Source organism: Dipteris shenzhenensis, chromosome 25 (genome assembly GCF_047967505.1).
Source record: "Dipteris shenzhenensis isolate YYH24624 ecotype China chromosome 25, Dip_SZ_1.0, whole genome shotgun sequence".
In the NCBI taxonomy this organism is placed as follows: domain Eukaryota; kingdom Viridiplantae; phylum Streptophyta; class Polypodiopsida; order Gleicheniales; family Dipteridaceae; genus Dipteris; species Dipteris shenzhenensis.
The window spans coordinates 37,293,076-37,365,164 of record NC_141620.1 but is presented as its reverse complement, the minus strand read 5'-3'; the positions used below and the strand labels follow the sequence as shown (position 1 = coordinate 37,365,164).

At 40.4% G+C, this 72,089-nt stretch overlaps 1 protein-coding gene across 1 annotated transcript; it reads right to left on the bottom strand.

The window, feature by feature from the left end:
* Positions 1-44,033: 44,033 nt before the first annotated feature.
* Positions 44,034-50,267, bottom strand: LOC147885841 (polyphenol oxidase I, chloroplastic-like). Its single transcript, XM_087396803.1, has 3 exons — positions 50,239-50,267; positions 45,154-45,897; positions 44,034-44,925 (listed from the first exon to the last, which is right to left on the bottom strand). The coding sequence occupies exons 1-3, from the start codon at positions 50,265-50,267 to the stop codon at positions 44,034-44,036; spliced, it is 1,665 nt and encodes a 554-aa protein (XP_087252929.1).
* Between the last annotated feature and the right edge of the window lie 21,822 nt (positions 50,268-72,089).

Below are 72,089 nucleotides of genomic sequence, written 5' to 3'. Positions count from 1 at the left end.
TCATCCGGATCGTTCTGATCCAAGATGGTGGTACGTGATCCAAGTTGCACCACGAAGTAAGCAGATTTTTGAAGATCGAGATGTGGATATGGAGATGCCACTACCAAATCCGGATCCAATTGATGAATCTAGCGAAGAAGATGTAGATCACCATATGAGGCAAGAGGAAGATGCGCATAATGACATCGCACGGGAGGAGGATGGAGATCACGATATTGACGAGGAAGACAACAATCGTCAAGATCAATCACCACACTTAAGCTTAATTGAAGAAGATGATCAAATACTTTTAGGTGAACGTACGATGCTAGAGTACGATGATGATATAGGAGATCAACTCGGTATAGAGTTGGAGATAGACTTGCTTGGCGCCTTAGACTTGGCTCAAGATGAAACAGTTGATGTAAATGCTCTTATTTAATTTGATTTTTATCATCTCCAACTTGGACATGAATATATGAGCTTCAAAGGCTTGATGTACATGCTCTCATTTTTTATTTCTCTATGAGCTCAAACATGTATGAAAATTTAAAAAATTTTGTCATTGGAAGAAAATAAATTTTAAGGCTAAAAAAAAAAAAAAAACCTCTCTGTAAAACGTCGCTATAATATAGTCTCAGTGTCACTATATAGCGACCTTTAAAAGTCGCTATATAGCGACTTTTACTAAGGTCGCTATATAGCGACCTTTCAAAGTCGCTATATAGCGACCATTACTAACATCGCTATATAGCGACGCTTATTAAAAGTCGCTATATAGCGACGATTTACGACACCCGATTTTTATACCGACGATTAACGCTAAGCGGGCGCTAATCGTCGGTACGTAAACGTCGCAATAGGATGCCTGTGTAGTAGTGCTAGCTCTTGAGTGGGAAGCTTCTTTCTCTATTCTCCCTCTCATGGGATCGACTCTCACACCAAAATATCGTCACTTCTCTTCTCTACTTGCACTTCCCTCCCATTTCACTCTCATTCTTTCAAAACTTTCAAGACTTTTGAATGAGATTCAACTTACCTTCTCCTTTCTCTATTTTGGACACTTCTTCTTCAAATCTTGCCACTTCCTCTATCATCTGAGATTCTCCCATGATCTGAAATCATTTCATTTGGGAAGACAAGGCAATCAATGTTCTGAGTGAACCATGAATGATGCAATTTGTTTGGAGCTTAGAAGGAGCTACTGGACAAGATTCTTTGAGAAAGGATAAAAGAAGATTGACTTTTAGGCATTGCAGTTGCTGATGCATGAAAATCAATCTTTCTTTTTCCCATCTCTCAATTCTAGTCACTTTCCCTATGGCAATCTCTAAGGGTGCATGATTTCTAACCATTTGTGAAGGTTTGGGGCCCATCCTGATAGCTTGTATGAAAGTTCAAGTGAGATAATCTTTGGAACAATGCAACACAATGATTATGACGAGATTTGTTTGTTAATGATGTATCTTTGAAGAAACAACTAGTTCGAAGTTCATTTTGTGTATTTGTGTTGTTTTGATTTATTACATGGTTTAAAAACAATGAAAGATTTGTTTGTTTTGTAAGAAATTTCATGAGAAATGAGTCTTTTCACTTTCTATAGAATATTGCTATAAATAGACTTTGAGATGTTTGTGAGCATATAATTTGTTTTGAAGCAAGAACCATCAACTTCATCATTCCTGGACACATTTGGGACCACTAGGAGGGACAAGTTTGATCACATTTTTCTTTCAAATAACCTTGCTCCAAGAATCAAATACTGTTCATATATGTAGTTTTAGAATGTTTAAATTAGTTGGGCTTCGTGAGACAAAATGCAAGACCCGAAGGTAGCATGGCCGAGGGTTGGTTGGTACAAGAGTCACTTGTATATATTTCTGAGTTTCTTGATGATGTGGATAGCTCTCTCCCATGACTATGGAGAGATGATGAAGACCTAAGGATGACCTCTATTGTGCCTCAAGGGAAAGGATGCAACAAAGTAATAGACACGGAGTTGCATAATAGTATCAACCTCTTTTGCGTGCTTAATAGTGATGTGATGAAAAGATGGGTGACAAGATACAAGGATGCAAAGGCAAGAAGACACTACAAGGCATAGGCCATTTTTCGACGAAAATACCGACGCTTTTTACATTAAAATTTTTTTTTTTCACGGGCGCAAAGGTCGCTATAAAAATCGTTAAAATCGTCGGAAAAGGAGCGTCGCTATAAACCGTCGCTATATAGCGACGCTGTTAATCGTCGCTATATAGCGACGCTGTTAATCGTCGCTATATAGCGACGATGCAAACGTCGCTATATAGCGACTCTGATAATCGTCGCTATATAGCGACACTGGTAAACGTCGCTATATAGCAACGATTAACAGAAGCTAAAAAAAAGGGTTAGTGGGGCTAAACAGGGCTTCCTTTTGGCCCTGTTTAGCCCCACTAACCCTCTTTTTTTTTTGTAATTACGAAAGAAAGTTTTTTATAACAAAAATTCCCTTGCTTGCAGGGTGATACAAAATTGTTCTTGTGAACGATGAGGAAGAAATGCATATACATATACAACTGTGTTTGAAACAAAATTACCCTGTGAAAGGGTGATACAAAATTGCTCTAACGAGTGGATATACAAAATGCTACTACCACTACTAATCCGAATCCGAATCCGAATCGTCTTGTTGGGCTGTTCCCTGGTCCTCGGCACCTGCATCTTCTCCCTCGTCCCCGACACCTACGTCTTCTCCCTCGTCCTCGGCACCTGCATCTAATCCTTGCCCCTGTTTTGATCGCTCGTCTCTGATGATGGGACGCTTGAGCTTTGACCCTAAGAGTGAACCATATAAATCAAAAATTACATTGGAACTTAAATTAAAAAGTGAGATTACAAGTAGGAGTAAACTTATACCGTGCGAGCAGCCACCTCAGCCCAATCGACTGTCGCTCCCATTGCCTCTTGCTCAATGAACCACGGCTTGGTTCCTATCCGAAATGCACGCTGCATCTCTGCATCCGTAGGAAGACCACCCATCACAGCTTGTTGTGGATCCAATTTACGAGAGTTAGAGTTAGCTAAAGTGCATGTAATATGTAAGTAAAACAAATAGAACAATACATTAACTGGAAAGAAGTAAACTTACCACGGTTGCCTCGAACGCATACCGTCCGCCTGCACCAAAGTGCGAAGTACCTACGACGTCCAGCCGTCTCTTCGCAGCCCTCCTCTGACCCTCGAACATTTCGGGATGGTCCCTATGTTGCTTCTTGAAGTACTTCCAATCAGCTTTGTCTGCCCAGTTGGGTTTAGCCAACCCCTTTGTAATGGAAGTACGCATGGTTGATTTGCGATGCTTTAGGACCAAACCCATGCGCTCGAGCATATAACTGTTATTAAACTCCACATTTGGCGGATTAGGATATCTTTGTTTTAACTCATCGATCACCGCCTGCTTCTTTTGGGCATCTTGATATCGCCAATCGATATTTATGCCGCTCTTGAAGTGATGACTCATCAACCGCCTCATGGCGGCCATCACTGCTTTGCCCTTTTTGTCTTCTATTATCTCTCCGGCAGATGTGATTTGATAGGAGAGATCCCCTGATGAGTAAGGGGGACTGACGATAGCAGAGTCTGAAGGAGTGGAAGCTGCGTGACCGCTTCCGGATCGAGGAGTAGCTGTGGGAGTAGGAGAGGTAAAGGGACCTGACTGATACTGTGTCTCCGGACCAAGTGGAGACCTAAAGGAGCGTGAGTGTGCTGACTCGTCTACATCTCCTGAGTCAGCACAACATGAGCCACCCATCCTACTCTTCCTTCCCTTGCGGGAGGCATGCGCAGGTGATGATCCCGCGGTCGAAGGGGCGCGAGGGGATGGCTGGGCTGTACGTCCACCCGTCGGTGTAGGGGAAGGAATTGCAGAGGTCCTCTGAAAGAGCAGAGAGAAGAATCTCGCTACCTCCTCATCGCTCATCTGTGCTACAAACTCGTTGGGAGTCCCAACAAATCCATGCGCGGCTAGCAAAGGAGTCCCCTGAGGGGTAGTCGCAGTGCTACGTGGAAGAGGGGTCGGACCAGGGGTAGTCACAGTGCTAGGACCGAGAGGAGTCGGACCAGGGGTAGTCCTCGGGGTAGTCGCCTGAGAGGAATAAAAGTCCTCTGGAGCATATAGATCGTGAGATCTCCTCCTGCGAGGCTGTCCCTCATCCGATGAGCGACGTGATCCCATGTCTAACATAGACACAAACACGAAAACAGAAAACAAATAAACAAACATGAGCATTCTCATAGGCATAGGCATAGGCAAGAAGAAAGAAGAGGGAAAGGAATGAAGAGGGAAAGGAAAGAGGGAAAGAAGAGGGAAAGATAAGAGGGAAAGAAGATGTAAAGGAAAGAAAAGAATGAGAATGAGGAAATAGAGAATGAGAGAAGGGGGAAATAGAGAAGGGGAAAGAGATGAGGGAAAATAGAGAAGGAGAGAAGGGGGAAATGAGAGAAGGGGGAAATAGAGTGGGAAATAGAGAATGAGCTTATGCTTCTCTCATTCTCTATTTCCGCATAAGCTCACGCATAAGCATGAGCTTATGCGGAAACTTAAGCATAAGCTCATGCACATGCATGAGCATAAGCATGAGAAGGATGAGTTTCCGCATGCTTATGCTCATGCGGAAAAAGAGAAGGAGCTTATGCAGAAAAAGAGAAGGAGAGAAGCATAAGCTTCTCTCATTCTCTATTTCCGCATAAGCTCCTTCTCTTTTTCCGCATGAGCTTATGCTTATGCTCATGGGTGAGCATGAGCTTATGCTCATGTTTTCGCATATGCGGAAATAGAGAAGGAGAGAAGCATAAGCTTCTCTCATTCTCTATTTCTGCATATGCTCACGCAAAAGAGAAAGAGAAAGAGCTTATGCGGAAAAAGAGAAAGAGCTTATGCAGAAACTCATTCTCTATTTCCGCATAAGCTCCTTCTCTTTTTTTGCATGAGCTTATGCTTATGCTCATGGGTGAGCATGAGCTTATGCTCATGTTTCCGCATATGCGGAAATAGAGAAGGAGAGAAGCATAAGCTTCTCTCATTCTCTATTTCCGCATATGCTCATGCAAAAGAGAAAGAGAAAGAGCTTATGCGGAAAAACAGAAAGAGCTTATGCGGAAACTCATTCTCTATTTCCGCATAAGCTCCTTCTCTTTTTCCGCATGAGCTTATGCTTATGCTCATGGGTGAGCATGAGCTTATGCTCATGTTTCTACATATGCGGAAATAGAGAAGGAGAGAAGCATAAGCTTCTCTCATTCTCTATTTCCGCATATGCTCACGCAAAAGGGAAAGAGAAAGAGCTTATGCGGAAAAAGAGAAAGAGCTTATGCGGAAACTCATTCTCTATTTCCGCATAAGCTCCTTCTCTTTTTCCGCATGAGCTTATGCGGATGCTCATGGGTGAGCATAAGCTTATGCTCATGTTTCGGCATATGCGGAAATAGAGAATGAGAGAAGCATAAGCTTCTCTCATTCTCTATTTCCACATATGCTCACGCATATGCAGAAAGAGAGAAGGACATATGCGGAAATAGAGAAGGAGCTCATGCTTATGCTCATGCGGAAATAGAGAAGGAGCTTATGCGGAATGAGAGAAGGAGCTTATGCGAAAAAAGAGAATGAAGCTTCTCTCATTCTCTATTTCCGCATAAGCTTATGCGGAAACTTACGCATAAGCTCATGCTCATGCATGAGCATAAGCATGAGCTTATGCTTATGCTTATGCATAAGCATAAGCATAAGCTCATGCTTATGCTCATGCGGATATAGAGAAGGAGCTTATGCTCATGCGGAAATAGAGAAGGAGCTTATGCGGAAAAAGAGAATGAGAGAAGCATAAGCTTCTCTCATTCTCTATTTCCGCATAAGCTTATGCGGAAACTTGCGCATAAGCTCATGCTCATGCATGAGCATAAGCATGAGCTTATGCTTATGCTTATGCTTAAGCATAAGCATAAGCATAAGCTCATGCTTATGCTCATGCGGAAATAGAGAAGGAGCTTATGCGGAATGAGAGAAGGAGCTTATGCGGAAAAAGAGAATGAGAGAAGCATAAGCTTCTCTCATTCTCTATTTCCGCATAAGCTTATGCGGAAACTTACGCATAAGCTCATGCTCATGAATGAGCATAAGCATGAGCTTATGCTTATGCTTATGCATAAGCATAAGCATAAGGTCATGCTTATGCTCATGCGGAAAAAGAGAAGGAGCTTATGCGGAAAAAGAGAATGAGAGAAGCATATGCTTCTCTCATTCTCTATTTCTGCATAAGCTTATGCGGAAACTTACGCATAAGCTCATGCTCATGCATGAGCATAAGCATGAGCTTATGCTTATGCTTATGCATAAGCATAAGCATAAGCTCATGCTTATGCTCATGCGGATATAGAGAAGGAGCTTATGCGGAAAGAGAGAAGGAGCTCATGCGGAAAGAGAGAAGGAGCTTATGCTCATGCGGAAATAGAGAAGGAGCTTATGCGGAAAAAGAGAATGAGAGAAGCATAAGCTTTTCTTATTCTCTATTTCCGCATAAGCTTATGCGGAAACATGCGCATAAGCTCATGCTCATGCATGAGCATAAGCATGAGCTTATGCTTATGCTTATGCATAAGCATAAGCATAAGCTCATGCTTATGCTCATGCGGAAAAAGAGAAGGAGCTTATGCGGAAAAAGAGAATGAGATAAGCATAAGCTTCTCTCATTCTCTATTTCCGCATAAGCTTATGCGAAAACTTGCGCATAAGCTCATGCTCATGCATGAGCATAAGCATGAGGTTATGCTTATGCTTATGCTTAAGCATAAGCATAAGCATAAGCTCATGCTTATGCTCATGCGAAAATAGAGAAGGAGCTTATGCGGAAAGAGAGAAGGAGCTTATGCGGAAAAAGAGAATGAGAGAAGCATAAGCTTCTCTCATTCTCTATTTCCGCATAAGCTCTTGCGGAAACTTACGCATAAGCTCATGCTCATGAATGAGCATAAGCATGAGCTTATGCTTATGCTTATGCTTATGCTTATGCATAAGGATAAGCATAAGCTCATGCTTATGCTCATGCGGAAAAAGAGAAGGAGCTTATGCAGAAAAAGAGAATGAGAGAAGCATATGCTTCTCTCATTCTCTATTTCCGCATAAGCTCTTGCGGAAACTTACGCATAAGCTCATGCTCATGAATGAGCATAAGCATGAGCTTATGCTTATGCTTATGCTTATGCTTATGCATAAGCATAAGCATAAGCTCATGCTTATGCTCATGCGGAAAAAGAGAATGAGAGAAGCATAAGCTTCTCTCATTCTCTATTTCCGCATAAGCTTATGCGGAAAAAGAGCTTATGCGAATGAGAGAAGGGGGAAATAGAGAAGGGGGAATGAGAGAAGCATAAGCATAAGAGAATAAGAGGGAAAGGAAATAGAGAATAAGGGGGAAAGGAAAGAGAGAAGGGAAAAGAGAGAGGGGGAAAGAGAGAAGGGGGAAAGAGAGAATAAGAGAAGAGGGAAAAAAGAGAAGGGGGAAAAATGAGAAAAAGAGAAGGGGGAAGAGAGGGTTCCTACGCCCATCACTGCAGCTAGCGCTTAAGGCGCTAGCTGCAGGCCAATGCAAATAACAAAAAGCTTAAATGGAAAGAAGAGGAAGCACTTACCTGTAAAAGTATGTCCCGCTCGGTGTAGTGGACTGGGCCCACAAAAGAGAGAGTATGTCCCGCTCGGTGTAGTGGACTGGCCCTACAAAAGAGAGAAAACAATCCATTTTTTCAAATAAGATGTTAGTGGAAAGAGGAGATCACAAAAGCAACTTCTTGAAAGGAGACAAGGAAAGAGAAGATTGAGGAGACAAGGAAAGGAGGAGATTGAGGAGAAGAGAAGGAAGAGAAGGAAGAGAAATACAGGAAGAAGAGGTGAGTTTCTTTCTTTCTTTCTTGAAATTTCGTTTTTTGTTTGAATCCTTTCTAATCAAGCATGAAAACTAGTTTAAAACTTTAGCAATACAAGTAGAAACACTCACAAAACCAAAGCTAACAAACAAACAACCTATATTGTTGAAAGAAACTCACCTTTTGAAGAACTTTCTTTCTGGAAACCAAAGAGGGAAAAAGGAGAGAGAGGGTGCACAAGAGGTAGGAGAAGGGTGAGGAGTGGGAAATAGAGTAGGAGGTTTCTTGGAATAGATGGGAGGTCAGTGAAAATAGGTGGGAGGAGATTTTGGGGAGCTTACTTGAGAGATTAGGAAAGCTTTGAGCAAAACGCCGCGGGTTTCGGCGTTTCAGGTTTTAACCCACAGTTTCGCTATATAGCGACGCTTATTCGTCACTATATAGCGACGTTTTTAATTTAAAGCATCGCTATATAGCGACGTTTTAAATTAAAATCGTCGCTATATAGCGATGGAATAGAGCGTCGCTATATAGCGACGATTTTAATTTAAAACGTCGCTATATAGCGATGCTTTAAATTAAAAACGTCGCTATATAGCGACGTTTTTAATTTAAAGCATCGCTATATAGCGACGTTTTAAATTAAAATCGCTTACTGTTTATTTTTTGGTGTGGCCTCTTGTGAAGCTCAAACATGCTATGCCTATAATTGTCAATATCTCCTCTTACTACATAGCCTTACTATATAGGATTTTTTGTTTCAATCCTTAGTATATAGCGACGTCATTCTTTTTATATAGCCTCAAGAGAAGCTCAAATTAAACATGCTATGCTCATAATTGTGTACATCTCCTCTTCATGCTTATGTTTTGGTTTTATAAGTGTAGATGGAAGGGACGAGTGGAAGCTCATCCGATGATGCGCCAACGCCCGGGAGCACGAAGTGGCTTACGGAGAGGTTATATTGTCATTGCACTCATTGCAAGCGAGAAGTACGACATCAACGTCGTATTATCATGCGCCACTTGCGGATGTATGGGGAGGAGCCGGCGGAACCAGTACTCCCCGTTGGTGTTGCACATGTTGATGGATCATCGGTAAGTCAAAGCTATTTAAGTTCGCAATCTTATTGTATACCCGGAATTAGAAGATCTTCTATTTACACGAATGAGCTTATGACAGGATGATGAGGGTGACGAGGGTACACATATACCTTCTCACTTTCAACAAGACTATAGTCTCCCGGATGACGACGAGGGTATGGTCGACATGATGGATTCCATTTTTAGGGGCACTACATCCCACGTACACGTGATGTCAGAGTCTGAGGTGAAAATGCAAGAGTTGCAATCAACACAATTGTACGAGGGTGCCAGGATGTCTAAACTACGTGCTTGTCTCTCAATCTTGAATCTACAAGTACAGTATGGGTGGTCGGATACAAGTGTCTCGGCCTTAATGAGGTTAGCCCTTGCATTAATTTGATTGACTCATTATTTGGATATTGTTTGTTTTGAGAATCATCATTTGGATAGTGTCTTTGTCATAGGTTGGTCCAGAAGATGTTGCCTGCACCAAATACCATGCCCGCATCAAGAGATGAAGCGAAAAAGATGCTAACAATGGTGGGTATGGATTATGATACCATCCATGCTTGCCGTAATGATTGTATTCTCTTTCGTCGTGAGCATGGAGATTTGGCTAGTTGTCCAAAGTGTGGGGAACAACGATATAGAGATGACTTGCAGGGTGAGAGGATACCGGTAAAGGTCTTAAGACACTTCCCATCATTGCAAGAATACAACACATGTTTCGATGCAAATCCATAGCGGAGTTGATGACATGGCATGCATCTCATCGGTCCACTGATCACACATTGAGGATTCTCACAGATTGTGCGGCTTGGAAGCACATAGATAATCAGTGGCCGGACTTTGCAAGAGAGCCACGCAACTTACATCTTGGGCTAGCCATGGACGGCGTGAATCCTTTCGGGTTACGCTCGACATCTTGGTCGACATGGCCCATAGTCGTGGTGAATTACAATATCCCACCATGGCTAACAATAAAAAAGGGACACCTCACGCTTGCACTACTTATGCCAGGAAAGTACAAGTCAAAAAACATGGACGTGTACATGGCACCTTTGATAGAGGAGTTACAGATATTATGGAGAGGAGTGCAGGTCTTTGATATTTCCAGAGCTCCTAGGCATACCAATGATATTTTAGTCAGGGGTATCTTGATGTGGACCATGCATGACTACCCAGGATATGGAGAGTGCGCAGGTACGTGGTTATGTCTTTACATGTACAATGAGGGATTATGCTTTTTTTACTCTCTTTTGCACGCATGTCTTGTACTAACATATTCATGCATGCGTGCAGAGCTTGTTACAAGTGGGTACCATGCTTGTCCTGTTTGTGGACCCGCTCTGAAATCGCTTGCACGTTACTCCAAACACATGAGGAAAAATGTTTATGAAGGTCATGCTCGATACCTTCCGCTCGACCATCTCGCACGTGGAGGTCAGCTTGATCCACCACCATCATATTTGAAAGCAAGTGATTGGATTCAAGCTTGGAGGGAGAATGGAGAGGAACCTCCTCCTGGTATGAAGAGGCTATCGATCTTTCACGAGCTTCCTTATTGGGGTCAGTTACAAATCAATTATCTCTTGGATCCCATGCATATCTTTGTGGGCCCAAGTGCATGCTTCAGGAAAAGTTGTCCTCCCGAAAGCAACGTGGATCCTCTCTACGAGGGAGGAGGCAGCGATCAAGGCAGACATTGCCTCTTTTCAAACACCGACAGGGTACATGCGTTGCTTGAAAGGAGAATTTTCAAAGGACAATAAGCTTAGTGGCCTCAAGTCCCATGATTGGCACAAGGTCTTACAGGTAATGATGATGCTGATTTTGATGAGCACATGAGTAGCACAAGTAGTAGTGGGTTGAATGTATTTGTAGATCTAAACACTTGTTTGGATTTTGAAGTAGATAGTTTGGCAAGGATTGATCTCATTGAGGATGAGATTGAATCATAGCCCCATCATTGATATTGGCAAAACTAATTTACATATTGTTTCATTCTCCTCACCTCACTTAATTCTTGTAGATGTGGGCTTGCAAAAAAGCATTTATGTTTTTGTTAAAATTATGTGCTTTGGTAATCATGGGCAATGTTTGGAAAGCAATGATATACACCAAAATCTCACTTTCTATATTCTCTGCTGGTTTGCATCTATCTATGCGTCTAAATGTCTAATTCTCAGTGTAAACGTGCAAATAAATGCACTAATACACGTGCAAATAGACGTGCTGATAAATGCAATGTTAGACGTGGGCCCATATTTTCTCAGTTCAGATGTGTTAATACACGCACAAATAGACGAGTTGTTAGATGCGCCTATAGATGCGCCCGCTATTTTGCGCGTCTACTAAGTGCATCTATAGTTGCTTTGTGTTGTTGTGTTCCTCTTGGCTCATATTGCGCTCTTCATCTTCTTCACTAGATCCATCTAGATCAATTGGATTTGGCATTGGTAGTGGCATCTTCATATCCACATCTTTGTCTTCAAAAATTTTCTTACTTTGTGGTGCAACTTGGATCATATACCACCATCTTGGATCAGAATGATCTCGATGAAAAACCACCTATATTGAAGATGGGTGCCAAATGCCATCAATTACATATATGAAATTATGCTTAAGTACATGTATCAATGGATCTTTAAAAACAAAAGCTTCAATTAATTAAATCATTAGTATGCACCTACTCACAATGCTTGGGAAGAACAAAAGTATCACTTTCATCGGTCCAAAGTTTGGTGGAGTCTATTGCAAAGAAACCACTACTATCTTTTCCCACTGTCGCATGGGAATTGTTGTAAATAGTTCTAAACCATTTTACATCAAAAATGAAAATACTAAATCGTATGAAATCAATTTCATAGATTTCGGGTGTGGTTCCACAATAATCCAAGTGTGAGGAGAGAAGATTGGTATCCGAAGCACTTGCTTGGTTATCTTGTGTGAAGTTAGCCATGACTCCACAATCACATGTGACTCTCTTTGAATCGATGTGTTCCACGTGAAAATGTCATCCATATGACCATAATGCATTGTACTTTTTGTACTACAAAAGAGCATCATTAAAACAATGAAGATGCATCTATTTTATAGCGTATATTTCCACAAATAATTACTTAATTATGTCAAGAGGTAAGAAACTTACATGCATCATACATCCAGATGATAACTCTCACTCATGCTTGTTTATTATCTCTCCATCACATTCGGCTTTACGTAGAGGTAGTTGTAGCCAATCAAGTGACATGTGAGTGGGGAGAAGGGCGAGATCTTGTGGACATCGTTGTGATTGTGTGTACATTACTCTAAATCTCATCCTTGCATTTATTCTTTCTGCTTTTGCTGCTTCATATCTGTCAATCCACTTTTGCATCTCCTTGCTATTGAGGATACAAAACTTATTGAATTTCTCCATTTGCTGTTCGTGCATCTTTCTTTCAATCCCTTTTCCTTGGAGAACCTTGCCAACGATGCAATCATCATCCTTGTTATGCCAAGCGCCTTCCGGTATATGGATGCAAGAAACTCCGTGATATATACTAATGACTCTTGCACAAGCCATCCCTCTGCCATGCTTGCTTCTAGTCTTACTATTTGTCTTACAAATCCCTTCAAAGTTTTCATAAACCGCTCGAGAAAAAACATCTGCCGACTATCAACGGTACTTGCAATGGCAACCTCATCATCTATGTGCACAAGCAAGTGCACTTGAGTTGTCATAATGCTCGAGGGAAAGTGCTTCTGAAGTAAGCATACGACTTCGATGGATTCCACCGTAGCCTGCTCGATGCTCGATATGAAGATCTCTTTTTGAGATATCCACCTATTTCACATGCCCATGCAAGATATATTCATAATCAATCTACAGATTATTGAGATTAAATTGAAGAAACTACAATCAATGCGATTTGATAGTAAGCATACCTCACAATACCATTGATCTTGAATATAGCATTTCTAACATCTTCTTGTAAGTACCCTTTTATTGTAATTGGGAGGATGAACTATCAAAGCAACAAATAAGTCATGTCAATAATATAACATAATCATAATTACACTAATGCATCACAATTATCGGTACACTAATCCTATAGCTTAGAATATTTGTAAGACCTTGTGCCAATCATGGGACTTGAGCCCACTAAGCTTATTGTCCTTTGAAAATGCTCCTTTCAAGCAACGCATGTATCCTATGGGTGTTTGAAAAGAGGCAATGTCCTCCTTGACCACTGCCTCCTCTCTCGTGGAGAGGATTCATGTTGCTTTTGGGAGGATAACTTTTCTCGAAGCATGCACTTGGGGCCACAAACGAGACATCCTATTCATAGCACACAAGTCTTCTCGCACTCCTCTCGAGTCTTTGGAACCACCCAAGTGTGCCCAAATAGTAGCCCCCACATTCTTGAAGATATGCATGGGATCCAAGAGATGATTTATTTGTAACTGACCCCAATACGGAAGCTCGTGAAAGATCAATGGCCTCTTTATACCACGAGGAGGTTCCTCTCCATTCACCCTCCAAGCCTGAATCCAATCACTTGCCTTCAAATATGGTGGTGGTGGATCAAGCTAACCTCCACGCATGAGATGGTGGTCCAGTAGAAGGTATTGAGCATGACCTTCATAAACATTTTTCCTCATATGTTTGGAGTATTGTGCAAGCGATTTCAAACCCGGTCCACAAATAGGACAAGCATGGTACCCACTTGTAACAAGTCCTACACGCGTGCATGAATGTGTTAGTATAAGACATGCATGCGAAAGAGGGTCATAAAAGCATAATCCTATATTATACATGTAAAGACACAACCACGTATCTGTGCACTCTCCATATCTTGGGTAGTCATGCATGGTTCACATCATAATACCCCTGATCAAAATATCATTGGTATGTCTAGGAGCTCTAGAAATATCAAAGCCCTGCACTCCTCTCCATAAGATCTATAACTCCTCTATTAAAGGTGCCATGTACACATCCATATTTTTTGCCTTGTACTTCCTTGGCACAAGTAGAACCCGAAAGGATTCACTCCATCCATGGCGAGCCCAATTAGATGTAAGTTGCATGGCTCCCTCACAAAGTTTGGCCATTGATTGTCTATGTGCTTCCAAGCTGCACAATTTGTGGGAATCCTCAATGTGTCATCAGTGGACCAATGAGATGCATGCCAAGTCATCAACTCCACTATGGATTTGCATCGGAACATGTGCTGTATTCTTGTAATGATGGGAAAGTGTCTCACTACTACACCCGGGCCCTATTCTGATGCTTAAGCACCAATGTTTAATGTGTGTGGGGCGCTAATCATCGATAACCAAAGCGGGATTCGTTAAGTGTTGCTATATAGCGACTTCAAGCAAACGTCGCTATATAGTGACGTTTAAAGAGCATCGCTATATAGCGACACTTATTGGACTTGTAAATGGTCGCTATATAGCGACACTTATTAGACTTGTGAATGGTCGCTATATAGTGACACTAAAACAGTTTCCTATAGCCACGTTTTACAAATAGTGTTTTTTCCCATGCCGACCTTAAAAGATAGTTTTTCCCAATGACAAATTTTTTTTCCTTTTCATACATGTTTGAGCCTTTGAGAGAATAAAAGTACAAGAGCATGTACATCAAGCCTTTGAAGCTCATATATTCATGTCCAAATTTGAGATGAAAAAAATCAATGAAGAGCATTTACATCAACAGCTTCATCTTGAGCCAAGCCTAATGCACCAAACAAGTCTATCTCTAATTCTATATCGAGTTGATCTCCTATATCCTCTTTGTACTCTAGCATTGTACGTTCACCTAAGAGTACTTGATCATCTTCTTCAATAAAGTGTGGTGATTCTTGATGATCATCATCTTCTTCCTCAATATCGTGATTTCCATCTTCTTGCTGTACGATGTCATTATGCGCATCTTTCTCTTGGCTCATATTGTGATCTTCATCTTCTTCGCTAGATCCATCTGGATCAATTGGATCCGGCATTGGTAGTGGCATCTCCATATCCACATCTCTATCTTTAAAAATTTGCTTACTTTGTGGTGCAACTTGGATCATGTACCACCATCTTGGATCAGAACGATTTGGATGAAAAAACACCTATATTGAAGATGGGTGCCAAATGCCATCAATTATATATATGAAATATGCTTAAGTACATGTATCAATGGATCTTTAAAAACGAAAGCTTCGATTAATTAAATCATTAGTATGCACCTGCTCACAATGCTTCGGAAGAACAAAAATATTACTTTTATTGGTCCAAAGTTTGGTGGAGTCTATTGCAAAGAAACCGCTATTGTCTTTTCTCACTATCGCATGGGGACCATTGTAAATAGTTCTAAATCATTTTCCATCAAAAATGAAAATACTAAATCGTTTGAAATCAATTTCATAGATTTTGCGAATGGTTCCATAATAATCCAGCTATGAGAAGAGAAGATTAGTATCCAAAGCACTTGCTCGGCTATCTTGTGTGAAGTGAGCCATGACTTCACAATCAAACATGATGACTCTCTTTGAATCGATGTGTTCCACACAAAAATGTCATCCATATGACCATAATGCACTGTACTTTTTATACTGCAAAAGAGCATTATTAAAACAATGAAGATGCATCTATTTTATAGCATATATTGCCACAAATAATCACTTAATTATGTCAAGAGGTAAGAAACTTACATGCATCATACATCCAAATGATAACTCTCGCTTGCGCTCATTTATTGTCTCTCCATCATGTGTGGCTTTACGTAGAGCCAGTTGTGGCTAATCAAGTGACATGTGAGTGAGGAGAAGGGTGAGATCCCATGGATATGGTTGCAATCGCCTATACATTACTCTAAATCTCATCCTTGCATTTATTATTTTTGCTTTGGCCACTTCATATCTCTCAATACATCTCCTTGCTATTAAGGATACAAAACTTATTGAATTTCTCCATTTGCCCTTCGCTCATCTTTCTTTCAATCCCTTTTCCTTGGAGAACCTCGCCAACGATGTGAACATCATCCTTGTTATGCCAAGCTTGTGGCATATTGGGATCCATGGATACAAGAAACTCCGTGATACATACTAATGACTCTTGCATAAGCCATCCCTCATGCTTGCTTATGGTCTTGCTCTTTGTCTTACAAATCCCTTCAAAGTTTTCATAAACCGCTCGAGAAAAAACATCCGCGACTATGAACGATACCTACAATGGCCACCTCATCAACTATGTGCACAAGCAAGTGCACTTGAGTTGTCATAATGCTCAAGGGAAAGTGTTTCTCTTTTCCTGTCTTTCAAAGCAACAAAGAAGTCATGTCACTAATCCTACATCTTAGAATACCTGTAAGACATTGAGCCAACTTAGAATCCTACAACCTGGCATTGAGCAAACATTTACAATCTCCTACATTCTTTGAATTAGAGTGACAGAAGTCTGTATCTGTTTGCTCAATGGTAGGCTATTGAAGTGGGGATAAAAGAGAAAAAAGAGAAGGAAAGAGAGGAGAAAAGAGAGGAAAATAGAGAAAAAGAGAGGAGAAAAAAGAGAGAAAAAGAGAGGAGATAAGAGAGAAAAAGAGAGGAGAAAAGAGACGAAAAGAGAGAAAAGAGAGGATTCTCAAAACAAACAATATCCAAATAATGAGTCAAATTAATGCGGGAGCTAACCTCATTAAGGCCGAGACACTTGTATTGGACCACCCATACTTTTCTTGTAGATTCAAGATTGAGAGACAAGCCCATAGTTTAGACATCCACCCTCATACAACTGTGTTGATTGCAACTCTCGCATATTGACCTTAGATCACGTGTACATGTGATGTAGTGCCCCTGAAATTAAAATCCATCATGTCCACAATACCCTCGTCATCATTTGGCACATTTGGGAGACTATAGTCTTGCTCAAAGTGTGAAGGTATATGTGCACTCTCGCCACCCTTCTCATCCTGTCTCAAGATTTTGTGTAAATATAAGATCTTGTCTCAAGGTTTCATGTCATAATGGTATCCAATATTAATCATGAACTCAAATAGCATTGACTTATCGATGATCCATCAGCACATGCAACACCAATGGTGGGTACTGGTTTTGGCTCCTCCCCATACATCAACAAGTGGCGCATGACAATATAATGTTGATGTCGTACTTCTCGCTTGCAATGAGTGCAATGACAATACGACCTCTCCGTAAGCCACTTTACGCTCCAAAGCATTGGCGCATCATCTAACAAGCTTCCTTCCATCTGCACACTTCCAAAATCACAACATGAGTTGCAAGGAAATCTATTAAGAAGCAAAAATAGCCACCCATGAGCTCCTTTTTTCTCTTCTGACTCATAAGTGCCCTGAACCGTCGCTATATAGCGATGCTTTGCCCTGAACTGTCGCTATATAGCGACATTTTTTCCTATTCCATTGCTCTATAGCAATGCTTTTTAGATATAAACGTCGCTATATAGCGACTGACTAGTGTCGCTATATAACAACACTAGGGGTTTAAACCTGAAACCCTGCGCGACATCGTCTTTCACATCTCTATTTTGGGAAAAGCAAAAATCTCTCCTCCCACCTTATATTCGACAACCTCGCTTTCCTCCAAGTCTATTCCCTACTCCTCACCCCTACCTAGCCCCTCTCCCAACACTTGTGCTCCCTCTCTACCCTTCTCCCTCTCTGCTTGTGTGAAAGGAAGTTTTTCAAGAAGGTGAGCCTCTTTAAGCAATGTAGGTTCATTTTTTGTGATATTTCATTTTATGAGTGTTGAAGCATGTTTCTCCTTGTATTGCTAAGGCTATGTGCTAATTTTCATGCTTGATTTTTAGAGGTTAAGGACAAAAAACGAGATTTGGTGAAAGAAAAAAGACTCACCTCGTCTCTTTTTGGTATTTCTCTTCCTCCTCTTTCTCCTTGTTTGTAGGCTTATGCTTTCTCCTTGTTTGTAAGCTTATGCTTGTCTCCTCAATCCAATCTCTTTGAGAAGTTTCTTCTCTAAACTCCTCCTTCCTCTAACTAGTTATCTGAAAAATGGTATGTTTTCTCTCTTTTGTAGGGCCAGTCCACGAAACACCGAGTGGGAATTTTCTAGGTAAGAAAGTGCTTCCTCTTTTTTCCTTTTGTTATTTTTGTTATTTGCATTGGTCTGTAGTTACCACCTTATGCACTAGCTGTAGTGATGGGCATAGGAACCCTCTGTTCCCCTCTCTTCTCTTATCCCTTCTTCTTCCCCTCTTTCCCTCTTTTCCTCTCTCTTTCCCCTGCTCTTTCCCTCATATGCTCATGCATAAGCATAAGCATAATATTTCTCTCTTTTTCTCTTATGCATATGTTTTTCCTTCTCTTATGGTTATGCTCTTTTCCCCTCTTCTTTTTCCCTTCTTACAATCTCTTTTCCCCTCTTCCTTCTCTTATTTTCATTCTCTTTTTTCCTCTCTTTTTCTCCTCTTTTCATAAGCATATGTATTTGCCTATGCTTATGCACAACAACACAAAGCAACTATAGATGTGCAAAATAGCGAGCGTGTCTATAGGCGCTGTTCAAATAGAGAAATTATGCACACATCTAATATTGCATCTATTGGCGCATCTATCAGTGCATCTAATAGCATGTCTAATAGTGCATCTAAAAGCGCATCTATTAGTTCGTCTATTAGTGCGTCTACCAGTGCGTCTGCACTATGAATTGGACGCGGATTTAGATGCAAAACAGAGAATACAGAAAGTGAGATTTTGGGGCATCTTGATAAATGTACATCACTGCTTTCCAAACATTGCCCATGATTACCAAAGCACATAATTTTGACAAAAATATCAATGCTTTTTTGAAAACCCATGCCACATATACAAAAATTAAGTGAGGTGAGGAGAATGAAACAATATGTAAAATAGTTTTGCCAATATCAATGATGGGCTACAGTTCAATCTCATCCTCAATGAGATCAACCCTTGCTAAACTATCTACTTCAAAATCCAAACCAGTGTTGAGATCTACAAATACATTCAACCCACTACTACTTGTGCTACTCATGTGCTCATTGAAATCAACATCACCAATGGTAGGCTCGTCCTCATGGGTAATGGCCTCAATATCTGTATTTCCTATCTCATGATCATCCTCTTCTCTCGTATCATGGTCATCATCATCTCCATGGCCATGATCATCCTCCATATGCTCCATATTAGTAAATGTACTATACATCACTTTGGAACGTGGCGTAATAGGTATGACATGCCACCATCTATTATTATCCACCATTGGTTGATAGAAAACCTAATTCAAACACAGATACAATCATGTTATTTTTCTTGCATCGAAGATATCAAATATTTAAAAGTGAGTATTTTTATATGTGTGTACAATACCTGTTCACATTGTTGCGATAGTACTAGTGTGTCCTTCTTACTTTGCCAAAACTTTGTGGAGTCAATAGTCACAAAGCCACTTGCATGGTGTTTGATTGTTGCATTAGGGCCTCTTTCCACCACGTCCTTAAACCACTTTACATCCAAAACATACACAAAGAAGAGTCGAAAATAAAGCTTAATAATATATTGGATTATGCCACAAGAATCATCCATGGCTCCATTGGCCCTCAAAACTAGCAATGACACTGAAATCTTGTGTATTTCTCTTATCATCAATCTGTTGTGTTTGAAAATGCTTGCTCTCATACCATATAGCATTGAACATAGTACACTACACCAAGACAAAATCAATTAAATAAGCAATCTAAATTATTAAAAGCTCCTAACTTATGCATAACATTCTATATACTGACCTTGCTCATGCATCCCCTAACATACTCCCATTCTTCCATTGTGATATGCATCCCCTCGTCTCTCTCTGCTCTCTCGATTTTGTCAAGTAGCCAATCCATATGAATATCCTTTGGAAGTGCTCTTAGATACTGAGCGTGTGGCACATGAGATCCATGGTGTGTATGAAAGAGGGCCCTTTCTTCTTGTCTTCTTGCCTTTGCATCCTCGTATCTTATCACCCATCTTTTCATCACATCAATATTAAGCATGCAATAGAGGTTGATATTATCAAGCAACTCTGTGTCTATTACTTTACTGTGTCCTTTCCCTTGAGGCACAATAGAGGTCATCCTTATGTTTTCATCATCTCTTCGTAGTCGTGGGAGAGACCTATCCACATGAACAAGAAACTCAAAAATATATACAAGTGATTCTTGTACCAACCAACCCTTGGCCATGCTACCTTCGGGTCTTGCATTTTGTCTCACGAAACCCTTCAAGGTCTTCATGAAGCACTCGAGGAAGAACAACCATTGTCCATGTACAGTACCGCATATAGTAATCTCATCCACCAAATGTAGTATGAGATGTAGTTGGCTTGTGAGAATAGAACGTGGAAATGTCTCTTCCACTAAACAAACCACCTCCACTGACATAACTCGAGCATTCTCAAGTGTGGTGGGATCTATTTCCTTTGAGCTCACATACCTAGAAAGGAAAAAGTATGCAATATTGGCAATATGAACACCTTGCATCCTGTAAAGTACCTCACAAGATCACCCATCTTGTGAATACAATATTCACATTTTGTATTTTGTAAAGTACCTCACAAGCTCGCCCATCTTGTAAATACAATCTTTCATGTCCTTCGATGCACTGCGAGAAATGCCAGTAGGTAATATGAACTGAACACATGAGGCATGATTGATGAGTTGCTTCTAATTCACTCATAAAATTGGAAGGAAAAATATATTATACACATAAAATACATACTTGGAGATCTTGAGCCAATCATGATATTTCAAGCCATATAATTGCTCTACACCTCTTTTCTTGCTCTTTGTGAAGGCCCCCTTCAAACACCTCATGCATCCAGTAGAAGTACGAATGGTAGTGATAGTGTGCTTCACTGCCACCATCTCTAGCTTTGATAGCCTCCACGGTGCATGAGGTAAAAAAACACGCCCATTTGATCTCTCTTGTGGCCAAGCTTCACGCATCCTCCCTGTGGTGCATAGATCCTCCCTTATACCTGCAGAATCTTGTGTCCCATTCAAATGTTCCCAAATGGTAGATGCCACATTCTTGAAGATATGCATGGGATCAAGCAAGTGTTTGGTCTTGAGGTGGGACCAATATGGTAAATGATAAAAGATGGAGTATCTAAACAAAAGAAAGTGTTAGCGGGTAATATTTATTTCCAGCCAATATAGCACACAATAGTTACAAAAGAAAGTGGTGGAGGAGTCATGGAATCATCCCAAATTCTCATCCAATCTCCTGTAGTGAGTGATTGTGGGGAGACTTCATTCGAAGGAGTGACATATCTAGGATGATCAGGTGGGAGAAATCGATGGTGATTCTCATAGATGACCTTATTCAATGCATCTGCCCGTGAGGCAATTAGCGAAGGACCACAAATAGGACATGCATGGTGACTCGATGTAGTGAGACCTGAACAATAGATGCAATTAAGAGTTGAATGTGGGTTTAGGGTGCCACATCGGATACGCTGCTGAATGGTCAACAGCAAGAAAATATGAGAAGAGAAGGGCTTCAACATATTGACTTATGGTGCGATGGAAGCATATATCCAAAATGTCAAGTAAAAAACTCTAAACCTCCATTTGTCAATCCCACACATTACTGAGGTTTGTCGGTGATGGACAAAATGGACTTCTTGGTTATATTTCAGCGTAGTTTGCATTTGCAGAAACGTATAAAATGATGTACCTACAAGAAAAGGGGGTCAGGATGCAGGAGATAGCCATTCGTGCAAAATTGGAGCAGCAGTTGCAGAATGAAATTGAGGAGCATTCAAAGAGTAAAAAAGAGTTGACAAGAGCAAGAAAGAAGAGAACCGTGCTTAGAGACAGACTACATAGTAGGAAGATTAAAAACATTGCAAATTTAAAGGCTAGGACTGGTGGATGCAAGCGAAGAATTCAAGAAGCAAGGTTAGATTGAAATTTATCATTTTGTATACTCAAAAAGGCTCTCAAATGACTATATCTATTTTGTCCATTATCGCAAAACAAGAATGGAGGTGTTGAATGATATAGGCATATTGTGTTGTTACTATAGGAAATTATTGGAGCCTACAAAAGAAAATATGGATCTAAACCTTCTTCCCGTTAAACAAATGTAAGGATTGCTTTCTTGTGGTGTAGCAAAAAGTTTGATTGAGGAAAAAAAATACAAAACAGTCAAATGCAATGTTGTAGAGGACTTTGTATCCAATAATCAAGTTGATCGCACTACAATCCAAGAGGCTCTTGATGTTAGTGGAGTTCGCAGGAAGGGATATAGTTCGATTTTCCATGCGATATCCTCAACTTTGAAAGATCAAAGGATTCAACGAGTTTTACTGCCAAATCCAGCAACCGTGTGGAGGATAAGAGGTGATTTGAATGAAAGTATAGATGAGTTTATTGGGCAATATATCCATATTGAAGAAATATTTCATGGTGGTAAAGGAACCACTATGTATGACCCTTGGAACAATATATTTGTAGATCTACAACAACTTCAAAGAAGAATGGTCGAGTTTCATGGAATAACATTTGATGAGTGCAAAGGCATTTTGAAATTTGTTATCAAACTGGAGGTTGTAAAGGAAAAGAAAATGGAAAGGGTTACTATTACATTGATGAATGGAGCACTTGATACATCATTGACTGAAGCGAGTTCGAAGTATTTTAGTGTGCAGTCGGAGAAACACATATGGTGGTTAGGCTCGTTCCAGGTATGATCATTTTTTGTTTCGTACTTGATTTTGGCCATTATCTGTTATAGTAAGGCTTTTGTTTTCTATAATTTGGCAGGTGAAGAAAAAAGACCATGAAACACTAGATTGGGTGTTTCACCACACGGAAATACCAAGAATAATCAAAAGACAAGTGCAAGGCGAGAATCTCCATGTTGCAGGAAAAGGTGATTTTCAAGTAGAGTGGCACATGGTGGGGGATCTTAAAACACTTAAGTGCATGTATAACGTTAGTAAAGGAGGCAACTCAAAGTCTCCTTGTCTTTACTGCAAAGAATCAGCTCAAGTAATGGATTCCAAATGGTGGAAGAGAGCACCTAGTAGAGATAAAGTTGACCCTGACTTCAAGGCCATTCTGGACATTCCACTATGTAATGTTCACATCTGCACATTGCATGGTCTATGTCGAATTATTGAGAAATTGGTATTTTTGTATATTGGATTTGCTTGGAAACTCCGTCCCGAAAAAAATAGAAAGGATGCTCTTCAAGCATTGGAAAAAGTGTTATCCGATATAGGTCTACATGGAGGAGATGTTCAAATCACAAAGGATTTTAAAAAGTCTACCAATGGCAAGGAGGTACCAATCAAGCCCTCTATTGGTGGTGTTAAGAAAAGAAGATTCTTGTCTCGACCCAAACACAGTAAGCAAGTAAGGCAAGGTAGAACATTTTCAAAGATTAATTATGGATTGTGGAAGCAAGCCTTTAATGCCGTGAAAGATCATGAGGTAGATGAGGAAGCACGAAATGTGAAGGCAGAGGTGTGGAGGTCTCTTGATCAACTCTTCATGTTCTGTGACAAAGTAACATGGACAAAGAGTGATTACAAGAACTTTGAAGAGGCAATTGAACATTTTGGGAAGTCAATGAAAGACGCATGGACAGCCTGCAATATAACTCACTACATGGTAAGGTTCTGTCTTCTTCTTTTACTTAAGTGTGATCCTCTTTTTTTTTATTACTTACTATGCATTCTTATGTCTTACAGCATATCATCTACAACAACCTTCCCTATTTTGTCAAAAAGTATGGATGCCCAGCAATTTGGTCTACCCAAGGCATGGAGAAGTCTCACTACATGGCACGTAATGCATTTTTCAGACACACACAACACAATGGAGGGAGTCAAAAGGCAAATAGTCTGAAGAAAGTCTTCCAATGGTTTTACCGAGGCATACTACAGAGGCTGCATGCTAAAAGAAAAGTTGCTAGCTCCAAAGTCAAGCTTTTCTTCTAGCCCAAAAGCAAAGACGAAAACAAACTCTAGAAAATTCAACGGTAGCAGAGAGACATAGACAATGGAGGGAATCGAAGATATTTAGAAACCATAAATGGACAAGTAAACATGAATAGCAGTTTGTAACCTATTGGTGTTATGCCCACATGTTTTCAAAATCAATCAATAGAATTTTTTTTGTGGAACAACACAACAACACAAAGCAACTATAGACGTGCTTGGTAGATGCGCAAAATAGCGGGTGCGTCTATAGGCGTTGCTTTAGTAGAGAAATTACGGGCGCGTCTAAATGTGCGGCTAAACGCTTGTCTATTTGCGTGTAAATCACCACGTCTATTTGCGCGTTTGACCTGAGAAAATATGGGCCCGTCTAACATCCTATTTATTAGGGCATCTATTTGCGCGTGTATTTGCGTGTTTATTTGCACGTTTACACTGAGACTTAGACGCGCATTTAGATGCATAAATAGATGCGCTCCAGAGAATACAGAAAGTGAGATTTTGGTGTACATCATTGCTTTCCAAACATTGCCCATGATTACCAAAGCACATAATTTTTTGCAAGCCCACATATACAAGAATTAAGTGAAATGAGGAGAATGAGACAATATGTAAAATAGTTTTGCCAATATCAATTGTGGGGCTACGGTTCAATCTCATCCTCAATGAGATCAACCCTTGCCAAACTATCTACTTCAAAATCCAAACAAGTGTTTAGATCTACAAATACATTCAACCCACTACTACTTGTGCCACTCATGTGCTCATCGAAATCAGCATCTCCAATGGTAGGCTCGTCCTCACGGGTAATGCCGGCCTCAATATCTATATCTCCTATCTCATGATCATCCTCCTCTCTTGTATCACGGTCATCATCACGTCCATGGCCATGATCATCCTCCATACGCTCCATATTAGTAAATGTACTATACATCACTTTGGAACGTGGCATAATAGGTATGACATGCCACCATCTATTATTATCCACCATTGGTTGATAGACAACCTAATTCAAACACAAATACAATCATGTTACTTTTCTTGCATCAAATATTTAAAAGCGAGTATTTTTATGTGTGTGCACAGTACTTGTTCACATTGTTGCGGTAGTACTAGTGTGTCCTACTTTGCCAAAACTTTGTGGAGTCAATAGTTACAAAGCCACTTTCATGGCGTTTGATTGTTGCATTAGGGCCTCTTTCCACCACGTCCTTAAACCACTTTACATCCAAAACATACACAAAGAAGCATCGAAAGTCAAGCATAATGATATCTTGGATTATGCCACAATAATCATCCATGGCTCCATTGGCTCCCTCAAAGCTAGCAATGACGCCGCAATCTTGTGTGTTTCTCTTATCATCAATCCGTTGTGTTCGAAAATGCTTGCCCTCACACCATATAGCATTGAACATAGTGCACTACACCAAGAAAAAATCAATTAAATAAGTAATCTAAATTATAAAAAGCTCCTAACTTATGCATAACATTCTATATACCGACCTTGATCATGCATCCCCTAGCATACTCCCATTCTTCCATTGTGATATGCATCCCCTCGTCTTTCTCTGCTTTCTCCATTTCATCAAGTAGCCAATCCACATGAATATCCTTTGGAAGTGCTCTTAGATGCTGAGGGTATGGCACACGAGATCCGTGGTGTGTACGAAAGAGGGCCCTTTCTTCTTGTCTTCTTGCCTTTGCATCCTCGTATCTTGTCACCCATCTTTTCGTCACATCACTATTAAGCATGCAAAAGAGGTTCATACTATTATGCAACTCCGTGTCTATTACTTTGTTGCATCCTTTTCCTTAAGGCACAATAGAGGTCATCGTTAGGTCTTCATCATCTCTCCATAGTCATGGGAGAGAGCTATCCACATCAACAAGAAACTCATAAATATATACAAGTGACTCTTGTACCAACCAACCCTCGGCCATGCTACCTTCGGGTCTTGCATTTTGTCTCACGAAGCCCTTCAAGGTCTTCATGAAGCGCTCTAGGAAGAACAACCATCGTGCATGTATAGTACCGCATATAGCAATCTCATCCACCAAATGTACTATGAGATGTAGTTGGCTTGTGAGAATAGAACGTGGAAATGTCTCCTCCACTAAACAAACCGCCTCCACTGACATAACTCGAGCATTCTCAAGCGTGGTGGGATCTATTTCCTTTGAGTTCACATACCTCACAAGCTCGCCCATCTTGTAAATACAATCTTTCACGTCCTTTGATGCACTACGTGAAATGTAGTAGGTAGTATGAACTGAACCCGTGAGGAGGTGGTTGATTAGTTGCTTATAGCTATTCACTCACAAATTTGAAAGGAAAAAGATATTATGCATATAAAATACTTACTTGGAGCATTTGTGCCAATCATGAGATTTCAAGCCATATAATTGCTCTACACCTCTTTTCTTGCTCTTTGTAAAGGCTCCCTTCAAACACCTCATGCATCCAATGGGAGTACGAATCGTAGTAATAGCATGCTTCACCGTCGCCATCTCTAGCTTTGATAACATCCACGGTGCACAAGGTAAAAAAACACGCCCATTTGGTCTCTCTTGAGGCCAAGCTTCACACATCCTCCCTGTGTTACGTAGATCCTCCCTTATGCCTACCGAATCTCGTGTCCCATTCAAATGCTCCCAAATGGTAGATGCCACATTCTTGAAGATATGCATGGGATCGAGCAGGTGATTGATCTTGAGGTGGGACCAATATGGTAAACGATAAAAGATGGAGTATCTAAACAAAATAAAGTGTTAGCGTGCAATCTTTACTTTCAACCAATATAGCCAATCTTTACTTCCAGCCAATAGTTACAAACCCTTACCGGCTCATGCCAAGTGGTGGAGGAGTCGTGGAACCGTCCCAAATTCTCATCCAATCTCCCGCGGTGAGTGATTGTGGGAGGACTTCATTCCAAGGGGCAACATATCTAGGATGATCAGGTGGGAGAAATCGATGGTGATTCTCATAGATGACCTTATTCAATGCGTTTGCCCGTGAGGCAACTAGCGAAGGACCACAAACAGGACATGCATGGTAACCCGATGTAGTGAGACCTGAACAATAGGTGCAATTAAGAGTGGAAGGCGGGTTTAGGGTGCCACGTCCTTTGCCTATTCATAATTCAAAAATGCAATGCTTACCTGAACACTCGCCATAGCCTGGGAAGTCATGCATCGTCCACATCAAGACTGCTTTGCAGTTGAAGTCTCGTGACAAGGGAGGCTTGCTCACATCATGCACCTCGATACCTCTCCAAAGTATCTCTAGCTCATCAATCAAAGGCTCCAAATAAACATCAGGGTTTTTGACTTTATGTTTCCCTGGAATTAGAAGGGACAGCATGACATGTCCTTTCTTAATAGCCATAGAGGGTGGAAGATTGTAATTCACCAATACCACTAGCCATACACTGTAAGACATGCTTTTGAGACCAAATGGGTTCACACCATCCATACCCAATCTAAGTCTCAAGCTCCTAGGTTCTTCCTTGAAGCTTGGACATGTGTCTTCAATATGCTTCCACGCAGGAGAGTCCGCGGGAGTTCTCCACTTGCCATCGGTTGATCGATGGGAGGAATGCCATGACATGAGCTCTGCAATAGATTTGCACTTGAACATATGTTGGATGCGAGGGATTATGGGAAAATGTCGCAATACCTTACGAGGCACGTCCAAGATTTTGAGATCTGCTCTATATCTTGCCTCTCCATAAGTAGGACACTCTCTTGCATCCTTATGTAGTCCATGAAACAAAACGCAATCGTTGGCACATGCATGGATGTGCTTGTAATCTAATCCTCCAAGAGAGGTCACATGTTGCCTTGCCATATCTCTTGAGGTCGGTAATTTATTCTCCCTTGGAAGCATTTTACACAATAGCCTGCACGCGAAGAACGCGAAGACCATAAATGAGAAAAAGCATTTGAGTAATTGACCCACGCGCATAATTCACCATGTTTGCAAAATCGACTTTAAAGCTTACTTGAGTAATGCATTCAAACTTGCATTGCTCCATCCATAGATGGTTTGCAAGTTTAGTAACTCAAGGGAGGCACGTAGAACAGAGAATGTGCACCCCTCAAATAGTGGAGTCGATGCTGCGGTAAAAAGATCATCCTGCTCCATGCTATTATCCCTCCCTTGATGGACATATAAATCCTACACCATATCATCAAACACCTCCTCCTCCATGGCTTCATGAGGTAATGGCGGAGGGCTACTATCACCATCACTCCATGCATCCGTAACAGTCCGTCCTGAAGATCCCACCTCATATCGCCGATGCTTCACCTCCTCACGACGGGCATAGGGTAACATGTGCGGGTGTGGCACTGCATCCTGTATCAAATTAAAACGGGATCATAACTCAAACATATGAACACCCATAGGTATCTCAATCAACCTTAACTTACAAACCCTTACCCTGTTTATGGTCACATCCCATTCTCCATACTTTGAGATATGATTGAGCGTAATCCTGCGTGCACGATACATGTTTCCTCAACATCCATCACACAGACATTTGATTTTTTGCTCCAACCACATTTCGCGATGGTGGATATGGAGGGATTCATCCTCACTGGAGCTACTTGTTGAAGATGGAGACATCTTACAAACAAACAACCCACCAAATTTGCTCTTCTTCAAATGCTTAATTTAAACTCTGTGTTGCGTCTATCGTCGCATCTATAGTCGCGTCTAACATCGCGTCTAACGGCGCGTCTAAACGCGTGTCTACTCTGTGTATTTAGACGTGCCTATAGACGTGCTAATAGACGCAACTATAGACGCATCTACTCTGTGTATTTAGATGCGCCTATAGACGCGCTAATAGACGCGACTATAGACGCGGCTTTTAAACCTGCTTTTCCTGCGTGCCGCTCGCTTTGCTTTTCTTTTCATTACTTAAACTTCGTGAGCGTCTTCCTTCCTTCTTTATTAGCAGTTCCATAGATTCGAAGCTTAAGAGAGAGCCTCCCATACACAGTTCCAAGATTTCACTCAAGAGAAAGGGATCGTACCTACACTTACTTCCAAGCCTAAAGGAGAGGAGGAGTACGAACAAGGAGAAGAAACAAGTTTGGAAAAGAAAGAACCTTCCATACCTTTATCCAAGTAAGTCCTTTTGAAGTTGTTCTTGCTTGCTCTTTCCAGTTTTGTACTTTCTCGCATCCAGGAAACGCAGGATCTAGGTATGAGCGTCACGTTCTTTTGTCGGGCGCAACGTCCTTTTTGACTTTTTAGTATTCTCGCCTGTCGGAGCGTGTCTATAGGTGCATCTCAGGGCACGTCTAAAAGCGCATCTATAGGCGCGTCTATCCGTGCATCTGGCTTGTTGCAGACACACACAGACGCGTCTGTAGACGCTCACACAAATGCCCTATTAAACGCACTATCAGACGCGCTGTTAGACGCACTGTTAGACGCACTGTTAAACGCACTGTTAGACGGATTGTTAAACGCACTGTTAAATGCTCTGTTAGACACATCTATAGACACGCAAATCAGACGGGTCTATAGACGTGCTCTGACAGAGCCTCTTTTTTCTTCTCCTTTCTTCTTAGCTCATCAGTAATAGATTTGTTTCCTTTTTTCCAGTTCAACATGTGGCCAGGAAGTGCTTCTAGCTCACCTGATCCGCAGGAATCTATTTGGAAGGACTTATATAATCTTTTAGGGCACCCTCCTAGTCCTGCGGAGTTATATGGGTATATGACGGGTACCCTTAACACTCCCCAGGAGTTGGCACTATAGACTCCGAGCCACCCCACACCGCCTGAGGTCACCCCAGCGGAGTCAGCACAGCCGTCTTATGCCCCTTCTTATGCCCCTTCCCCCGTACCGTCTTATGCCCCTTTTTTTTTTGTACTTAAAGCCACTGGCTTGGCTTCGTGCCTCTTGTATATAGACTCCTCTTATTTTTTGTACTTGAAGCCACATGACATGGCTTAGCTTCGTGCTATATGTATATACAAGCACCTTTTGAGCTTTCAATTTTATTGTGTTTTGGAGTTGTAATATTTTATTTGGAATTGTAATTAAAATGCGGTTGGCAACTTCAATATAATGTTTGTGCTATATTTGATGACTAAATCCTATTTCTCCCAGGGCTTGCCGATCGGAACTCTCTTTTTGATCTTGATTGGACTCTTTTTCTTCCTTATTGGCTTGATGTCGACTGTCTGTTTATCAATGCTTGCCTCTGTTGCTTGTCTGGGAGGGGTATCCTTTTCTTCAGCTGTCTCCACGTGTTCTTCTTCTTGGATTGTGTCGCCTGATGCAATCATGGGTGGCTCTCGAAACCTTATGAGCTTGTGTTTTCCATAGCCCTCCAGACATTTGGGCTCCTTAACACCACATGCTAATGCATAAGAAGTGTAAGACAAAAAGTAAGAGGCCCTAGAGGCCTGCTTATTCACATAATCCCCAAATATATCTATTGCAGACAACCTCTCTATCAAAATGATCTTTTCCTTTTGCCATGAAAGATCATGTCCACCTAAAACCCTGGACAAACATTTTAAGAAGTAAACAATGGCTTCCCCATTGTTGCTCAACTGTCTATGGTAAGTCAAGATCTTAGCACTGCCTAGATCATGAATATAATGAGCTAGGCTTGACAGTTTGCCAAAGCCAGCCGGCCTGCTTCCACTTGTTCTCTGGAGGAATGTGTCATCCTCAATTTGTAGCTGCCATATATCAAAAGATTGGAGTGAGACAATACACAACCTACAAAACATTTAAGCAAAAGACAAAGTATTTGATTTGAAGTAACAAGATCATACCTTCTCATTTTCATCAGCAACAAGCAGTTCATCTTTCCAAAGATTTATTCCTCTCCCCTCCAGTCCAGCCTCTTCTTTAAGCTTTTCTGTGTATAGTGCTGAGAGATTCATAGCTTCCTATGTGAGCTGGAAGGCAGCTTCACCTAGCTCTTGGAACTTTTCAGCCTCTTTGAAACAAATAGTAAGGGCCTCTACAGGATCAAAAGTTGTTTCCAAAGCCAGTAGTGAATGGTCATCCTCTATGCCAACCTCCTTGTCAAGCCTTGAAGCCTAGGCAATAAGGGAAATGGCATAGTCCTCCCTCAAATTGAACATACACTCTATATCAGGGAGGAAAACATAATCTTTTCCACAAATCAAGACACCTGGAAGCATGGGCACTGCATAGTTGCTACTCTGAACATCAAAATCTTCAATTGGCTGTGCTGCCCTAAGAGTTTTTATCGTTGAACAAGGTCAAGAGCAGCCACTTGTAGCCCCTCATCCTGGAGGTTGATATCTTCTTCTTGCTCTGCCATTTCTATTACCAAAGGAACATCCTCTTTTTCCTCTGCTTCAGATGTGTCTTCTTCTTTAGGCTCCTGCTCTTGTTCATCCAGGGAGTCCTGACTAAGGACAATGTACATAAGGAATGCCATGGTTTCATCAAGCACTCTACACTTTCTGGTGTGCAAGTTATAGTTGAATTTATATTGATTAGGCAGGCTGTCAAATCTTCTATTCACATGGTACCTCAGCCTGTCAATGGATACAATATGATTTATATGCACAAAAACCTTTTCACCTTCCACAATTCTTCCTACCTCTGTCAGTTGTTTGAAGGTATCCCAATGGTTTGAAAGAAAATCTTTGTGATGCTCCAGTACAGAGCTCATGGTGAACTCCATGTTGAAAATACTGTGGTATATGTGGAAGTTCCGCTGAGCCTTGCATTTGTGAAGAAACTCAAATAGGAGCAAATTCGGAGATTTGTCCTCTTTTGGTTCCTTTTGTTTTGAGATGGAAGACTCAGCATTTTGCTCCAGTCTCTTCCTTTTGCCTGTTCCAAAATTTATATACATTGAATTCTATATGTTGACATATGCAATCAGGGAATGCATAGGATATCATCAAATAATTCCCTTCATGAGCTCTCATGACTCACTTGGTGATTGCTGTGGTCTAATTATAGCAACAGAAAAGTCCAGCTCTTCCTTTTGCCTGTTCCAAAATTTATATACATTGAATTCTATATGCTGACATATGCAATCAGGGAATGCATAGGATATCATCAAATAATTCCCTTCATGAGCTCTCATGACTCACCTGGTGATTGTTGTGGTCTAATTATAGCAACAGAAAAGTCCAGCTTCCTCTTGAAAGGAGGGGCCTGAGAGTCAACTGTTCCAAAGCAAAAACATTTCTCATCATCAAGGAAGAATTCCATAGGGCAAAGATAGCAAAACAATGAGGAAGAAGTGAGAACCAAAAGAGACACAGGAATTTGCAAGAAAATGTGATGTAGGACCATTTGGAAAATGTCAAGCACTCTCCTTGCATTTTGTTGCAAATTTTCCAATTTTATTGATATCCATGTCAAATCAAATGCTAGGATCATCTCACAGATTCTTGGACAGTATGAGTTGATATGCAAGAGAAAGACTGGAGCTGAGTGAAGCTTTTCATGAGGAATGTGTCAAAAACAGGAATTTGCAGCAAAATGCGATATGGGCTATCTAGAGATGGATAAAGCACTCTCCTCGCATTTTGTTGCAAACTTCTAGGTTCTATTCATATCCATCTCCAATCAAATTCTAGGGTGATCTACCAGATTCTTGGACAATATAAATTGAATATGTAACAAGAAGGGTAGAGCTGAGTGAAGATATTTGGACATCAAGAATTCTATGGATGGAAGAAATATATGTCAAAAAACATTGAAAAGAATCTAGAATTCTGACCTTTCTTTTCCTTTTCCATGCTGTTGGAGTTGCACTGGTGAATCTCCTGCTCTTTCCCAAACTTGAACTGCAGCCTTGGTAACCTGGAGATCTGGCAGTGGTAGTAGTCTTCAGGCAGGTTGCAGTCTGGATGGAGTGTTCTGGGTAGGAAGGGATTTGAGAGGGAAGGAAAAGGACGATGGGAGGGTGCTGGCAGGGATGAAAGATTGGGAGGCAGGGGAGGGAAGAGTGGTGGTGGAATTGATTATGAAATCATGAATGGCACAAGTTTCAAGGCAAAAAGTGTCCCTTTCACATGTGCCAAGTTTCAAATTCCAAGAGATCTGGGTCCCACCCACATGTGTGAAAAAACAACTCCATTCCACACATGTGGGATTTAGCAGCTGCCTTGTTTGTATTTTGCACTACTCTTTTCCCTCCTGTTTAATCTCTCCTGTGTCGGCCCTCCTGTCTCAGCTCTCTTGCCTCCCTACCTCCATACTCTGCACCATCAGCACCCTGACCAGTAGCACAGGTTCATCCCCAACACAGGGTACTCATCAGCAGCACATCACACCCACATATAGCTTCCAGGTCTATAGGACTCTTTATATCCTGATCTTCTTGTTTAATAGTATAACACACATGGCTATAGGATGTGATGTACCTTGGATATTAGGATAAAGATTATAGGCATTTCTAAGGTTTTTCCACTGCAACCACAAGTAGGAAGACTTTTGAATTGGGCTGGTTGAGTGAGAGATTGATCATCTCTATAGATTTAGCAATGTTTGTAGATCTTAGTGTGTGACAATTGCATTTAAGGATAAAAATTTATCTATGGGTTCCTCCTTTAGTCTGTGCACTTTTCTTGCCTTTCATAGACTCAATCCATCCTGCATGAACTTGCAAACACATTGAAATGACTGAAGGCATGTTCCAGCATGCTATCTCATGAATTTGCAGGAAAATGCGAGGAGAAGGCTTTAGGAATTTCAAACAGCCGAAATCGCATTTTGTTGCAAATATTGAACTGTTGCTTCATCCACCCTTTTTGTGTCTTTCTAAGTTGTCCATGGCTGTACTCTCCTTGCATGGAGTGTGGTGGGTAGGAAGGGATCCGAGAGGGAAGGAAAAGGATGATGGGAGGGTGCTGGTAGGGATGAAAGATTGGGAGGCAGGGGAGAGCAGAGTGGTTATGGAACTGATTATGAAATCCTGAATGGCATAAGCTCCAAGGCAAAAAGTGTCCCTTTCACATGTGCCAAGTTTCAAACGCCAAGGGATTTGGGTCCCATCCACACGTGTGAAAAATGACTCCATTCCACACGTGTGGGATTTAGTAGCTGCCTTGTTTGTATTTTGCACTAATCTTTTCCCTCCTGTTTAATCTATCCTGTCTCGGCCCTCCAGTCTTAGCTCTCTTGCCTCCCTACCTCCCTACTCTACAACATCAGCATCTTGACCAGTAGCACAGGTTCATCCCCAGCACAGGGTACTCATCAGCAGCACAACACACCCACAGATAGCTTTCAGGTCAGTATTTATGGGTTCTTCCCTCAGTCTCTACAATCTTCTTGCCTTCCATAGAAACAATCCATCTTGCATGGACATGCATAGACTCAATCCATATTTTATTTAGTTGTAAAGACAGAGAAATCACTGTAGGAATGCAGATCTTCAAGTGTGATAATTGCATGTGAGGGTAAAACTGTACTTATGGGTTCTTCCTTCAGTCTGTGCACACTTCTTGCCTTCCATAGACTCAATCCATCCTGCATGGACATGCAAACACCTTGAAATGACTGAAGGCATATTCCAGCATGCTGCCTCATGAATTTGTAGGAAAATGCAAGGAGAAGGCTTTAGGAATTTCAAATAGCCAAAATCGCATTTTGTTGCAAATATTAAAACTGTTGCTTCATCCACCCCTGTCATTCTGGTTTTGTGACTTTCATAGTTGTCCATGGCTGTACTCTCCTTGCATAGACTCAATTCATATTGTATTTAGTTGTAAAGATAGAGAAATCAGTGTAGGAATGCACCAGCATGTCACTTCAGGTATTTGCAAGAAAACTTGATTTCGAGCTGTTAGGAATTTCAAACTGTCCATATCGCGTTTTATTGCAAAATTGTCAATGTTGCTTCATCCACCCCTGTCATTGTCTTTTTGTGTTATACCATGTTCTCCATGGCTGTAATCTCTTTCCATTGCTTTGTATGCAGTTTGTCAAAGTGATGGCAAGAACCAAGTCAACTGCAAGGAAAGCTGGCAAAGGGCCAGGGCTTGCAGCAACAGCAGCTGGGGCAGGTACCAATAAATTTAGTGTGCCTCCAAAGGGAAGAGGTGCACATTGCAGGAAGGGTAAGCCAATGAGCCTGCTCTAGCAAAAGGCCAAGAGATTGAAACATGGTGCAGGTGTGCTAAGGGAGATCAGGAAGCAACAAAAAGCTATAGGCTTTGCAATCCCTAAGGCACCTTTTCAAAGACTGGTGAAAGACATATGTGATAGTTGGCACCTTGGGTTCAGGTGGAACAGGACTGCATTCTTTCCTTATAGGAAATGGTAGAGGATTACTTGGAGAAATATTTTGAAGATGCAATCCTGGTAGCAGCCCATGCTCATAGGGTGACTATGATGGCCAAAGACTTCGACACTTTGTCCAAAGTGAGATGGAGGTATGACAAGCTTATTCATCCTATGGAATGGCAGGACATAAAGATGAGAGACATATTATTAATTCCACCTACAAGGAAGTCAAAGGTAGATAAGGTTAAGGTTGTTGAAGTAACCCACTCAAAGAACACCAGAGGGAAGGCTGCTTATGAGGAGTCACTGAAGCAGCAAATAAAAGAGTCAAAATTTGTTATAGATGTGGAGACTGGAAAGAGGGAGCTGCAGATACAAAGAAGGTTGCAGGAGCTGGGCCCTAATATAGTTGTCCATATTGAGGATGAAACTTTAGTGAATGATTTTGACTTGACAAAACCATGTTTTGTTCAGATGTTAATAATTTCTAACATATCTTTCCAACTGTACAGACACCACAACAAGATGATTCAAGTAGCTGCAGATGGAGAGTGCTAATCAGTGCCAAATATCTACTTTCAAGCTATTTTGAGATAGAACAGCTAGACCTTGTAAGAAAAAATAATCTTCATTTAGCTTCAAGATAATTGATAGTGGTACAAAGTGTTCTAAATCATCATACGCCATTGCAAATGAAAGAAGATAGCCTCAGCTCAAACTATGTATATAATTTTAGAGCTGATACAATTTGGAAGTTTTTGAGCTATGCCTCCCCCAAACTTATTATACTAGCTACTGTCAAGTTGGGTGAGAGCTCTAAAGTCCGAGAAGGTGTCATAAACCTTGATGACAGAGATGAAGCTGATGTGGTGCCACAAGAACAAGGACCTAGTGCTGATGAGGAGAAGCCATAGGAACAAGGACCTGCTGCTAATGTTGTTGAGGAGAAGATGGAGTAGCAGCGCCAAACAGATGCTCCAGGGGTAGTAGAGGAGACAATGGAGCAGCACCAAGATACTATACAGGACAGATGGAGCAGCAGAAAACAGATTCTCCAAAAAATGATGATACGGAGAGCTTGGACCATGTAGAGTAGCCTCTAGATCAAGCTGTAGATAAATAGAAAATGGTTGTCAACAATATGTTCTACGTGTACAATTAAACACTTCTGTACAAAATTTTACATTATTGAATACAATACCTTTGTTTATGGATTCTATGTTATCTCAATTTTCAAATTTTCAATGTCTTTGCATTTTATTGAACTCTCTCTTCTTTTGAGCACCTGCAAAAAAGCAATATAAATCAATAGGGTAAAGTAAACTAATAGTAGTGCTTAATGAGACTAGGATAAATCAGATGGTGTACCTTTTTATTGTTGTAGATAAATAAAAAGTCCTTTGAAATAGAACCTTCTGTCTCAAACAGAATGTCATTGTGCGATTGAGCTAGGGAGCAACATTCTCTTAATGAGATATTGACTAGCACATCACCATTCTCAACAACATCAATATCAAGAAGTTTATTTTCTACACCAAAAGAATCTTCATCTTGATCCATTGGGGCTAGTTTTGTGCCTAGCATTCGATTGCGCTTATAATAAAAAGAAAAAATAAAATTTTGTGATGCAACCATGTACTTCAGTTGCATAGAAGGTTGGACAACCTCACAAAACACTGAACTACATGTCTTCTTATCCCAACCTTTATCCAAAAATTGTGGCATGCATGCCGAACTTGTTGCTTTAACTATGAACATTGTTTTTGAAACCTTCACTGGAAAGGTATTAAACAAGTCCACAAAAACTGTGAGAGGCATGCATAAAGAAATTTTTATTATCCTTATGGCAATATTGGGCCTCAGAGCTTTCTATACTTCTTTGAAAAGCTTGGCCCTATATGCCTCTGTAACACTAAAATGTGGGTGAGGCCAATCCACTTAATTCCATGCCGGAAGGTCTTGTTTCCTTAACACACCATGTGTGTTAGCATTGTCCAGCAACTGATAAAAATGATCAGTAAAAAATATACCTGATTGAGCTAGCTCTGTTGCACATCGACCTTGGTATTGTTGTTCTCCTATCGATCCATGCAAAACATCTATAAATCCCAGAATACAATCGATGTTTTGCCATGTCTCATACGATGAAGGGTATTAAGAATGTCAATAAGCAAAGAAAGAAAGCTTCATCTTTAAAATCCATACACCTCGTAAAGAAAAAAACCACAATAGAAAAATATACAATTAGGCCTGTGTTGCGGAAGATCATTTGGATAGTCTCACAAGACAAGTTCTTTATGCATGTACACATGCTGAATCAAAACTTCTTTCACCGATATCTTCCCTCTGGTGATTTTAAAATCTCGTACTCTTCCCTTCCATGATGCCAAGAAAATGTTTTTTGTCTCGGGTCTTTTTCTTTTGCTAGGTTGCATGAGCACCCATGCTCCTTTCAAAACACTAAACCTTTCCCAAGCTCCTTCTATTTTGATTGTACTTGAATTCTCTACCGAAGAAATAGAAGAAGTAGGTCGATGGGGTAAGGATGTGTGGTATAATTATGCCTTCATAGTATTATCATCCACAGAGCATCTTCCACAAGAACGGCCATGGTTTTTATTCACCATGGAGACCTTGTGAATCTGTAACAATAACAAAGTAATGTAAACAAGATAACAAATTGAAGTTTTGAGAAAGAGAAAGTGGGCAGACAGACAGTTGACAAGAAACATCTTACTCTATGCCAAACAGGATCAAGGGAGCAGTTTTGGAAAAGAAGAGGCTGCTGCACAATGAGGCAGTGGTGTAGAATGGTAGACCTTTCGAAGGAAGGGCAGCACAACATTTCAAAGTTCAAAGGAAGGTGGAAGTGGGAAGGCCCTTGTCAGATAAAATGTCAGACTAGATTCTATCTTCATGTCCAAAGATCTTGTGAGAATAAAAAACCAATCTCCACATTAATGTAGCACACTTGTACCTACATAAAGTATTGTTTCTTTTTTCTATTTTCTCTTATTTTTGTGAATTTCCAACGTTACGTTTGCCCTCTATTGATTGGTTGAGAGCTTATTTTTCCAAACCGTAAAAGGCCCCAAAATGAGCTCCCTTTTTCCCTAATGCACCTAATGGAGGGTGGAGATTGAAGTGCATTTTGGAGGGCTAGGATTGAAGTGCATTTTGGATGTCTTGCATTGAAGCGCCATTGCCCACTTGCAAATCAAGGGCGCATATTTAAGTGACTTTTTCCCTCATCTCATCCCTTGATCTACTTCCAAATCTAGGGCCTCGATTGAAGCGCCATTTCCACTCATTTCCTCCTTGGATCTACTAGCAAATCTATGGCCCATATTGAAGCGCGTTTTCCTCTCATCTTGTCCAATAGATCTTTGTGTTGATCTATGGCTCATATTGAAGCATATTCTCCTCTCATTTTTCTCTCATCTTGTCCAGTAGATCTTTGTGTTATGGATGAGAGGATCCCACATGGTTTGACTATTCTAAAGGCTCTCTCTATATAAGAGGCCTATCATGTATTCTTGATATAGCATATTGGAATAGATTGAGTGTTTCATACTTCATGTCTCTCTCCCCATGGCTTTCCATACTTGGTTTGATCCTCCATGATCTTTATGCTCATTAAGTGATAGATTAGGCTAGTACGATCCACACTTTGACATGGTATCAAAGCTAAGGTTTAGCTTAGCCTAGATTGAGATTAAGAGAGAGAGAGATCTTCATCCATTCTTTGAGAGATTTCCGTCATTTGAGATATTTTTGCTCACATGAGAGATAGAGCTTTTGGGATCAAAGGGTGGAGATTTGATCCTTCTATCCTTTGATGGTATCCCTTAGATCTACCCCTTGATCTAATGTTTGGGCATGCATTACCTCAAATTTGAATGTATCCCTTGGATTAAAGATTAGATCAAGGGTTGGGAGTGAAGATCATGGGTCCAAACTCTAGGTTAGAGGTCTCCACACTATTAAATTCTTTTGTTAACTTGAACATGGCATTGACCCATACCTCAGAGCGCTCTCATGGGTACACCTCAAGTTGCTCTCTAATCCCTTGAATTTATTAGGAAACACTAATTGGAGGCCCTTTTGAGACCTCAAATCTCCCCTAATGCTTAGTGGCCTCAAGTCCCATGATTGGCATAGGATCTTATAGCTATTCTATATGTTAGCTTAAATGCTTAGTAGAACTAAGATTGTGATGCTTTCGTGTAACTTATATGTTTGTGATACATTGTTATAACTCCTTTGTTTCTTGGGTAGTTTATCCTCCCAATTACAGTGAGAGGATGATTATCAAAAGATGTTAGAAAAGCTATCTACAAGATCAGTGGCATTGTGAGGTATTCTTACTATCATATCACCTTCATTAAATTTCATACAATATTTTTCACTAATCGATAGGAAATATTAAATCTTACAGGTGCATGTGGAATAGGTGGATCTCACAAAAAAGAGATCTCTATATCGAGCATCAAGAGGGCTAAGGTGGACTCCATTGAAGCTATGTGCTTGCTTGAGAAGCACTTTTCCTCAAGCATTATGATGACTCAAGTGCACTTGCTTGTACACATAGTTGATGATGTTGCCATTGCAAGAACCGTTCTCGGGGGGGTCAGTTATCATATGTAACCCTATCACGTGAGTTCAACTGAAGGATATTTTTAATATCTGAAATTTACAAAAATTAATTTACATAAGGGAGTTTTTAAAATGATTTTGGAAAAAATTTACAGATTTGTATAGAAAAAGGGTACATTTTATTAATGGAAAAATTACAGATAAGGGATTTTACAAATAGGCCTTGAACGCACGTGATATAAAGGGTTTATACATAGTGACCCCCCCGAGGAACCGTTCATAGTCATTGGATGTTTTTCCTTGAATGGTTTATGAAAACCTTGAAGGGATTTGTAAGGCAAAGAGCTATACCTGTGCTTGAAGATAGGAATGTGGATATGGAGATGCTAGCAGAACATCCAAATGATGATGCCGATGGATCTAGGTAAGAGGATGAAGATGACGATATGGGCCACTAAGAAGGTGACTGTAATGGAGGAAGGTGGAAATCACGACTTTGGTAGACATACAATAGGGGATGATGATGTAGGTAATCAATTGTATGTAAACCTTGAGATAGACATATTTGCTGTGCAAGAGTTGGCTCAAGATGAATTCATCGATGTAAATTCTACTGATTCATAGTTTTGACATCGATGAGACTTCCTTTGTGTAATTTGGCCCTCACATTTTTGTAGTGACATTTTGTACATTAATTTGTATCTTAAGTTCACTATCAATATATGAGTGCTTTGATCTCAAATTTGGTTTACATACTCTTATTTTTTTAATCTTTCAAATGACCAAACTTGTGGTCCAAAATTATTTTGGGACGCTTGTAAATGATGCTCTATAAAAACGTTGGTGTGGAAAATTCTACCCCAAAGTCGGTGAAAGCATCAGTGCAAGGGTTGGTAGTGGTCACGGTTTGTAGGTCAATATGTATGTCGACATGGGGGTCGGTATATACCGACCCCTATACCTATATATATGCCGACTACCATACCAGACTACTATTTTAACATCTACACCGACACCTTCCATGCTCGCTAACCGTACTGACGATCTTCATGCCCGGGTCTGCAAAGCATCAGTAGACAACCTCGAAAAGAGGCCCGTGTCTTGTAGTGGAAGCCTCAAATCAATTCCTCTACAGCCCCCTCTATGGAATAGGGACCCAACTTGGCTATAGATATGAAGTACTGAAATTCATTAAGAACCATTGTTAAAGAACTTGCTTCCCCCTTCACCTGGGTCCTTCATCTGCCTCATTCACTCCATTAAATGTGCTAGCTTGAGTGTGCCTACGTTTTGGTAGACAAGTTTTCATGTTTCAGTGTAAGCGACTGTAGTTGTTTTGCCTTTTTTAGCATGGAATGCATCTTGATTCTAAATTGAATTTGATATGTTGCCATCAAGAATTTGAGTAGTTAGTTATTTGAGATGAATAATGGTATATTGCTTCTTTGAAAAAATAATGAGGTAGGCGAGCAAAGAGGGCCGATGTTCCATTCTACACTAGTATTCATCATACTGTGGAGAAAAATGGCTTTACTATACCAAATGCTCCTACGCAATCAAGATGGAGTGGCATCAATGAGTAGAAAATGGCATGACAGGTAGGGGAGAATGGAGCGAGGAGTAGGTGGAGGATCAACATTGTTAAAGAGGTTTCTTTTTGTTGATAATTGACCAAAGGTCAGAGTCAAAGGCATTGGTGAATGTAAGGAGAAGAAAGTGTTTCAGACATAAGGGCTTGACTTGCACTGTGAGATGGCATGAGGAGAAGTTGCAAAAGGCAAATGCTTCCTTTGGGAAGGGCAAAGGATGGATGAATATTTTCCTCCCTGTCTTCATGTATTTCAAGTTCATGAAAGTTACACTTCCTCTTGATATTTTAGCATATCTCTGACTCAACTTCTCAAGTTGTCCAGAAATAAGGGCTTGCAAAAGGTGAAGAAAGGTAGTCAAAGCACAACATCTAAGCTTTTCAACGCTGATTGTAAATGCCAAAAATTCCATATCTATATATGTAATCTATAAGTAAATCCATTTTCTTTTCCATAATAAGATTACATTATATTCACAGATTATTTTTGAAATTAAATCATTGCGAGCAAACAAGCTTCATCAGTTCTTATTGCTCCAAGATAAAAACCAATATTTATCCTAGAACAAAGCTTCTCTATCATAAGCTTCTATTTGAACGTTTACCAAGAGTTTGGGGGTCTGCCTTTCCAACCAATGAGGCTATATACCAACATCTAGAATGAATGCCTAACCCGTTGTAAATGGGTCATGCTACTGGTCATGAAAAAGATAAGATGCAGTAAGATCAAGAAGCTGAAGGAGCATGGTGAGCTAAGAGGATGCTGCTGTGATACCAAGTAGAAAACCTACATGGTGGGAGTGAGAGAGTAAGCGAGGAATCACACGATAGAGACAATGGGGACAATGCACAATGTAGATTGGTAGATGGTAAGCAAGTACAATGGCACCATTTTATAGGTTGGCTGGCCTTATCTTCTCAACTCAGACATATCACTCACAATGTCACTTTAGAGGGAATCCTCCGGACCTCATAGATGATGTGACACATGAGCAGAATCCAATCTAGGTTAGCTTACCCTAAATACTCACAAGTGGCATAACTAACTAGGCCACATTCATACCAAGAGTGACGGACTCTTTTAGGCCTAGTATTCCCATGCCTAAATATCCCAACATAGGAAACCTAAGGGAAGGAAAACCTAAACGCTTAGGTGCTTCTCAAATTTGAATCTCCTATTGTTATTATTAGTTTGAATTCATTTTGTGATATTGAACTTCACATGTATTCAATTGCCTCCCATGGTCACAAATTTTCGAGAGAAGCATCTTGCCCCAAGGTCATTTGACTAGTTTATTCGTTAATCACACTTTTGTTCTTTCTATGCTATGCTTAGATTGACTTTCGATAAGCCATCGGTTAAGTTATCCCCTTAAACTGAATAAGTTTGTTTTTCAAACTTTGACAAGTCTCATATAGTATAGAACTTAGAACTATGCATTTGCTTGGTGGATCAAATAGTCGAGTCCACATTCTCGGGTTCGGGTCTATGCATTTGCTTGTGATCATCTCTTTTCTCTCTTAAGGAGAGGTTTGGGGGAGGACGATTGGAGAATTGGGGGAGGACGATTGGAGAATTGTGCCTCGTTAGATCACAATGGATCATCGTGAGCCTTTGGATGCTTTTTTGGGGAAACGTTCCAAAAGTGGTAGTTAACACGCGCATGTAGCGGTGTCCATTTGTATTCATCTTGCATTATTGTAAGTGATCCGTATTCCTTCATCGCTTGCAACTTCGCATTCCTTCATCGCTTGATCCGTATTCCTTGATCGCTTGCTACTTCATCTGGCTTTGCCTATCGAATCCGCAGCCATGTTTAGCAATATTTGCGAGCTTTTTGGGAGTGTGTTGATTATAAAATTCATCTATAATCAAATTCCATCATCCATAATCAAATTCATCATCTAAGTACCCCTTTTTAGACCTGGGTTTTCTGAAAATGAAAGCTACAAACTCATTGAGTGCACGCTAGGTGAGCACTGCGAATCGAGAAATCTTACAGGCAGGCAGATATCAATGATGAAGAGTCTGGGAGTGTCGTAGGAAATACAACCGTGTCATAAAAGGTTCAGGGCATTATCAATGCCTATGGAGAGTGAGAAACAAGTAAAGATGTGGATTTTCAAATTCGAGAAGAAGCTTAGGTTTGCATTCGCTAACTTTACAGGATTGTCGAGGGAGCAATTGCAAGGCCTAATGGAGGAGCAACAATAGAGCAGAGTATTGGTCCCGGTGTTGTAGTAGGAACTTTTCTACTGTGCGGTGAAATGGATCATGGAGAACCTGAAATCTTTTGATGAGCTCTGAACAGTAGCACCATTTCTTTCACTATCCAAAATTTTTGTAACTTCTCATCATCTTTTCGAAATAGAAGCGACTCAAGGAAAGTAATTGTAACTTGTGGCTTGCCACTGGTCGCACACTAGTTTTAATTATGAAGATAACATTTCGCAACATCATTGCCAATGAAGGAATGAATAAACGAATCGAAAGAACGATTGTCACCAAACAACAACTCCATGATCCCCTCCAGGTGCATGCAGGGTAGGCAGCCATTGACGGACCAAATGAATGAAGAATGAATGAATTATTAAATCGGATACAAAAGAATGAATGAATCGACATTTAACAACATGACATGAACCGGTATAGATGATTATTGGTACTCGATCTCCATCCCTTCCAGCTTGACATCCACATGCTGGTTGTTGTGCGTTTTCACCACAATGGTGATCACCACCTTCTGCACCTTCTCAAGCCCGATCTTCTTGATGTTGTCGCCTATCTCCAGCTTGACGTTTGCGAATAAGTGCTTGGCGTTTCCCACATAGGGAACGACGTTGAAGGAGCCCACGTACTCGGCACCGCTGGTGCTTGTGTCTTGATCTGCATCCGGCAGATTGATGAACACTCGGAGCTGAGCGAAGATGTCCCTCGGTATCTCGACGCCTTGTAGCACCAGTACCTCCGCCAGTTCCTCCGCAGTGTTCACACCCTTGGCTTTAAGCAGCTGAGCTGATGGCGCTGCAGGTCGGCTCACGAGTGCACTCAGCCTCTCGCCCAGGTTTATGCTCGTCTGGTCGGGCGATGCTGGACCTATTTCTTTCACGTCCGGCGTCGATGTTGATGCGTTGGTGGCATTGCTGGAGGTTGGCTGTGGTTGGTAATTTATCCACAGCTCGTCCGCCTTCACCGGCTCGTACCTGATGCCGAGGTTTTCAGAGTCCAGAGCGTCTCGTACCTTCACTTTCACCAAGTTCGCCTTCTCGTCGTAAAACACGAATTCTGCGTCCAGAAAGTCAGGATCCGTGTGGTCTTTGCGCCTTGCACCCGGGAGTTTCCTCCAGACCTCCCAAAGCCTGTCGAGATTGCTATGATGAGCAAAGAAAATGGGATCGCGGGCTGCTGTGGCGAACACCCCCATGTCCTCCAGGAGCGGCTGCCGGGTGTCGCCGGTCCAGTAGTGCATAGCATTGTGCACGCCGTTCTCCATACTTCCACCCAGAGGCGCATCTAATACAGTTGAGTTGATGGTGTTGGTACCTACCCTGCCCAGAGACAAGAATTTCATGAGTTTATGAACGTAGAACCAACGGTCCGCCAGGGCTGATTTCCTCGCTGCGTACCTTCTAGTAGTAGTGTACTCGTCCGTCTCGAAAGTAGGAGCCCTAGAAAATATACAGTCGTGGAAAGGCAGAAGCACTCTTAAAAGGTCCTAGGAATATGAACCCAACCCAACCGCCTTACAGATAGCGGGGATATTCAGAGAATCGCACCTGTAGGCGCCTCCCAGAAAGAGCTCCGGTGTTGTTGCAGTTACCACGGATTGATACATGGCATTGAGGTTTTCGTTAATGATCTGCAGGTTACTGGTAGTAGTAGAGAGAGCATTGAGTCGCACCAGCGCTGGAGGAAGGTGAGTCGGGTTGCGTTTGGAATCGTAGAGCGCGGTCCCGTTCTCAGCAAAGGCCGCCGGCATCACGTTTCCTTGTTCCTGGTTATCCCAGTTCCAGAACAAAAGAGAAAAGCTGGGGTCCCCGACGAGGCTCGCCAGGATGCGTTCGTGAAAATACAGATACCAACGATGCCAGGCGAAGAAAAGCCAGGAAAAGTGTATCTGTAGGGTGATATTGCTGCCAGCTGCTTGCATATAGGCTCCATTGCAGAAGGCACAGTGAATATCAGCTTGCCTTGCAAAGCTCCTGGGATCATGAGGCGGAAGAGCTTTCATCAGCTCATAAGCTCTGTTGTACTTGTTCACGTAGTCCTGGTCCGCCTTGTGAGCGGGCCGTCTGATCCTTTTCACCGGTGGATATCGCTTGGAAGAGAACCTGACGGTCCTTTTGGGCAAGGGGAGGCAGCACTGGAAGGTGAGTGTGAGCGAGGGGGGCACAACGGAAGTGGCGGTGGCCGGCTGACACTTTCTGAGGTCGGGAGGCCGGATGGGCGCTCCATTCCCGGGCTGAGGAATTAGTAGAAGGAAGGAGCTGCAGAAAAGAGCAGCCAAAAGCAGGGGGAGTCTATTGGAGAGCATGGAATGACGATGAACGGTTTGGAATTGGAGGTTATATGCGCGATAATCCTTGGGAAAGTTGGGAATGCAAGTCGAATATAGAGCGGCAATGTTTGTAGGGTAGAGGCGATGGAGCTGGGAGGCCAGGTTCTAAGCCGGGGGATATATACGCAATGAAGGGTTGACAATTTTAGATGTCAGCCATGGCTGGGAACTGAGAGGGACGACTTCGTCGATAGGATGACTTGTTCAATAGAAGGTTCAATTCAAGGGGCGCTACTTGATCCATGGGCGGCCACGCGTTCACCGCCACACACTTTTCATGGGTAAGCTAGCTGTGGGAGGCGGGAAGCGTTTTCCATTTCGGATGTTAGCTGTGGAGTTTCATTTTAAAAGGGTTTGTAAGGTTTCTCCCCCTTCTTATATCAAAAGGTCTCTGGTCCCTTAGAGAACAATTCCAGCCATCCGGTTCGCGGCTTTTCTATTGCAGAAGATCGTACATCGCTCTCCATCCCGAAAAATCCCATTATGTCGCTATCCATCCTAAAGGATAACCAAAATGCTGAAATACCCACAAATGAGTGCCCAAAATGAAAATGCCAACGCTTCCCATGGGCCCTGACCCCTCGGACGTCTGTGAATTGACTAAGGAAGGCAATTCTGGAAATGAAAATGGGTTGCCACGGTAGCCATTTCTTACCAATTTCATTTTCTAGAATGGCCTCCATGGTCTATTCAATAAGAATTTAAATTTTAAGATTTGAGGGCGCTTACACATCGGCGCCCGTTGAAATCCAAAACGGACATGTCCACGTGTTAAGCCACAATTGGTCGTGCAAAAGGGGAGGCACCCATCATCATGGGTGGCCTCCACCCTGCGCCCACGTCTCACCCAAGGTCTGACACCAAGGACCGAACCCTCGCCAGTCAATCATCATTCCAACAGCTTATACCACGTAAGCCACATGACCTTGTAATAAATGCCAGTCACATTTTTATATTCAAGTTCTTTTGGTGTGTAACCTAGCCCTTGGCCATACATTTTCTTCCTTGGGTCAGCGTTGGGTAGTGTGTAACAGCCCTAAGTCACCTCATATGTTTCACATCTTCCATTTTATTGTACCACTTCGAGAGTTGGCTTCTACTTGCAAGTTGCAACTTGTACTCCTGTCTTCAAGTTTGAGCACATCACTATTCCATCATAACTTTCTCACGGTGTTGGTAGGGTTGTTACTCTACGAACTCTAGGATGTAGGCTAGAGCTTGTGAAGACTTGAGACTAGTATTCTATTAGAGCTATATATAGCTTGCCCTAACTTGAACTAGGTCTCACTTATATATATGTAACTAGTGATCAATATGAATCAGTCTTTGGGAGTCTATTTGGTGTGTCTATAATCTCTTCTTCTTCTCTCTCAACATGGTATCAGAGCTACAAAGGTTTTGCTATTGTATGCTCACTGTAATGAAGAAAGACAGGAAGTATTAGTTGTTGATTTGATTACATAGTGCTTTCAGTATCTCATCACTTATTTTCTCTTGTCGATTTTGACATGTCTAACTTGATGTGGTTTTTTGGAGGTCTTCTTGTCGACTTTTGGAGGTCTTTTGGTGCAATTTTGAGAAAGTTATCAGTAGCTCTCGCTGTGCTCTTCGTTCTAAGCACTTAATCGCCCTAATCAGACTTCGGAGCAGAAAGTTACATCAGTTTTCATGACAACTACTTCTTTCTTGGTTTTGTGATCGGCACGCTCGTACTGCTTTTCGCCAACTAAAATACCTCCTTTTTGTGATCGACAATTTTTGCTTTTCTCCAAAAATATCGTGGTTTCGTGATCAACAAGCTCAAAGCACTTTCTTGGCATGCATGCTATTTCTAGTGTACTCCCGTCTCACGTTCTATCGTTTTTTGGGGTATCTCGAGTTCTATATTTTCAGAGCGACCATTGTATTCTTGATCATTGAGGTGAGCTCTGACAAATGTATTCTCCCAAAGTATGATGATTGTCAACGGCTTTCCTTCTAGCCAATGATCTGTTCCTTTGTTTCAAGGACACGGTTTTTCTGGTTGGAAAGTGAAGATGTTATTGATACTCGAATGTGATAATCTTTCAGATATTGTTCTTGGTGATCTCGTTTGTCCATCCCAACCTATTGATGCAACTTTGAATCATGCTCTTGTGACTCAAGGCCCTCTCTTTGAGCAATGGAGATCTGACTTTGCTGATTGGCATTCTCACGATAAAGCAGCTCGTCGGTATATTTTATCTGCTCTACATGATTCTCTTATGCTGGATGTATTTGCCCTTCCTTCTTCTCATGCAATCTGGGAATATCTCGTTTCTACTTTTGAGAAGAAAACTGTCACAGAGATTCTTTATCTTCGTAATATTTTGAGCACTCCAAACAAAGTTGGAGCTCCTATGACAACTCATATTGACTCATTCAAGAATATCGTCAATCAACTTGCTGCTGCTGGTGCACTTGTTCCACGAAATCAATTGGTGACCTATCTTCTCGACACAGTCCAGGATCCATTATATGATAATATTGTTACCATCCTTTCCAACAAAAATGAGATTGATTTTGATCAAACATGTATTTCTTTGATTGAGTACGCTCAATGACGCAAGCGTCGTAAAGACCCTCATGAATTTGTCATGATAACAACAGATGATGCAGATACAGAGACAACTTGTGTTGCTCGCAAGTGTCCTTTCTCCAAAATGGACGTGGTGGTCATCCGTATAGAGGTGGTAATTCTTCTTGTCTCAAATATCCTAAGAAACATTGTTCTTACTGTGATAAGCATGGTCATGTTATCTCTAATTCTTGGGGTCGGCAATATGATGAGGAACATGGTGTTACCACTAAGCAACCCCACTTATCTAATAATTCGCCTTGCAAATATTGTGGCAAAAATCATCCATCCTTTCGGTGTTACAAGAGGCGTTATGATCACGAGTATACTTTGTGTGTTTAATTAGGGACGCCTAGCTAGACCTGTATATATTTTATTGCTATTTGATTAGTATCATGGGTGATTCCATTGTAAATACTAATATTGATGGAGTGTGCTTATATGACCATACTATGGTGTGATGCCATGTGTTTATTGATGTTTGATTATTATCAATAACATTAGAATTAATTATTGTGAGATGCATTCAATGTTGACATCTAATGTTATTGATTACCTGAGTACACGTGAAGACCTGGATGAATGGGAGGGAAGGAGCTCAGGGAAGTATTCCTTCAAGTTTTTTGTGAAAGGCTATGTGACTCATTTTTGTAATAGTGCTCAAATGATTTTGTAAATGGTAGAGGACTTAAAATGCCTACCATACCTTTTTAGCATGTGTTCCCTTTATTGTTGGAGAAGTAAGATGTAAAGGGTGAATAAGAATAAAATTGTGAAAAGGATGGATGAGTTTAAAAAAGTAAGGAAATGGATGGATGAGTGAAAAGTGTGGAAAAGAAAGGATAAATGAGACTCTACATATCTTTTGTATTCATGGCTGTAAGCGTAATGCAATATCTAGAAATACTCTAGGTGTGGAAGCAAGAGCCACACACCTAGGGGGGGAGATTGTACCCAATGCTTGTATCTTGTCTTTACTCATGTTCATGATTCACGTGTCTCTATAAATTGATGCTATTATTTGGTAATGTTATAATTTCCCTTTCATAACAATGGTATTGATCAGAGCTTTTATATGCTCTTTCAGGGAGTGGATTGTGAAGTACTTGGCTAGAGGAGGATTGGGAAGAGATCCTGAGAGGAGTCAACATCTCAAAGCCAAAGGAAGAGCAATTGGAAAGAGAGGTTAAAAAGGACTTTAATAAATCCTTTGAGAAGAGAGAAAGCCAAAGTTCAAAAAAATGTGATGAGAAAACTCTACGTAGGGATAGGAAGAAGAGTCACAAGTCGATGAGAAGGATGAGATAAGAGCTATGCATTTGGCGATGGATTGGCATCATAATTCGGTTATACCATTTCCAGGGCTCTAGATTCATTTCTTTGGTTCGTATGAGCTGATCTCACCAAGCGGATTAGTGCATCCAAATGCACTTATCAAGAGGGAGAATGCTGACAGATCATGGACAAAGGAGATAAGTGCAGTGAGTTTGATAAGCTATCATTCTATTCTTTGGCTTATCACCCCTCCACCCACTCTTTTTTATCCTCTCTAAAGTCTATTTCCAAGTAGAAGCGATATTTCCAAGCAAGTTTCAATAAGCTTTTTGACATCAACATCTCGACAAAGTCTTCTAAGCTCTTTTTAAGGAGAACGCCAAAATTCTCGTATCTATTGATAAGTGGGGAAATTTTTCATTATCACATAGCATCAAGTGAATTGGGATCGTGAAAATCATTGAAGACAACCGACATTGGGGTCGATTGCCACTCTAAGATATTTTTCGACATAAATCACAAGTGAGATAAGTGGATATTTTATAGAGTTATTTCTTTCTTTGAGTTATAATGGCACAACACTTTCCATAACCACCATCAACCCAAGATCAGCTACACGCACTACCAGATCAATTATTACGAGAGATGAGCACCAAGAGAATTTAGAAGGAGAGATTGAGTGCATTTCAACATGGCCTAAACCAAAGGACGTCCATGAGGTACGATATGATCATTTCTTGGACTATTTAGTTACCATAGACGATTGTTTGGAATATTTAGTTACCATTTCTTGGAAATCATTATTGAAGACAACCAACATTTGGGTCGATTGCCACTGGAAGAGATTTTTCCACAAAAATCACAAGTGAGATAACTGGATATTTTATAGAGTTATTTCTTTCTTTGAGTTATAATGGCACAATACTTTCTACAACCACCATCAATCCAAGATCAGTTGCACACACTACAAGATCCTAAATTATTATGAGAGATGAGAACCAAGAGAATTTAGAAGGAGAGATTGAGTGCATTTCAAGATGGCCTAAACCAAAGGATGTCCATGAGGTACGATATGATAGTTTCTTGGACTATTTAGGTACCATAGACGATTTGTCAGGACCTTTGCTTTTGTAGCAAATCCCTTAACAAAATTTCCAAAGAAGTCAAAGTACTTCCATTGGATTGAGCTTCAAGATAAACCATTTCAAGCTTTGAGAGAAGCTATAACGAAGACCCATTGGCTAGTAGATCAATAGCATGAAGATTGCAAATAAGCCAAAAGTTCAAGTTCAAGTTCCACCAAGCTAAGAACAAACAAATCCATGAGGAATGCCATGATAGAAGAAAACATGAAGATATCATGATGAATTTCATGCACCACAATGGTGAAACTCATGGGAGGAATGGTAGCTCGACAGTCTACGATTATAGATTTCAAGTGAAGGATAGTTTTGTATGGATTCATAGCCAAGCGGTCTCAACACACATCTTGGTCCAAGTGATCATTAAAGATCTTACATAGACAATAAATGAAGAACAAGGTCATGATTGCAGGAAGCTCATTCGAGAAACCTTGGAAATATTTGCTGCAAGGAATGTTGAGCATCATATACTCCATAGAATAATCTTTGAAAACGGCACAAGCATTTGGGTAAGGGAGCACAACGAGGAATTCAAGAGGCAAGAAAGATACATGCAGATATGCTTTCTCCTATGTTTTCTTTTTTGTTTGTTTTCATTTTTGGGAATAAATCATATAGAATTAAGATAGAGTTGAATATTGTATGCTTTTACCAAAGACTAAGCATGATAAAAAGAAACATAATATCACATTTCTATTAAAAAGGAATGAATATATGCTCTTGCTCAAAGGGTTTATATACTCATAAGTAGATGCAGACATGGTAATCTCTAATTGATTATTATTGCCTGGTACATATGGTATGACTTGATGAACTTGCTCAACTGACTTGAGTAGATGTAAACATGGTAATCTCTAATTGATTCTTATTGCTTGGTACATAGGGTATGATTTGATGAACTTGCTCAATTGATTTGAATTGAACTAGAGAATTGAGGAGAAGAAAATTCATATGATGACATTTATGTTAAGCAAGAGGGGGACACATGATTTTTAACTAGGAATATAAATTTGAGATTTTATCATCTATGTTTAATATTGCATTTATGGATAGTAAACAAAGATTGGTATGCCATATAGGATCTTCTATGTATTTTCTAGTAGTTAAGAAAATACATATTGATCATTACTAGCTACCAAGGCATTAAGGCAGTTATTAAAAACTTTCAAGTGTGATTAGACAATGTTGTACATGTATTTTTCTACTCACCATAGATTAATATATGTCACCTATTGTTACTTACATAAAAGACTTAGACTTAAGTGTTATATTTGTTATTGTTTCTCCCTATCATACCGGTATGGGATGGTATAGACATTAAGGCATATGACAAATATAGTGCTTGGGGTGTTTATTTTTGTGAGCTTTGATTGCGAACTTTTCTTGGGCTGAGCTCGGGGGACTTGAATTTTTTGGTCATTTTTTAAAACATTATATAACACAACTCTTGGGGGACTTCACATGATATAAGACTGACATATGTTGAGCAACAATTATAACACAACCCTTGATCCGTGATCACTTGACAAGTAAGGTTCGTTGGCAAGGTTCTAGGACATGGATTTAGAGGAGTGTGAGATCTCATGAAAAGAGGGTAAGGGTTTTAAATGATAAATTCTTGTGTGGTTTCTTATCTAGAGTATTCTAAACATGCATTAATCTTTGAAGCAATGTAGTGACTGGAAGCATTTGACTGATTGGAAGCATGCACATCTTCAAAGCAATGTAGTGATTGGAAGGATGCATTTTTTATTTGAAGGTAATCATTTCAAAATTGAATTCTAAAAAAAAACTTTGACAGCTATTAGCCAGTCGTATGTTGGCCATAACTTGCATTACAAAAAAATTGGACTAAAAAAGGGAGCCCTTGGGCTAGTGACACAAAAGAATAAGGTGAATAAAAGCCACTACAATATTGGTTGGTGGAGGGAAATAGAGTATTGGAAGTGGCACGACTTCTCTATTCAATGGCCCAAACAATGATGTGGAGCACCCACTTGCTACCTTAACTCTCCCATCACGTTTTTTACTTGTAACCAAACTGAGAGACCTAGTTTCTCAACCAAACTTGTACCATTTGATCCTGGGGGGCTCACCTCAAGTGTCGCATGTGCATTCAAAAGGAGGGGTATTTTAATTGAACATTTTGAAAAACTTTAATAGGATTACAATAATAGGAGGGGTTTTTAGTTCAAATTTAGAAAAAATCACTTAGTTCATAAGTAAAGAGGGGTGTTTTTATTGGGGGGAAAATTTTAGTTCAGGGGTTTTTTAAATACCCCTTGAGCGCACGTGATACATAGGGTTTTTAGTAGTGCACCCCTTGAGATTTGACCTCAAACCAAATCCTCCCATCCAACTACCACACTCCTTTCACTTTGTGTTGTTTTGTGTATTTGTGTTGTTTTGATTTATTACATGGTTTGAAAAAAATGAAAGATTTGTTTGTTTTGTAAGAAATTTCATGAGAAATGAGTCTTTTCACTCTTACTATCAATATTTTTCTATAGAATATTGCTATAAATAGATTTTGAGATGTTTGTGAGCATATAATTTGTTTTGAAGCAAGAACCATCAACTTCATCATTCCTGAAACACATTTGGGACCACTGGGAGGGACAAGTTTGATCACATTTTTCTTTCAAATAACCTTGCTCCAAGAATCAAATACTATTCATTCATGTAGTTTTAGAATGTTTAAATTAGTTTTCAACTCAAATCAGGGTCTATCAGAGCAACTTGCATGGAGATTCAGGTGAGAAAACCTTAAGAGCAATGCAAGACAATGAAAATAACGAGATTTAATGATGCAACTTTGAAGAAGCAAATAGTTTGTAGTTCATTTTGGTAATTGTGTTGCTTTCTTTTAATACATGATTTGAAGAGGAAGAAAGATTTGTTTGTTTGAAAAGATACACTCTTACTATTGAGGTTTTTTACAAAGGATGGTTTGAAATAGATTTGAAGTTATTTGGAAGCATATAATTAGTTTTGGAGAAAAATTCATCAACTTCAGCATCCTAGATTACAAGAGGGACCATTGAGGAGGACAAGTTTGATCATGTTTTTCCTTCAAACATCCCTGTGACGTATTGTTCATTCACATAGTTTAGCAGTTTTTTATGATAAGTAAATGTTTTTTTGAATTTGTAGATTTCAATCATTAGATTTTGCATGCAATTGTGGTTTTCATTTTGGCTAGGTTTGATACTTTTCTAAAACATGTCATGTTTCTATATTGTTTGTTGATGTCAATGTTATATTATATTAGGTGGAAAGTCTATGAAATCATGCAAGCCCCTAAAAAAAAAAAGAAGGTGGATAACCATTTTCAAATTGATGCAGAGAATGCACCATTTTTAAAGAGGAATGAGTCCTCCTTAGCAAGTAAAAGTGATTTAGTGGCTCTTCGAAATCAAGGAAAAACACATATGGATTTATGGTTAGAAGGGAAAATATATCTAGTAGATCCACAAACTTGTGAGACCCCTCAATTCCATGGATTGATGAGCTTATTAAATTCCTATATGTAAGGGTGAGAATGGTTTGTTAGGATATTACCGAAGGTTGACTGGTCATGGAGCAAGTAGTCTTCACCGCAGCCAATATCAATATTTTCTTAATGAAAGAGACAAAAGGATTGCAATGTTGGAGGCTTCGAATCAACATTTGTATCTTCTATGCGAGTTACAAGTGTTCAAATGTCTACATATGATGGCATAGGGAAGAAAAATAAGGAATTATAGGTAAAGGTTCAAACATTAGATGCTCAATTGGGAGAGAGCACTATAAATGCAATTCATTTACAGATGCAAAACATAGATCTGAAGGATGAGATGAAAAAGTTAGAAAAAACATTATCATTCAGGATACTCCAATGGGTCCAAGACTATGTAAGAGGAAATTGCATGCAATGGATGAAATATCCAAGAAAAGTGGTCACTGGAAGCATTGAGTGAGAGCTTGTAGGAGTGTTTCAAAACTCAAGTCTATCCATGATGAACACTATGGTCCTATGGGTGAAGTGTTTATGAAAAAAATGTTGCAGTCTCTTATACAATATCCAAAATTTCCCACTCCTAGTGTGGCTGAACTCCATGGCCGAGACTAGGGGGTTAGATTCTAGCTTGGAGTCACCATGAAGCTGATCGTACTCATGAAGAACTTTAGGGGCTCCCCCCTAGCCGTTTCTCACCTTTAGGCAAAGTTCTACCAGGCTACTACTCTAGATTGGTTTTTTCACAGATAAAGAATCAAGCATAACTTTTCGAGCATTGCAAATAGGGACGGTCCTGGCATTCAGTCATTTTTCCAATGAGTGACAAAACAAAAGAGAAGCAACCTTCCTATGCTACAATAGTAGCATCATCTTTGCCCAATACTAGGTAGAATGAAGTCATCCTCCTTCTTCAACAATAGGTTCTCCTTCTCAAGAAGGAGAATAGTGAGCTAAAAGCTTGGCTAAGAGATAGGTTCCAGAAGCTAGAAGAGAGAGTGAAAATTGTTGAGCTCAAACTCAACAATCCTATCCCTAATGCATTTTCAGATGAGGAGCTAGTCTCTACTCAAATGGAAGAGTTGCACAAGAAGCTTAATGGAGAGATTAAAGAGAGTTTCAAAGGAGAGATAAAGAGATCTTTAGGTACACAAGTTGAGAAGGAAGTAAAGGAGCAAGCTAAAAGGCTACTCAACTCAAATAAAATAGGGATTGGAGGACTACCAGGCAACTGGAATGTAGCAAAAGACAGTGGGGGTGAGACCTTCAAAAAACTCAGCAAATCTCTACCAAGAATTGAGTGGGAAGATGTAGAATTTGACATTAGACAGGAAGGACCTCACACAATTCTCACTTTTGGAACAAGAGAGGAATAGATCCTTAGACAATCTAACAATTTGAAAGGACTTCCAGCATGGATTGCAAAGGAACTTACAAAAACTTAGCTGAAGAGCAAAGCCTCAGAGCTTGCAAAGGTGAAGGAGGCTAGAAAGGAAGGCAAATGGGCTATCTACCAAGATGGCAAGGCATTGATTAAAGAATTCAAAGCAAAACCAATAGACCCTCAGTCTATAACTGATGTATGATCTTCATTTGCTCTCCCTTTTTCTATTTTGGTCTCTCATATGTACTGGTGGAACCAGTTGTAATTGGAAATTTATGTAGTTATCAGTCTCTTGAGACATAATATTAAAAAAAAATTTGCCAAAAGAAAAAAGAAATGGTGGTAAAAAGAATCAAAAGCAATGGGCCTTTGAACTTGCAAAGATAGATCAAACTAAGGCACTGGATAGGGATGCTCCAGGGAAAGATCCATCATGGAGCCCAATTCTTGAAATTCCTCTTGAGCGAGTACACATTTGTGCGCTTCATGCTATTGTGAGAATAATTGAGAAATTGGTGCATCTGTATAGCATTGATGCATATAACTTGAAGCCTCAAAAAGAGAGTGAGAGGATGATTGCAAGAATTGAAGGTTCTTTCAGATATGGGACTACACTCTGGGCAAGTAAAGACTACAAAAGATGAGAAAAGATATGGAAAAATAGGCAATGTTCTTTGTAAGCCAAGCTTTGGTGATGTCAAGGCTTTAAAATTCCTTTCTACAAAGAAGAAGAATGACAAGCTCAAATGTGGTAATGAGTTTGATGTATGGAGAAAGTTATACAATGCCTATTGTGAATGAGGGGGGAACAGACAAAAAAGATTGGAAAAGGCTCGAGGCACATTGTGCATACAATAGAGCGACCCAACACAGGGGTGGTAGAACTAAGTCAAGTCCAATGGTTCAATTGGTTCAATCGTGGTACAAGCGTATCAAAATAAAAGCAGCTGCAACACTAGAATTCAAAGAGTCCTTAGTGTCCCATGCATTGCAAGATGTTAATGCTGAATGTGAAAGAAGAATATACAACTCATCAAGTGCAACACAAAATCATGCAAGGCAACGTGCAACCCATCATAGACAAGGGCGCATATGGGTAGAGACATGTGATGAAAATGATGGTGTGTAGACTCTTCCAATGTGGATGCCCATGCATAAATTTTAGAATTTCTTTGTAATTTTAGTTATGTGATTTGCAGTAAAGCCAACATATAATGGCCATGAGTTGCAGTATAAATGAGAAATTTTGAGTTATTGGATGTTAATTATAAGTATTTAGCTCAAGGTTGAACCAAAAGTTTTACTCTTTTAAGAGTTTTTATTAAAAAAAGTATTTTTAAAAATTAGGATTTTGGCCCCTATATAAAAGAATGGGTCCTCATTTTCATTTCATTGTTTGAAGAGCTCTCCACTACCACACCACCTCCCACTTGCCTCTAACATTTCCACCCTTTCTCTCGCATCCTCACCCTTTCTCTCGCAAACTCTCTCCATCCCCCATGGCCAGAACCAAGATCCAAGGCACCAAGGAGACTAGCACAGCAAGACCCACCTCTAGACTCAAAGACAGAGAGTGATATCCCCCCCTCTCCCCCCGATGATCCCCATTGAAGGGAGAAACTGCCATTTCGAAGGCCAAAGAGGGAGCAAGGGGTAGGCTTGCAGACAAAGGGATAGAGGAAGGCACAAGAGGATCACGATGAAGAGGCCAATGACTTAGAGAGCACAGAGGAGGAGCACGAGGAAGAGCAACAGTGAAGGACAGAGCAAAGAACTAAGTCAAGAGTAGTCAATCAGTGTTCACCCCCACAGGGGAGAGGATACCCAAATATAGGTCCAGGGCAAAGAGGCCCTCCACATCCAGGAAGAGGCCCTCCTCCAGTGAGGCAATATAGGGGATTGTGGCACTTCGGGACATCAAAAAGTTTCAAAAATCCATTGATCTTCTCATCCCGATGGCAAGCTTTGCAAGGGTGGTACATGAGGTCATGTAGGACCTCAACAATAGCCCAATGTCTTGGTATTATAGGCGTGGAGTTGTGGAGGCTCCATGGTATATTTCTAGAGACTCATTGCTTGCCATGTAGCATGCAGCTGAGGCCTACCTAATTCATAGTCATAACATGTGCCCTATTTCTGCTCAAGTCATTGCCATCTCGTCCCCCCCTTCTCTCCATACCTAAGGCCCTTAGTTTAAGAGTCAAGATTGCTCAGTAACAATCGCATTCATTGGCACTCATGATCGTGGTCCGCAAGTTCCTCAAAATGCAAGGAGTCAGATTATAGACCACCCTCAAGAACACACAACAAACACTCACATCCACTAGCCCTCGTGTTCATGGTCTACAATTTCCACAAGAGGCAAGGAATCAGAGGAGCAAACCACACCCACAGTTATAATGAATGCTGACTCACTCTAACCCAGTTAGCCTTACAACAATCAGATCCAAATTGTGGATTACTTTCTTTCCCAACTTACCAAAGGGTTTATCGGGATATGAACCACAACCAAATCGAATGACAAACCTCTATCGCCATTTCAACCAATATATACCCTTCGGGTGTGCAAGAGACTAGGAATCTGCAACCCACAGCACTACTAGTACACAAGACACTACCGATGGTAGTACTCACATTACCGGCAGTAATATTAATTATCCAGGTGGTGTAAATACCGGAGGTAATATTAATTATCTCAGCAGTGTATATTACCTCTGGTATTTGCACCACCTGGATAATTAATATTACTGCCGGTAACGTGAGTACTACCATAGGTAGTGTCTTATGTACCAGCGGTATTTTTATCTAGTTTTCCAATGTTTTTTTCTTGTAAACTATGTGATCACATTGTTGTACCACTACTTGGGAGAGTAATTAACGAAGCTAATAACCCATTAACACAAACGTGAAAACATGAATGTAATCCTTGATTGTAACTATATTTTTTATCATTTACAATTAACAATGGAGAATAATTCTCTTGGTTATTGTAACAATTTTTCATTAAAATTTTGTAATAGATACATCCATATTCATGAGTCAAGTCTCTCTCTCTCTCTCTCTCTCTCTCTCTCTCTTCTGCACCTAGAGCCCTATACCATTGGTCTACCTTGCCATCTAGGCTTAGCCGAAAGGCATTAACCTTGTCCAATCTACCTATGTCCCTGAAGGTCTAGCAAATCTGCTTGAGGGTACCTTTTGACATGGGACACTGAGTCCCCCTCTCCCAAGAATTTGGTAATGAGCTTGGAGATGGTGATGGTTGGCTCCTTGAAGCACTAGTGTAAATGTCACTATGCATTACAAACTTCCAAGAGTACAATGTGTCTCAACTCAACTAGGAGGCTCTAAATTTTGTAAAGGATTCTCAAGTCCAACATCAGTAAATGGATGGGGAAGGGGCTCACGATCCTTAGGTCTAGGCTCAGTAGTCTAAGGGGCTAGATGAGGGGCCTCATGTCCAAGTTCATGTCCAAGTTCAGTGGATTGTGGAGGCATCTGAGGTTGGGCCTTAGGGTCCTTTAGTCCTGTCAATGGGTCCTCATCCTGCTCCAGAGTGAGGTCCTCCATCAATTTTTAAGCTTTGTCCCTCATCTAATTTGCTTAGAGCTTTCCTCCTCCCTGCTTTTCTCTTGTGGTAATGAGGAGGCATATTGAAGGAGATCTACGATCATCCTAGCTCTGAAGTTTAACACAAATTGATCATCATAGCTTTCTTTTGTCATCTGCAGATATGCAAACAAAACTTTAGTTTCATGTTCTATGTTAAAATTTATGTTATGTATAAATTTTTAATGCATCAATAATGGTACTTATGGGACCCACTGAATCTCCTGAAAAATAAGCCTCCAAACTGTACTTGGTGTTTATAAGGATTTTATGAGAAGGAAAAGGATTTTATGTCTTACGTCCAAGTGCAGCAGTTCAATTGCACCCAACTTAGATGATTTTTTTTCGTAGAAATGGATTGCAAAAGATACTCTCTTCAAACCACTACAAGTTGCATATGTGAGTGTAGTGAACAACTTTCTATAAAAGAAGTAATTTGTCATTTTAAAAAATTACGATACTTATTTATGCATTGCGAATTCATTTACGGATTGATCTCTCGATGAGTATGTGTAAATAAATTGAAGCAGAAGCATCCTTTTGATGGAAGATGCCATTATATCTAAACTCCAATGTCTAGATGCTTGAGAACATGTAGCTCTAGCTTTGTAGTATCTAGATTAGTGGCTAAGGTATGAAGATGCTTGATGTCCTTATATTTCATCGTATGCCCCTCCTCGAAGGTTGTTTTTACTCTTGTTTTTATTCCATGAGTCACTTGAGTCACTTCCTCTATAGCCACCTCATCTTGCTTTGGCATTCGAGCAAGTGGTATAAGTAAAATGTCTCTCATCTTCATGTCTATCATATATGTAGCCTTCATGAGTTTGTAATATCTCCATCTAACCATCTTTAAAGTGGTGATATCTTTTGTCATGATTGTAACCCTATGGTTGTGGGTTGCAAGAAGAAATGTATCCTAAAAGAACTCTATGAAAAAGTCCTCGGCAGCCACCTGCAATGCCCAAATAGCCATTCTCTACCACCGGTATCCAAGGCCCACAAAGTTCATATCATCACAAACTTGCCTAACAAGCCTTTGAAAAGGAGCCTTGGGAATATACAGTCGCATGGCTTTTTGGGTCCTTCTTATCTCCATTAAAACACTCACTTTTTGTGTAACACTTCTCTTTTTTGCTTGTTGGACAAGATGCATTGGCTTTCCTTTTCTTGGATGTAAATCCTATCCTCTAGATGTTCCCAATTTTGATATGGGTGGACCCCTGTCCATCTTCCTGGCAATAGCCTTCATCCTTGCCATTGTAATTGATGCTAAACTCCACATGAGATCATAAAACATAAGTCCTAAATCCTTTTTGTCTCTCTGTCTCTCTTTGTCTCTCTCTGTCTGTCTGTCTGTCTCTCTCATGAAAGGCATGATAGAACATAGTGCAGGCATGAATAGAAAGAGAGGAAAAGAGAAGAGAAAAAGGAGAAAAGAGAGGAGATAAGAGAGGAAAAGAGAGGAGAAAAGAGAGAAAAAGAGAGGAGATAAGAGACAAAAAGAGAGAAAGTGAAAAGTGAAAAAGTGGGTATAAAAGAGAGAAAATGAGAGAAGGAAAGAGAGGAGAAAAGAGAGGAAAATAGAGGAAAAGAGAGGAGAAAAAAGAGAGAAAAAGAGAGGAGATAAGAGAGAAAAAGAGAGACGCAAAGAGAGAAAAAGAGAGAAGGAAAGAGAGGAGAAAACAAAGAAGGCAAAAGAGAGAAAAAGAAAGGAGATAAGAGAGGAGAAAACAGAGGAGGCAAAAGAGAGAAAAAGAGAGGAGATAAGAGAGAAAAACAGAGGAGAAAAGAGAGGAAAAGAGATGAAAAGAGAGAAGGAAACAGAGGATAAAAGAGAGAAGGAAAAAGAGAGAAAAAGTGAGAATAAAAGAGAGAAAAAGAGAGAAGGAAAGAGAGGAGAAAAGGGAGCAAAATAGAGGAAAAGAGAGGAGAAAAAAGAGAGAAAAAGAGAGGAGATAAGAGAGAAAAAGAGAGACGAAAAGAGACGAAAAGAGAGGATAAAAGAGAAGCAAAAAGAGAGAAAAAGTGAGGATAAATGAGAGAAAAAGAGAGAAGGAAAGAGAGGATAAAAGAGAGGAGAAAAAGAGCAAAAAAGAGAGGAGAAAAAGAGAGAAAAAGAGAGAAGGAAAGAGATGAGAAAAGAGACAAAAAGAGAGGAAAACAGAGGAGAAAAAAGAAAGGAGATGAGAGAGAAAAAGAGAGGAGAAAGGAGAAGGAAAAAGAGCAGAAAGGAGAGAAAAAGAGAATGCAATCCCTTATTTCCTCACAAATGCAATCCCTTTCTTCATTCATGTAATCCCTTTCCATCATTCATGCAATCCTTTTCTTCATTCATGCAATCCCTTTCCATCATTCAGGCAATCCCTTTCTTCATTCATGCAATCCCTTTCCGTCATTCATGCAATCACTTATTTCCATCATTCATGCAATCCCTTTCTTGGAAGGGGAAGGGAAAGGGGAAGAGGAAGAGAAGGAAAAGGAAGGGGAAGGGGATAAGAGAATTACACAAGATTGTGGTGTCATTGCTAGCTTTGAGGGAGCCAATGGAGCCATGGATGATTATTGTGGCATAATCCAAGATATTATTAAGCTTGATTTTTGACACTTCTTTGTGTATGTTTTGGATGTAAATTGGTTTAAGGACGTGGTGGAAAGAGGCCCTAATGCAACAATCAAATGCCATGCAAGTGGCTTTGTAACTATTGACTCCACAAAGTTTTGGCAAAGTAAGAAGGATACACTAGTACTACCACAACAATGTAAACACGTATTGTACACATATATAAAATAATCACTTTTAGATATTTGATACCTTCGATGTGCAAGGAAAATAACATGATGTATTTGTGTTTGAATTAGGTTGTCTATCAACTAATGGTGAATAATAATAGGTGGTGGCTTGTGATACCTATTATGCCATGTTCCAAAGTGATGTATAGTACATTTACTAATATGGAGTGTGTGGAGGACGATCATGGCCATGGAGGTGATGATGACTTTGATACGAGAGAGGAGGATGATCATGAGATAGGAGATATAGATATTGAGGCCATTACCCGTGAGGACAAGCCTACCATTGGTGATGCTGCATTTGATGAGCACATGAGTGGCACAAGTAGTAGTGGGCTGAATGTATTTGTAGATCTCAACACTCGTTTGGATATTGAAGTAGATAGTTTGGCAAGGGTTGATCTCATTGAGGATGGGATTGAACCATAGCCCATCATTGCTATTGGCAAAACTATTTTACATATTGTCTCATTCTCCTCACTTCACTTAATTTTTGTATATGTGGGTTTGCCAAAAAGCATTGATATTTTGGTTAAAATTATGTGCTTTGGTAATCATGGAAAAACTTTGAAAAGCAGTGATGTACATTTATCAGCTTGCACCAAAATCTCACTTTCTGTATTCTTTGTTTTGCATCTAAATCTGCATCTATTTCACAGTGTAGATGTGCTAATAGACACGCTATTAGATGCACCTATATTTTCACTATTCTAGCAACACCTATAGATGCACCTGTTATTTTGTGCATCTATTAAGCACGTCTATAGTTGCTTTGTCTTGTTGTGGTGGTTAGTAACATGTCTACACTGTGTTTTAGATGCGTTTATAAATGCGCAACATAGAGTAAAATTTTGCTGCAAGTTGACAAATGTGCATTAGTGCTTTCCAAACATTGCCCATGATTACCAAAGCACATAATTTAAAACAAACATCAATGCTATGCACATGTCACACACGATAATATGCTTTTTGGCAAACACACTATACAAAAACTAAGTGAGGTGAGCAGAATGAGACAATATATAAAATAGTTTTGCCAATATAATGATGGGCTATGGCTCGATCTCATCCTCAATAAGATAAAGGCTTGCCAAACTATCTACTTCAATATCCAAACGTGGATATCTACAAATACATTTAGCCCACTACTACTTGTGCTACTGTGCTCATTGAAATCAGCATCGCCTCAAGGCACAGGCTACAGACATGTGCATTAGGAAAATTTTGATGCAGACCAATGCATGACTATCCAGGATATGGGGAGTGCATAGGTATGTGATTTTGCATGCCTACTGATATCTTTATGCTAATTGTGGTGTGATCTATGCATGTCTAATGAGCTATTTGTGCATGCATATATGTAGGACTCAAAACACAAGGGTACCATGCTTGTCCTATTTGTGGCCCTAGTTTAAATGCACTACACTCCAAACATATGAGAAAGAGGTTTTATGAAGGTCATGCTCAATATCTTCTGCTTGATCATCCTACACACGAGGGTCAACTTTATCCATCACCACTCCATAGGAAGGAAAGTGAATGGATTTAGATTGGAGAGCTAATAGTGAGGAGACTCCTCTTGGTATGGACTGGCTGTATATCTTTCACAAGCTTCCATATTGGGGCAAGTTACAAATCAATGACCTCTTTGAACCCATGCATATCTTCAAGAATGTGGGGGCTTCTATTTTGGCACAATTGGTTTGTAAGACATAGACACAAGGGGAGTGAGAGAAGACTTGCATGAGATTGGTAGGATGTTTGACGTGTTTCCCCAAGAGCGTGAGCATAAAACCAGAGAGCATGGATCTACAACTCAAAAGGATGGTTCAAGAACCTAAGAGTGTCCTCCTAGAAGAAATTTCCCATCAGAGGGCACCATGTATCCTTTCAAAGGTAGAGGAGGCAAGGGTGAAGGAAAGCATTGCATCTTTTCAGACACCCATGGGACACATGTGTTGCCTGAGGGGAGCATTTACAAAGGACAATAAGCATTAGACGAGATTTGGGGTCTCAAAAGGGCATCATAAGGAATGGATTAAGAAATGGGTTAACTTAATTAGAAATTAACTTACAATGGTAAACCATGGGCTAATGGACCTGTAGCCTTGACTCAACTAACATAGGTACCTTAGCCTTGGCCTTTGGATGGAGGTGATGGTGGATAAATCAAAGATCTAGGATGCCTTTAGTGGATGGTGGATGCACTTTGATGGGCTCCAAAAGGCAAAATTTTACTTTGGGGAGGACTCATTAAGAGGGGAAAGGCAGGTTTTAATATGGGCCCTTTATTCAAGTCCAAGATCAATGTAGGAAATGGAGACACCTAATGGAGGGTGGAGATTGAAGCACATTTTGGAGGGCTAGGATTGAAGTGCATTTTGGATGTCTTGGATTGAAGCACCATTTCCCACTTGCAAGTCAAGGGCCTGTATTTAAGTGCCTTTTCCCCTCATCTCATCCATTGATCTACTTCTAAATCTAGGGCTCTGATTGAAGCGCCATTTCTAGTCATGTCCTCCCTTGGATCTACTAGCAAATCTATGGCCCATATTGAAGCGCATTTTCCTCTCATCTTGTCCAATATATCTTTGTGTTGATCAAGGGTGGAGATTTGATCCTTCTATCCTTTGATGGTATCCCTTATATCTACCCCTTGATCTAATGTCTGGGCATGCTTTACCTAAAACTTGAATGTATCCCTTGGATTGAAGTTTAGATCAAGGGTTGGGAGTGAAGATCATGGGTCCAAACTCTGGGTTATATGTCTTGACACTATTTTGTCAACTTGAACATGGCATTGACCCACACCTCAGAGCACTCTCATGGGTATACCTCAAGTTGCTCTCTAATCCCTTGAATTTATTAAGAAACACTAATTGGAGGCCCTTTTGAGACCCCAAAACGCCCCTAATGCTTAGTGGCCTCAAGTCTTATGATTGGCACAAGATCTTACAGGTATTCTATATGTTATCTTGAATGCTTAGTAAACCTAAGATTATGATGCTTTTGTGTAACTTATATGATTGTGATACATTGTTATAACTCCTTTGTTTCTTGGGTAGTTTTTCCTCCCAGTTACAGTGAGAGGATGATTATCGGAAGATGTTAGAAAAGCTATCTACAAGATCAGTGGCATTGTGAGGTATTCTTACTATCATATCACCTTCATTATATTTCATACAATATTTTTCACTGATCGGTAGAAAACATTGAATCTTATAGGTGCACGTGGAATAGGTGGATCTCACAAAAAGAGATCGAGTCTGTATCAAGCATCAATAGGGCTAAGGTGGACTCTATTGAAGCTGTGTGCTTGCTTGAGAAGCACTTTTCCTCAAGCATTATGATGACTCAAGTGCACTTGCTTGTACACATAGTTGATGAGGTTGCCATTGCAGGAACCGTTCATAGTCGATGGATGTTTTTCCTTGAACAGTTTATGAAAACCTTGAAGGGATTTGTAAGGCAAAGAGCTAGATCCGAAGCAATCATGGCAGAGGGATAGCTTGTGCAAGAGTCATTAGTATACATCACATAGTTTCTTGTACCCATGGATCCCGAAATACAACATGCTTGGAACATCAAGGATGATGATTGTGTCACTACAGAGGGTCCCCAAGGTAAAGGGGTTGAAAAAAAGAGCAAAAAGAAGTTCAATAAGTTTTTTGTCCTCAATACTCCCAAGATGCAAAGATGGGTGGAGATATATGAAGAGGCCAAAGAAAAAAGAATAAATGAGAGGACGAGATTTAGAGTCATGCATAGGCGGAGGGTGCCATATCCATCAGACCTTCGCTACAAAAATGCATCATGATTTTTAAATTTAGGTTCTTTTATAGTACAAAAGTACAGTACATTGTGGTCACATGCATGGCATTTTCATGTGAAACACATCGATTCAGGGAGAGTCACATATGATTGTGGAGTCATGGCTAACTTGTACAAGATAGCGGAGTAAGTGCTTCTGATACCAATCTTCTCTCCTCGCACTTTAATTATTTTGGGACCATACGTGACTTCTATGAAGTTGATTTTAGACAATTTAGTATCTTCATTTTTGTTGTCTTGAAAATGGTTTAGAACTATCACTACTATACACGAGTCCTATTCGGACGCTTAAGGACCAATGATTAGCATGCGGGGGGCACTAATCATCGTCGATAACCAAAGCGGGATTTGTTAAGGGTCACTATATAGCAACTTTAGGCAAATGTCACTATATAGGGACCTTTAAACAGAGTCGCTATATAGCGACCTTTATTAGACTTGTAAATGGTCGCTATGTAGCGACACTTATTAGACTTGTGAATGGTCGCTATATAGTGACACTGAGATAGTTTCCTATAGCAATGTTTTACAAAGAGTGTTTTTTCTCATACTAACCTTAAAAGATAGTTTTTCCTAATGACAATTTTTTTTCCTTTTGATACATGTAGAGCATATACATCAAGATTTTAAAGCTTATATATTCATGTCCAAGTTTGAGATGAAAAAAATCAATAAAGAGCATTTACATCAACAGCTCCTAAGCCAAGTCTAATGTGCCAAACAAGTCTATCTCTAACTATATACCGAGTTGATCTCCTATATCATCATCGTACTCTAGCATCATACGTTCACCTAAGAGTACTTGATCATCTTCTTCAATAAAGTGTGTTGATTCTTGATGATCGTCATCTTCTTCCTCAATATCATGATCTCCATCTTTCTCTCATACGATGTCATTATGCACAACTTCCTCTTGGCTCATATTGCGATCTTCATCTTCTTCGCTAGATCCATCTGGATCAATTGGATCTGGCATTGGTAGTGGCATCTCCATATCCACATCTTTGTCTTCAAAAATTTTCTTACTTTGTGGTGCAACTTGGATCACGTACCACCATCTTGGATCAGAATGATCTCGATGAAAAACCACCTATATTGAAGATGGGTGCCAAATGCCATCAATTACATATATGAAATTATGCTTAAGTACATGTATCAATGGATCTTTAAAAACAAAAGCTTCAATTAATTAAATCATTAGTATGCACCTACTCACAATGCTCTGGAAGAACAAAAGTATCACTTTCATCGGTCCAAAGTTTGGTGGAGTCTATTGCAAAGAAACCACTACTGTCTTTTCTCACTATCGCATGGGGACTGTTGTAAATAGTTCTAAACCATTTTACATCAAAAATGAAAATACTAAATCGTTTGAAATCAATTTCATAGATTTTGCATCTGGTTCCATAATAATCCAAGTGTGAGGAGAGAAGATTGGTATCCGAAGCACTTGCTTGGCTATCTTATGTGAAGTTAGCCATGACTCCACAATCATACGTGACTCTCTTTGAATCGATGTGTTTCACATGAAAATGTCGTCCATATGACCATAATGCATTGTACTTTTTGTAGTACAAAAGAGCATCATTAAAACAATGAAGATGCATCTATTTTATAGCGTATATTTCCACAAATAATTACTTAATTATGTCAAGAGGTAAGAAACTTACATGCATCATACATCCAGATGATAACTCTCACTCATGCTTGTTTATTGTCTCTCCATCACGTTTGGCTTTACATAGAGGCAGTTGTAGCCAATCAAGTGACATGTGAGTGGGGAGAAGGGCGAGATCTCGTGGATATCTTTGTGATCATGTGTACATTACTCTGAATCTCGTCCTTGCATTTATTCTTTCTACTTTGGCCGCTTCATATCTGTCAATCCACTTCTGCATCTCCTTGCTATTGAGGATACAAAACTTATTGAATTTCTCCATTTGCTCTGCGTGCATCTTTCTTTCAATCCCTTTTCCTTGGAGAACCTTGCCAATGATGCAATCATCATCCTTGTTATGCCAAGCTTCCGGTATATGGATGCAAGAAACTCCGTGATATATACTAATGACTCTTGCACAAGCCATCCCTCTGCCATGCTTGGTTCTAGTCTTGCTATTTGTCTTACAAATCCCTTCAAAGTTTTCATAAACCGCTCGAGAAAAAACATCCACCGACTATCAACGTTACTTGCAATGGCAACCTCATCATCTATGTGCACAAGCAAGTGCACTTGAGTTGTCATAATGCTTGAGGGAAAGTGCTTCTAAAGCAAGCATACGGCTTCGATGGATTCCACCGTAGCCTGCTCGATGCTCGATATGAAGATCTCTTTTTGAGATATCCAACTATTTCACATGCCCATGCAAGATATATTCATAATCAGTCACAAATTATTCATATTAAATTGAAGAAACTGCAATCAATGCGATTTGATAGTAAGCATACCTCACAATACCACTGATCTTAAATATAGCATTTCTAACATCTTCTTGCAAGTACCCTTTTATTGCAATTGAGAGGATGAACTATCAAAGCAACAAATAAGTCATGTCAATAATATAACATAATCATAATTACACTAATGCATCACAATTATTAGTACACTAATCCTATAGCTTAGAATATTTGTAAGACCTTGTGCCAATCATGGAACTTGAGCCCACTAAGCTTATTGTCCCTTTGAAAATGCTCCTTTCAAGCAACGCATGTATCCTATGGGTGTTTGAAAAGAGGCAATGTCCTCCTTGACCATTGTCTCCTCTCTCGTGGAGAGGATTCATGTTGCTTTCGGGAGGAGAACTTTTCTTGAAGCATGCACTTGGGGCCACAAACGAGACATCCTATTCATAGCACACAAGTCTTCTCGCACTCCTCTCGAGTCTTTGGAACCAACCAAGTGTGCCCAAATAGTAGCCCCCACATTCTTGAAGATATGCATGGGATCCAAGAGATGATTTATTTGTAACTGACCCCAATATGGAAGCTCGTGAAAGATCAATGGCCTCTTTATATCACGAGGAGGTTCCTCTCCATTCACCCTCCAAGCTTGAATCCAATCACTTACCTTCAAATATGGTGGTCATGGATCAAGCGGACCTCCACGCATGAGATGGTGGTCCATGTTGGGATATCTCAAGGTGTATGCCTCAGGCACACCTTATGTTTCTATGTGTGAGTGCTAGAGGCACAGTTAGGTGCCCACAAGCACAGTTAGGTGGTGGAAGAGCCACATAGGATGATTGAGAGAATCTAGGAGCTGATTAAGGAGATGATTGTGGAGCTCTGACGTCATCAGTGATGTCAGTGAGCATGTATGAGGTGCCTACTTAAGGACCTCACTCTTCTTCATTCTACAAACAACCAAGTAATGCAAGTATTCTGAGTTTGTGTCCACTCTTTGCTTTCCTTTCAGCTTTCCAACATGGTATCAGAGCCCTTTGATCCCCCTTGAGCCCATTTTTGCCACATCATCATCTTCTTTTTCATCTTCTTCTTCCCCATCTTCCTCCTTCCCAAAATCTTAGAGAGCTTGGTTCTCCGCCTACAAACAACCATTGCCCAAACCCTCAAAGCTGGAAACTCCTCTAGTATGGGCAAACTTTCACCTGCAAGCAATTGAAAAAAAAATGTCTCTGTTTGCTGCCATTCTCCAAACAGCGAATTTCTTCTATTGCTCAATACTCCTTGCCTGCTTTGCCATTGCCTGAGCCCTTTTAGGAGTAGATGGGTGACCTCAAGACGAAGATTTTGAGCCGTTTTTCAGCTCATTTGGTTTAGTAACGAGGGAGAAATCGTCAAAACTCAGGCTCAGCCTGTAGCAACTCCCCCGGGCAAAAGTGTGCACCATTTCGTCCAACCTCTGTGCTGGACCCTCTCTGGTATATGAGCTTTCTTTTGCTTTAGAAAGCCCTCTTTTCCTTGCTTTGAAGAGTGAGCTACAAGCCCTCCAAGTTAAGCCTTTTGGTTTTGACAGTTTTGGACAAGTTTTTGAAGATGATGCTACATAAAATGCTACTCTAGCATTTCTAGTTTTTTGAAACTTTCAATAACTTTAGTACAAGTGTGGCTTCAGTTTTGTTTTGAATTGCTAGACCTGGTTTGATTGGAAAGTATTCATTTTAGCCACCTCTATGAAGCATGTAAGAAGAAGCATCATTGTTTGAAATTTGGTCACAAGACTTTGCTACATTAAATGCTTATATTTTGAAGCATTTCAGTTGTTATTCTAAGCCCTATAAGAGAGAAGACACTGCCCAATACCTAGGTTAGACCCTCTCATGGCTTGCTTATGCAAAATATGTGAAAAGCCAAAACATAAAGCAATGTCTTGTTATGCTACAAAGGATGAAAATGTCAACCTGACTTCATTGTTGAAGATTGCCAAAACAATGGTTGCCAAAAAGGAAGCAACTACAAAGCCAGAGATCTACCCTCTCATGGCACTTTTATTTGACTCCAAGTACAAGAAAAAGATGAAGGTTAGATACCTAAGATATGCTTCTCTACACAACTATGGAGATGACAAGATAATTGTTCTCTTGAAGGATATGATTTTCAGATCCACTTGTTCTATCATAGTACCATCTTATAAGGCACTAGACACTGCCCATGTGGTAAGACCTTGCCTTGACATGGATATTTTGCCTCCACAAGATGAGGCATCCCATGAAGATTATGCATTTTAAATCATCTCTATGTATGCTCCAGATCTCTCTTTTTATGTCAAGGTACTCAGCCCAAATAGTCCTCCAAAATGAATGAAAATAAACTATTGTGTTTTGTGTGTTTTGTAAACACCTCTGGTCACCTTATGATGTAGGCCATGTGTATGTTTTGCTCCATGGTACCTCCTGCAGACATTGTGTGCATGTACATGCAGGGGAGATAACCATTGGAAGGTCTTTTTGTATCCCTTTTTGTTTACCTTACACCCAAGGGAACCCTTGCTAGCATGAGAACCTAGCCATAGATTAATCCTTGACCACCATGAGATGGCATGAGAAACTATGAGACTAGATGTATCCTTGACATAGCCTGAGGCATTTCCTTGAGGGGGGGTTTGTTGGGATATCTCAAGGTGTATGCCTCAGGCACACCTTATGTTTCTATGTGTGAGTGCTAGAGGCACAGTTAGGTGCCCACAAGCATAGTTAGGTGATGGAAGAGCCACATAGGATGATTGAGAGAATCTAGGAGCTGATTAAGGAGATGATTATGGAGCTCTGAAGTCATCAGTGATGCCAGTGAGCATGTATGAGGTGCCTACTTAAGGACCTCACTCTTCTTCATTCTACAAACAACCAAGTAATGCAAGTATTCTAAGTTTGTGTCCACTCTTTGCTTTCCTTTCAGCTTTCCAACAGTCCAGCGGAAGGTATCGAGCATGACCTTCATAAACATTTGTCCTCATATGTTTGCAGTATCGTGCAAGCGATTTCAAACCCGGTCCACAAATAGGACAAGCATGGTACCCACTTGTAACAAGTCCTGCACGTGTGCATGAATGTGTTAGTATAAGACATGCATGTGAAAGAGGGTCATAAAAGCATAATCCTATATTATACATGTAAAGACACAACCACGTACCTGTGCACTCTCCATATCCTGGGTAGTCATGCATGGTTCACATCATAATACCCCTGACCAAAATATCATTGGTATGTCTAGGAGCTCTGGAAATATCAAAGACTCGCACTCCTCTCCATAAAATCTATAACTCCTCTATCAAAGGTGCCATGTACACACCATATTTTTTGCCTTGTACTTCCTTGGCACAAGTAGTGCAAGCATGAGGTGTTCCTTCTTTTTGTTAGCCATGGTGGGATATTGTAATTCACCAAGACTATGGGCCATGTTGACCAAGATGTCGAGTGTAACCCGAAAGGATTCACGCCATCCATGGCGAGCCCAATTAGATGTAAGTTGCGTGGCTCCCTCACAAAGTCTGGCCATTGATTGTCTATGTGCTTCCAAGCTGCACAATTTGCGGGAATCCTCAATGTGTCATCAGTGGACCAATGAGATGCAT

Coding starts and splice junctions, on each gene's coding strand:
- LOC147885841 (XM_087396803.1), bottom strand. CDS start 50,267: ATGATTTTCACGATCCCAATTCACTTGAT. Junction 45,898..50,238: donor ACGATCCCAATTCACTTGAT/GCTATGTGATAA, acceptor GCTCTCCAATAG/ACTCCCCCTGCTTTTGGCTG. Junction 44,926..45,153: donor TTTCTGGGAGGCGCCTACAG/GTGCGATTCTCT, acceptor GTCTCTGGGCAG/GGTAGGTACCAACACCATCA.